This window comes from Mobula birostris, chromosome 2 (genome assembly GCF_030028105.1).
Source record: "Mobula birostris isolate sMobBir1 chromosome 2, sMobBir1.hap1, whole genome shotgun sequence".
NCBI lineage: Eukaryota > Metazoa > Chordata > Chondrichthyes > Myliobatiformes > Myliobatidae > Mobula > Mobula birostris.
The window spans coordinates 186973961-187046049 of record NC_092371.1 but is presented as its reverse complement, the minus strand read 5'-3'; the positions used below and the strand labels follow the sequence as shown (position 1 = coordinate 187046049).

General features: G+C 42.5%; 2 protein-coding genes across 2 annotated transcripts; one reads left to right on the top strand and one right to left on the bottom strand.

Moving 5' to 3' along the window:
• Positions 1-37263: 37263 nt before the first annotated feature.
• cmpk2 (cytidine monophosphate (UMP-CMP) kinase 2, mitochondrial) lies at positions 37264-51593 on the bottom strand. The gene is made up of 5 exons (XM_072278494.1): positions 50976-51593; positions 43205-43319; positions 41252-41453; positions 39760-39993; positions 37264-38504 (listed from the first exon to the last, which is right to left on the bottom strand). Exons 1-5 carry the CDS (start codon positions 51591-51593, stop codon positions 38375-38377), a joined length of 1299 nt encoding a protein of 432 aa, XP_072134595.1. The 3' UTR covers positions 37264-38374.
• Positions 51594-57620: 6027 nt separating this feature from the next.
• On the top strand, positions 57621-71841 carry rsad2 (radical S-adenosyl methionine domain containing 2). Its single transcript, XM_072278480.1, has 6 exons — positions 57621-57973; positions 59392-59553; positions 63354-63583; positions 67041-67190; positions 67882-67914; positions 69535-71841. Exons 1-6 carry the CDS (start codon positions 57667-57669, stop codon positions 69697-69699), a joined length of 1047 nt encoding a protein of 348 aa, XP_072134581.1. The 5' UTR covers positions 57621-57666; the 3' UTR covers positions 69700-71841.
• Positions 71842-72089: the final 248 nt, after the last annotated feature.

The window sequence follows — 72089 nt, the reverse complement described above, 5'->3', positions numbered from 1 at the left end:
CTCAAGCATTCCTGGATTTAAGTGAGTCCCTGTGAGTCTGGCATTCACTCACCTGGGAGCAGCCAAACACCAGCACAACTTGTCCTAGTTGTCCAGGGGATACCACGATCTTGTCCTTCATGTGATGTATCCCTGCCAGCCACATACTGAAATATTTTTGTAGCAATGCATGCAAGAACTCACTATAAATTCATGTAGTGTGAAAGGAAACAAATTCAACATTGCATATGTCTAATCCTAGGGTGTAAATGTCAACTACCAAGAAGCAGAGTAGGAAACGCTCAGCTGAAGAACAGACTCATGAAAGTCCACCGAAGAGGTTTGATACTAGCTTTAAATTTTGGGTAACATTGAAAGACTGAGAGTCATCTTAAATATATTCATTATCTGCACATACATATAGCAATTGTTTTACTTAAATCAGAATATGATGAATTACTGAACAATAAAAACTGTTTATTTTAGTAGAATTCAAATTGTACATTCTCTTGAGGTTATCATGGAATCAATGTCAAATCTGCGTTTATTATCAATGTTGGAAAGAGCTTACCTCAGAATCTTAGTTAATGTTATAATCTTAGTTAGTAATTTTAGTCATGATTTCAGTTTGTTGTTTGCCTTTCTGTAGACTGATACAAAATGCCAAATGACACTGAAACACCCTCTGAATTCTGTGCAATAGCACTTTTCAATCAACGTATATTGTCAAGTTGATTCATGTACTTATTGTTAACGTGGTAGGAATTTATTGTAACAGGTTTACCACAAAAGTTTTTTGAAGTTCATTTTGTCAGGGGAAGTACAACTGTGAATCCTACTGTTAATCAATTATTATTTAATTATAAATGTACACAGACCAATAGGTGCTTTGAAAGTTTTAATAATATTGTGTCTGCTTTGAGAATGACACAAGATTTGATTGTTTCTGGAAATGTTTTCACAGAAAGATGAATCTTCTGTTCACTTGTAGACCTGCACACTCTGTGAGTTCCGGCTCTACATACAGGATAATGAGGAAGCCAGTATCATGCCGGATGAACGCCGGTCATTTCTCAGCTTGGGGTGCAGAAGATGGTCACATTTTATACTACATGCAGGTATTATGGACAATAGCAGCTGAATTTGCACTTGACTGTGGTTTAAGTCACAGGACTAATAAATCAGGACCTGGACTGTCATTCAGGGACCTGAAATCAAATCTGACCACAGCAACTGTGGCATTTAAATTCAGTCAATAATTTGGAACAGCATCTAATCTAGCTAACAATCATTGTCATAGATTTTGAATTGTTGAATAAACACATCTACTTCACTAATATCATCCAGTGGTGGAAATGTGAAATCCTTAACTGGATATGACTGCAGACACATATTATTTGGTAGACCCCTAAATGACATCTGAGATAACATGGGTCTCACTGTTATGTCACCACCACCTTCTCAAAGGGCAATTGGGAATGGGAAATAAACTCTGGCATTGCCTGGGATATTCAGAATCTGGGAAAAGAATAAATTAAATTTTCAAAAACAAGAGGAAATCTGCAGATGCTGGAAATCAAAGTAATACTTACAAAATGCTGGAGGAACTCAGCAGGCCAGGCAGCAGTCTCAGCCTGAAATGTTAACTGCTTACTCATTTCCATAGATGCTGCCTGGCCTGCTAGGTTTCTCCAGCATTTGTGTGTATTAATTAAATTAAAATGGTCTTTTTGCTTTTACTGGTGGAACCTATTCATAATCAGATCAATAGATTATTGAAGCAATTAAAGAAAATAAAAATCTCAGTTACTCCTCAAGTGTTGAAAACTATTCTAGTGTCATCCCGAAGGCTTGGATGCATAAGATAAGCACAGCTTTAACTAAAGGTGGCCAAAGAATCCAATATTTAATCAGCAATCTGCATTCTGTGATCCAATCTTAGCTTGTACAGTGGTAAGAATACCATAACAACAAACTGTCAATCAAGGCTTCCACTTTTGACTGTGGGAGAATCAACCTGAAGGGATGTAACAATGAAAGAAGTCAATTGAGTGCTCATTCAAGGAGAAATTTTCTGCCCCTCAGATCTTGAGCCAACTGGTATTTGCTGTCAAAGCTGATTTAGGAATAAAATGAGATTCACTGGAGGATCCACCATTGGCGAGGGGGATATAACTGGAAAAGAGGGAACAAAATGTTTGGAAATATTTATTTCCTTTCATCTGTAGTTTTCTTTCCAAATTTGAAGTAATGCAATGCTTCAAATCCCTTACTGTCCACATCTAACAATGTTACAAAATTTATAATGGTAACAATTTCCCTAACCAGCTGAAATTCAAACACTAGAGATAGTAGGATATTAGGCTGTCATCCTTTACCTCAAAAGGCTTATAGTAGAGAAGCACTCAAAGCAAGAGGTAAAGACTAATCATGATATCCTAGCAAGGATTGAATAATGCCTTCTTAGGTTAAAGGTAAACCTTGGATGATTGATTCAAAGTTCTGTGTGTCTTGGAATTCAATTTCTCTTTAAAACAACGTATCTATAGGCCTATCTAGATTTCTGACTGTCAGCTTCCTGTAATTGTAATGCTACAGTTATTGGTGAAGTTCAGTCATTGGGCTTGTCAAACTTCACAAAACTCTGCACAAGGCAGCAAAGTGATGGCATGTTCTCCTCCACCCAGTATGTGTGCCACTGCAAATGACTGTGTACCATGCTTGACTGGCACGTCACCCACCGGCTTGCCAATTACTCTCTTCACCACTGACGTTCCATGGTTGTAGTGTGTATTAGTGAATGAGGAGGAACCGGTGGTCTAATACTCACTGGGGGATCAGAGTTGGACAGGATCAGCAACTTTAAATTCCTTGGTGTTATCATTTCAAAGGATTTATCCAGGGCCCAGTATATTAGTGCCATTATGAAGAAAGCACAGCAGTGCCTCTACTTCCTGAGGAGTTTGCGAAGTTTTGTCATGGTATCTAAAACTTTGAGAAACTTCTACAGATGTGTGTTGGTTGCATCACAACCTGGTATGAAAACACTAATGTCCTTGAACAGAAAAGCCTACAAAAATAGTGGATACTGTCCAGTTCATTGCGGGTAAAGCCCTTAACACCGTTGAGCACATCCACATGGAATACTGTGGCAGGAAAGTTGCATTTAGCATCAAGAAGCCCCACCACTCAGGCCATGCTCTTTTCTCGCAGCTGCCATCAGGATGAAGGTGCAGGAGCCTCAGGACTCACACTACCAGTTTGAGGGACAGTTATTACCCCTCAACCATCAGGCTTTTGAACCAGTGGGGATAACTTCACTCAACTTCACTTACCCCATCACTGAACTGTTCCCACAACCTATGGACTCATTTTCAAGAACTTACCATCTCATATTCTTGATGTTTTTGCTTATTTATTATTATTATTTGCATACTTTGTTGTTTTAGCACACTGTTTGTACTCCCTGTTGGTGCAGTCTTTCATTGATTATATTATGGCTGTTATTCCACTATGGATTGATCACGTATATATGCCCACAAGAAAATGAATCTCAGATTTGTATATGATGACATAGATATACTTTGATAATAAATTTACTTAGAACTTTGAAAGTTACTCCTGAGTTACAGGTCAAAATGTAAGATCTTATGGTTTTATGGTGCATGAAATGAAAACTTTTGAATACGTACGGCACAGTCCATTCTAGAACCCTTTTAATTTTTTTCAATATACATAATATCAGTTAAAATTTATTCTAGCAGAATGTTCAAATGGGTACTTACTAATTCTTAAATAAGAAAGCTGGGTGGTGTTACAACTACTCAATTATATTAAATTTTTCAAAAGACGGGATTTCCAGCAGTTAGCTTTCAGACCAAATATCAGATGTCGCAAATGTAAGTCAGATCTGAAGAGCTGAAGGTAAATCTCAACAGTTTCCAACAGCTGAGGAAGCCAAGATGTGACGGAAAGGCAGTCATTCTGTTCTGTTTCTCGTTAACAGAAGACTAGTGACAGTCCATCGGGGGGTTCTGCAATTGCTTCAACATCCTGGCAAAGAGGTAACATTTTCTCACTATCATTATGAAATGTCAGCGTGTTTATAAACTGCTTATAATTCTTCAAATATGTTGGAGATAAGGGCACAGCAACTTTCAGTGTTGATTTGTGCATCTACTCTGAGAGCAAAATTGAATTATCTGGGCTGAGAGCTAACAACACATCAAAATATATCACTGCATACTTTGTACAAGGACAGTTACTCTGAAATGAATCTTAACTTGTAGCCTTGGCTGCACTGTAGGGTCTATCTATACGCATGAGAACTGTCATTCAGTGAAGATCTGAACGATTCCAAGAATGGAAACCTCAACAGATGAGAAATGCTTGATGTCTCTGGGTCTGGACTTGATGGAGTTCAGAAGGATCAGGGAGATCTCAATGAAACTTAATGATATGGAATGCCCTTGATAGAGTGGGTATGATCAGATGTTTCAATTATTAGGAGCGTCTAGGATCTGAGGGCATAATAAGGCATCTGTTAGTCTTGCGAGACCATGGATCTGCACCTAGAAAGCCTTCACTCTCCAGGGCGCAGGCCTGGGCAAGGTTGTATGGAAGACCAGCAGTTGCCCATTCTGCAAATCTCCCCTCTCCACGACACCGATGTTGTCCAAGGGAAGGGCATTAGGACCCATACAGCTTGGCACCGGTGTTGTCGCAGAGTGCTGTGTGATTAAGTGCCTTGCTCAAAGACACAACACGCTGACTCGGCTGGGGCTCAAACTCATGACCTTCAGGTCGCTAGTCGAATGCCTTAACCACTTGGCCACGTGCCCACCCTCAGATTAAGGGGACTTCTTTTAAAATTAAGATGAAGAGGAATTTTTTTCAGCTGGTGAATGGTGAATTTATGGAATTTGTGGCCATAGAGGCTGTGGAGGTCAAGCCATTGTGTGTACTTAAGGCAGAGCTGGCTGAGTTCTTGACTGGTAAGGGTTATGGGGAGAAGAAAGGATAGTGGGGTTAAAAATGATGAATATGATTGAATAGCAGAGCAGACCTGATGGGCTGAATGGCTTAATTTTGCTCCTATATCTTATTGTCTTATGGTTGTCTTGGATTGTTTGGTCAAAGGCCCTTTCTAAATGTTAATATAACACTGTTCAACTTTTATTCCTGGTGGTTTTTATTTAATGATAATCCTGAATGGTTGGGAATCCACTTGGCTGCAGAGCTCATTGGGTGGTCTGTATCACAACAGGTATTATTAACATTAGCGTTGGTAGAAGTGGCCATCTCTCCTAATGGGTAGCAGACCCATTGTGGGTGTGGGTGTAGGGGTGGGGCATGGTGGCTATTGCTATCATCTCTATCATTACCTAGTTTTTTGAACCTTTTGTAAGCTTTTCTTTTCTTCTTGACTAGATTTACAACAGCCTTTGTACACCATGGTTTCTGCATGTTACCATCCTTTCTTTATCTTATTGGAATGTACCTATTCAGAACTCCAAGCAAATATCCCCTGAACATTTGTCACATTTCTTCCATACGTTTCCCTGAGAACATCTGCTACCAATTTATGCTTCCAAGTTCTTTCCTGATAGCCTCATATTTCCCCTTACTCCAATTAAACACTTACCTAACTTTCTGTTCCTGTCCCTCTCCAATGCTATGGTAATTAGTAGGAAGATATAGGATTGGGAAGTTTTTAAAATCTACAGAGAGCTACTAAAAGAATCATTAGAAGGGAAAAGATGAAATATGAGAGCAAGCTAGCAAATAATATCAAAGTGGACATTAAAAAGCTTTTTCAAGTATGTAAAATGTAAAAGAGAGAAGAGAGTGAATATGGGACTGCTAGAAAATGAGGCAGGAGAAATAATAATGGGGGACAAGGAGTTGGCAGATGAACTAAATGCGTATTTTGCATCCATCTTCTCCGTGGAAGACACTAGCAGTGTATCAGATGTTGTACTGTGAGAAGGAAGGGAAGTGGGTGCAGTTACTATTACAAGGGAGAAGGTGTGCAAAAAGCTGAAAGACCTAAAAGTACAAAAGTCACTTGGACCAGATGAGCTGCAACCTAGGGTTCTGAAAGAGGTAGCATTAGAGATTGTGGCGGCATTAGAAATTATCTTCTAAAAATCATTGGACTCTGGCATGGTGCCAGAGGACTGGAAAATCGTAAACGTCAGCATCTTTTCATATTTTTTCCCCTTTTATTCCTATACTTTGAATTACTTCATGGCAGAGGTGCATTGTCATTTATTTCTTTGTTTCCAGCCCAGAGGGCAGGAGGAAACCAGTGGTAGGTGATGGAGTATTTGGTGACACTGGACAAAATAGGTCAAAGTCAGCATGGTTTCCTTAAGGGAAAGTCCTGCCTGACAAACCCGTTGGAATTCTTTGGGGAGATTACAAGAAGGGTAGATAAAGAGGATGCAGTGGATGTATACAACAGGAATTCTGCAGATGCTGGAAATTCAAGCAACACACATCAAAGTTGCTGGTGAACGCAGCAGGCCAGGCAGCATCTCTAGGAAGAGGTGCAGTCGACATTTCAGGCCGAGACCCTTCGTCAGGACTAACTGAAGGAAGGGTTAGTAACGTCAGTTAGTCCTGACGAAGGGTCTCGGCCTCTTCCTTCAGTTAGTCCTAACGAAGGGTCTCGGCCTCTTCCTTCAGTTAGTCCTGACGAAGGGTCTCGGCCTGAAACGTCGACTGTACCTCTTCCTAGAGATGCTGCCTGGCCTGCTGTGTTCACCAGCAACTTTGATGTGTGTTGCAGTAGATGTATATTTGGACTTTCAGAAGGCATTTGACAAGATGCCACACATAAGGCTACTTACCAAGTTAGGAGCCCATGGTGTTACAGGAAAGTTATAAGATGGCCAGAGCATTGGCTGATTGGAAGAAGGCAGCAAGTGGGAATAAAAGGATCCTTGTCTGGTTGGCTGCCAGTGACTAGTGGTGTTCCGCAGGGGTTGGTGTTGGGACCACTTCTTTTTCTGCTGAAAATAAATGATTTAGATGATGAAATAGATGGCTTTGTTACTAAGTTTGCAGATGAAACGAAGATTGGTGGAGGGGCAGGTAGTGTTGAGCAAACAGGTAGGATGCAGAAGGACTTAGATAGATTAGGAGAATGGGCAAGAAAGTGGCAAATGAAATAAAATATTGGAAAGTGCAAGGTCGTGCATTTAGGTAGTAGAAATAAATGTGCAGACTGCTTTCTAAATGGGGAGAAACTCAAAAAATCTGAGATGCAAAGGGACTTGGGAGTCCTTGTGCAGAACACCCTAAGGTTAACTTGCAGGTTAAGTCAGTGATGAGGAAAGCAAATGCAATATTAGCATTTTATAAGGCACTGGTGAGGCCTCACCTTGAGTATTGTGTACAGTTTTGGGCTCCTCATCTTAGAAGAGATGTGCTGGCATTGGAGAGGGTCCAGAGGAGATTCACAATGATGATTCCAGGAATGAAAGGGTTATCATAGGAGAAATGTTTGATGGATCTGAGTCTGTACTCACTAAATTTAGAAGGATAAGGGGGATCTCATTGAAACCTTTCAAATGTTGAAAGGCCTGGACAGAGCAGTTGTTGGAAGGGAAGTTTCCCGTGGTGGGAGAGTCTACGCCAAGGGGGAACAGCCTCAGGATAGAGTGACCTCCATTCACAACAGAGATGCAGAGAAATTTCTTTAGCTAGAGGGTGGTGAATTTGTGGTACTTGTTGCCACATGCAGCTGCGGAGGCTAGGTCATTGGGTGTATTTAAGGTAGAGATTGATAGGTTCTTGATTGGATATAGCATCAAAGGTTATGGGGAGAAGGCCAGGAAATGGGGTTGAGGAGGAGAAGAGGAGGAGAAAAAAAGGATCAGCCATGATTGAATGGTGAATTGATGGGCCAAATGGCCTAATTCTGCTCCTATGTCTTATTGTCTTATGGTCCAATGGTCTTGAAACTTCTTGGAAACACAGATTCAAGAATCTCACAATTAATGCTGTTAACCTAACTTCCAAGAGTCCATATACCTTTCAAATAATTAATAGATCAGTTATTGATGTGCTAAGTGATTGCCTCCATCTGGTCTGCTAGCTTCCATGAACTAAACAACTTAGCTGCGTTGTCTATTTTTAAACATGTCAAATTGGGTTACCTATTGTCTTGTACTCACCTCTTCAGCAGTAAGACTGGAGCTATGGCCAGCAACCTGTGCTATAAACAAATCTTTCTTGCACAATTGTGTTTTTTCAGCTTCAAGTTAGTTACTGCTTTTCATTTACATTAAGAACTGAAGACTGCTTTCCACTTACAAGCTGAAACAAAACAAAGAATATTAGTTGGAATTATATCTTATTCAAAAACAACCCTTTGATACCCAGACATGTCAGCTATTTTGTTTAGAAAGCCAAGCTTGGCAAAACAGAAGAGGCTCTCTGGCCCAGGAAGCGAATACCCATCACAAAATCAGAGTCATACAGCACAGAAGAATGTTGGTTTGCCCGCATTACCCGTGCTTCCCATCAAGTCCACATTTATATTAATCACATTTTCCGAGTTCTTGCTTCATAGCCTTTTATGCCATACGTTTCCAGTGTTCATCTGGACACTTGTGAGAGTAACTGCCTCCACCATCCCTTCAGGTAGTAGAGTCCAAGTTCTAACCATCTTCTAGGTGAGAAACAAATTCTTCCTCAAACCCTCTAAAACTCTCTTATCCTTATACCCTTTGGTCATGGGCATCATTGGTAATGAAATATATTTTTTTATTTTCTACTCTAGCTAAACCCCTTATCAATTTTTGTACCTCTATCAGCTTCCTCCACTCAACACAAATATGAAAAGAAACCCAGCCTCTCAAGCCTGTCGTAGTTAAAACACTCATTCCAGGCAACATCCTGGTGAATCTCAAATGCATCTAGTCTCCACTGCAATCATATTTCTAAATTTGTGAGCTAATTTTGTAGTTGAGAATAACTCTGTGTTTTTGGATGCATACTTGTTTTCTTAAGTCATTCAGCAGCTTTTCAAAACTTAGCATGGCTTGTAACCTGGCACACAAAACACTATTGGCCCTATAGTCTGTTGGTGGCAGTGACTGAAGGAGAAAAGGAAAGGGCGGGGGAGTCTGGGGGTTGATGGTGGGTATATATTTGTGCCTTGACAGTGAACAAATTAAACTACTTATTAATGCTCATGATAGACCCTTTTGTTTAGCATTGAACAGAAATTGCTTTGAAAGCTACCATTATCTATCCTTTTTTAGCATCCAAGTCACCACAAAGCCACCAGAACTCCAGAAAAAACTGTGCTAAGCAAAAAAATAAAAAGATAATTTCCACAAATAAGATGATCCAGACCAAGAAAAAGCCTGAGCCCTGTTCAAGATGGACAATAGCCAATTCAAAGAAGAACCCAAAGGCAATGTTTTGCTTCCATTTTAGTAAGAGGCTCATTAACATGCCTGAAGTCAGCTTTCCCGGTGGACCTGATGACTGTGATGGGAAGAATGACCCTGATTCACTGGACATGTGGACTTGTGACACATGCTTGTTGCTGAACAAAGATCCAGCGATGAGGTGTCGGGGCTGTGAAACACTGAAATATGGAATTGGACTGAAGAGACAGTGGATTCCAGCAACTGACATGAGCATTGACCCAGGCTGTAAAGAGATTCAGACAAATGGTAAACATTCTTACAATAAATCTATTAGTCGATAGCTTTCTAAAGAGATGCGGTCTTGTGGCTTTCAAGTTTACAAGAGTACCTACAGGATGAATGGAAGAAAATGGGCTGCACAGTAGCAGAGCTGCTGTTCCAAGGCTCCAGCCACCTGGGCTCATTCCTGTCGCCTGGTTTTGTCTGTATGATATTTACTTGGTCTCTGTGTTAGTGTGTGGGGTTCATTTGGATGCTCCAGCTTCTGCTCACAATCCAAAGACATGCAGGTTGGCACTGTAGGTTAATTGACTCTATAAATTGCCTATAATATGTGGTTTGGTAGTAGAATCTGTAGGGATTTGATTAGAATGAGAGGGGAATTAAAATAAAAATAGAATTAGTGTAAATGAATGCTGGATGGTTGGTGCGTACTTGATCAGCCAACGAGCCCATTTCTGCACTGAATACTGTAAATTTATTCAGTCTGAGAATTCAAGATGGTGTGGGATGCATTCTCATAGCTACTGTATAATCAGGAGAGGAATTTGGAAACATTCCTACATGAATAGGTATTACACATTGGAGATCTATGCAAATAATATTTGGCATTAGGTGAAATGATCGTTTAAAATCTGAGACTTAAAGTTCTTTTGTATAATCACTGGATTAAATGGTATTGTTTAAAAGCAGCTTTTGGTGCTAGATCACTCATTGATTACAAAACTGAATGACAGGACAGTACTAAACAGCTAAGTGCCTTACACTTTTTCCTATCTTATTAGGTTCCTAAATTAATTATGGTTGTCAATAATGGCAGATGAAGCGAACATTGATAATGGTTGCCTTCCTGGATAGAGTAATAATTTTGGTAGAAGAGAAAGGGAATTGGTGATATGACAAAAACAATTGGAAAGGCAAGAGACATTGGTACAGTATCTGTATAAGTAGAAGCTTTTGAAGTAGAGGGAGGTGGAAGGAGCAAATCCTTGCCAGGACAGAATAAGATTGGAGTTACTGACAGAGCAAATCTCCAGGGGACGGATGGGGGTTGGGGAAGTGTTCAGTCATTAATTTGGGAAACCAACAAGAGAGGGAAAGCAGAGTTATGGAAGTAGAACTTTTGAACAAAGGATGATTCATAGAAGGATAAACAGGATAGAATAATGGACTACATCTTTGGTATCACAAAGCTTACTGAAAATTAGACTTCCACATTTGAAAATGGAGAATCAAACATAGATGAAATAGTGACAGTCTTACCTTGGTACTTGAAAATTAACTAAAGTATGACAACTTGTTTACAGAATTAAGAAGTGACACATGTACAGCAGCTGCACCTCAGGTCACTGATGGATCCAAAGATCCTACACCCTGTAATTCTCTCATGACTGATGACACTTGCCCTCGTCCACAAGTGGCGTATTCAGACAATACCTCTGACGTTAATACAGAAGAGAAAAAGACAATGGAAACTCTTACAGCCAGAACTATTCTCCCCACTGCTCAAATAAATCATGGTGCTTGCTTGCCACTTGCATGCACTGGAACTGAAAAGAACAATTTGTCTGAGGTTATATCATCTCCAAAGTCAACACAACAGGCTATCCCATCAGGCAGTGGGGAACAACAAAAATGTGAAAAAGGAGAAGACAAGTCTTTATATCAAGGTGTGTCAAGACAATATTTTGGAAACAGTTTATTTAAGTGGATGAAAATGATAATCAAATAGCTTCTAATTTATAGGAGTTTCCTATTAAATAGCAATTCAGTAATTCCTTCCATTGCAGAATATGATGATGATAGCAGTCAGACATGAACAAAGAATAAGGCAGCATTAAAATATTCACTAAAAGGTGATTCTGCTACAAAAGCCACTGGCTCACAACATCAGAAACCTGAGTTTAATTATGATCTCAGGTGTTACCTGCATGGTGTTTGCATGCTCTCCTGTAACCAGGTGGATTTCTTTTTGGTTCTCAGGTTTCCCACATATCCCACAGATGAATGGGTTTTTAGATTAATTGGTCACTGTAAATTTGCCCTAGTGTGTATCTGGGGGAGTTGCTGAGGATGTGAGGAGAACAGTGTAAGATGGCCAGAATGGATTCAGTAGGCCAAAGGCCCATATCCATGCTGAATATCTCTCTGATTCTATGATTCTCTTACCATTATTCAGAACTGAAGTTTAATAATTTTCATGCAATAAAGGTGCCATTGACCAATTTAAGTGAATTTTATCTGCTGCCACCTTGGTTACTAACAAATTGACTGAATACTGTAGCTTTTATTTTAAGTCAGAAGTTATAAACATTTGACAATAATTATCACAGCATTTGCTACTCTTGACTTTCAATGTTAACACTCTAAAGCCCTATAAAATGAAAGGATGTGAAATAAAGCCAATATACTTTTCTCCCTGTTTTCTCTGCGCACCCTCCACCTGCACCAATTTCACTGGTGAGCTTCAGAGGTACTTTCTGCAGGTGTATTTGGTATCCAATGACTTGAACAGCCTACGGATATAGTTTTAATTTTAAGCAGCCTGCGTTTCATCTGTTGCAAAATCCTTCAAAAATGGTTGGCAGCAAAGAGGTTCTAGAATGTCAAGTGCCCCAGAAAAATAAGTTTTTCTTTTGTTACTTTGCTTGTGGTTTACTTAAGGAACAGAAATGCACCTTCATATGTACTCACTGTTCTGGCGCATCACCTTTGGAATAATTATAGAGATTTCTTGACACTTTGCTCTGCAATATATTAATCCAGGTTCCACTGAGTTTGTGCTGTCCTGTGCCATAAAATCTGAGGCAAACAACCTTCTGCCTGGTCTTACAAGCTACACTCAATTTACCTGGGTATGAAGGGTAGTTCTTGGACTGAAGCCAGTCCTGACTGGACTGCTGAGAATTGATGAGAATTGGTCTGGCAGAAATAATTTATATTAATTAAATTATCCAATTGTGAATGAGGAAACATTTTGAAGCAGATTGGAATCCCAATTTGTAACTTCGCCATCCAATTGTTTTGAAACTTCTGTTGAGTATTATAAAGCAGTTTATGATAAAAGTTTTAGAAATAATTATTTCATCTATAAATATCAATTTATCATAATCATTTGTGTTTTCTCCTTCTATATACAGATGAATCCAAAAGAAGTGGACTCTTCAGCTTCCAGGCTTCATTGACCTGCATAACTTTTCCATATGTTTTTGGCCCTCCTCCGATCTACACAACATGCAGCTCTGCAGTGCCACTTAACGTTGCTGCATTAACCAGGACCAGCCTGCCGCCTGTGATAGTACCCAGCCCTCCATTTCAGATCCCGCCATTTCTCCCCAGAAGTTCTGATGAAATGAGCATCAGCAACCCTAGTTCTGTGATGTCTGACTCCTGTAACACCTTCCCTTCCAGCTTTAGACAGACAAGCTCAGAGCTCTTCCCAGCTAACACTGAAGGGGCGAATTCTGGAATCACTGTGAATCCACTGTTTCCATCTACTGGTATGAGTTGTGCTGTAGTACCATAGATAATCTTGTAGCAAGTAGGTTTTCCTAAACACTGTGAAGTAGAAGCAACGAGTGATTCGTACAATTTTCTGCCTTAAATTTGGCCTCAAATCACAATAACAGCAAAAGCTTAAAGGAATACGCAAATCAGGAGGCTGAAGCTTAACTTTATGAATTACATTTAGATTATGATTAATTGCCAGCTGCTGAAACAAATCATTCAACAATATCACTATGTAAGCTTATGTATAAAAACTGGCTGTTGATAAATCAACTCAGATTAGTTTTTTACTGTAATATCATCTTTAACCCATAGGGATAATAACTTCTGCTTATTAAATGCTCAATATATCATCTAATGAAATTCAGATGATCCAAAAACATCTCATGTTTTGAAAATGAATATGTAGCAAGTTAATTTTACGCAATGAGATATTTCTGATATACGGAAATAAGGCAATATTTGTTCTTAATCTTATTCCAGGCCCCGGTTTCCAATTTTCTGGCAATTTGGTTCCAGATTATAATTTTGGTTGTTCAGCCAATAACACCGTCTTTCGATTTCAAGCAAATAGCACTAATCAATCAATTTCCCATGGACGGTTAGATGTCACCACCGGGTAAGTGCATGAACCTAACATTTTAGTGTCATAGAATCATAGAAAAATGCATCACTGAATCAGGCCCTTAGACCTAGCTATTTCATGCTGAAATCATTTAAACTGCCTACTCCAATCAACCTGCACCAGAACCATAGCCCTCCGTACCCCTACCATCCATGTACCTATCCAAACTTTGCTTAAGCATTGAAATTGAGCTTGCATGTGCCATTTGTGCTGGCAGCTCATTCCACACTCTCACAACCATCTGTGTGAAGAAGTTCCCCCTCATATTCCCCTTAAACTTTTCACCTTTCACCCTTAACCCATAATCTCCGGTTGTAGTCCCACCCAACCTCAGTGAAAAATGCCTGCTTGCATTTACCCTATCTATACCTCTCATAATTTTGCATACCTCTATCAAATCTCCTCTAGATCTTCGACATTCTAAGGAATAAAGTCCTAACCTATTCAGTTTTTCCTCATAACTTGGGTCCTCCAGACCCAGCAAAATCCTTGTAAATTTTCTCTGTACTCTTTCAACCTTGTTTATATCTTTCCTGTAGGTAAGTAACGACTGTTTGTGATTTTGCCTTTGGATTTTGTTTGTGTTGTCTTGTTTATTTTGAGTCAGAGTTAATTCTAGACCTTCTTTACACTCGGGTTCACCACCATCCATAGCTCCCTCATTACAACTGCAATTGATTTGCTTCAGGTATTTTTCCAATTCTATTTTGAAAGGCAGAGACAGAACAATTCAGCTTTCATGAACCTAGCGGAGCATGAATGTCTGCAAACTGCACGGGCATACCAGGGAGCAACTGTAGGCAGACATGACAACATGCTTCAGGAACCCCTCACTGCTCTCCAGAAACTCTCCTACTCCGATAGGCAGGATCCGAGTTCAGCTGGACTGGTTGCCATTGCCGGGCTTGTTCAAACTGGAGGCTCCACCGACATTCATGAGGGATCACTGCACCTACTGGCTTCTGAGCAGCACAATGGTAACCCTGAAGTATGCCGAGGATTCCTGGCACTGCAGGGTAACGTAATTCGGAGAAATGTACATAATTCACATCCACTGACGTTGAATTGGGGTTTCACTTCAAGAGGCTGGTCTGATGTAATGACATTATTGTCTCAAAGGTTTTTAGTGTGCTTTTGTCGTGTAGCTTAGGGAAGTCAGTAAAACGTGTTACGGATTTTATTAAACATAAAATGCTTCACTTTGTTTTACTTGCGGAAACCTACATTGGTGACCCTGATGCTTTGGAACGATTCTGGAGTTATTAATTATGTTGACCAATGCAGTCACTTTGAAACTGCCAGAGCTTTGGGAGCAAAATGCCATTGCTTGGTTTGTACAAGCTGATGCCCAGTTCGCTCTGTGAGAAAACCCCGCTGACAACACCAAACATGCGGTAGTGTCGCTCAGCAATTCCATGGCTTGAGAGTGGTGAGTCTATTAGAACAACCACCCAAGTTCTTAAGAACTGCCGGCTTCTGGATATCAAGGACTTCACTCTGCTCCTCCAGTAAGTTCCCCACAATGACTCTGTCAGGCACATTTAACACCACATGCGAGTTTACTCGACTCCAGACCTCACCAAACTCACATTCTCTACTTCAGATGATAAACATGAGATCGGACCCCACATTCCCACAACTAGCCCGACAGTCCATGCCTGCGAGTGGAGACTGGACCCAGGAAAGCTGGCAACTGAGAAGGCTGAGTTTGCCAACATGGAAAAACTCAGGATTGTATGCCCGTCAAATAGTCTCTGAGCTTCACCGCTCCACATGGTCCCTTAGTCCGATGGTGGTTGCTGCTCATGTGGCGATTATTGAGGCCACCCCCCCCCCCACTTCCCCACCACCCCCTCCATCATTACTTGGTCCCACACATTGAAATTTTTTTGGCACATTTAGCTGGAAAGTTAATTTTTTTCAAAGTCGATCGATCCAGTTAAGGAATGCCTGTGTGCTCAGAGGACATTCCCAAATCAACTGTAATAACCTGTTTGGCCTTTTTGGGTTTATGCACATGCTGTCTAGATTAAAAAAATGCAGCATAGACTTTCCAATGGCTGATGCAGTCTGTATCAAAAGACTTAGATTTTTTTTTTGTTTACCTGGATGACATACTTGTTCGACAACGTGTCAAAATACATACACGTATCTCATCTCTGCACACTTTTCAAATGCTTAAGCCAAGACGGGTTGATTATTAACCCTGCTAATTACCAGTTTGACTTGTTAGCCATTGACTCGCTCGACCATTGCATCTCCGCAAAAGATACAAAACCCTCCTTCAAAAGTAGCCATTATTATGGATTTCCTACTGCCCCACACTACAAAAAACTAAAGGAGTTTTTAGGCATGGTGAATTTCTATCACTGCTTCATTCCGCGAGCTGCTGAACCTATGCTCCCCTCTGTATAGTGTGCTTAAAGGCAATCCCCCTAATCATGTGCTTGACTGGTCAGCAGACATGACCAGGACATTTGGTGGTACCAAACAAGCTCTTTCTAACGCGATCCTTCTGGCACAGTCACTCCTCAAAGCACCCAAAGCTGTTACTACTGATGCCTCAGACTATGCTGTGGGTGCTGTTGGTTGGAGGCATGTGGCAGCAACTCGCCTCTTCAGCAGGCAGCTCTGTCCTCTCTGAAAGGAAATGCAACGCGTTTTACCGTGAACTTTTCCATTTCTGCCATTTTTGATTTCTTCTGGAGGATCACCATTTCACAGTGTTCGTTGACCATAAACCCCTCGTGCACGCGATGGCCAAAGTGTCAGACCCTTGGTCTGCACGGCAGCAGCACCACCTGGCCTACGTATCAAAGTTTACAACAGATATACAACATTTCAAAGGGAAAGATAATACTGTGCCTGATTGCCTCTCATGGCCAGCCATTAAGGCTGTACGCATAAGGACCGATTATGCTAGCATGGCAGCCGACCAAATTACTGACCCAGAGGTCCACCAGTCACAGGCCTGTGGTGGGTTGACATTAAGATCAGGGAAGCTGGGGACATAGTAGGTGGAGCTTAGGAGGACAGTGGCACCTAATGACGATGCCTTTGCTTGCATCTTTGGAAACAGCTCTATTTCTATCTCTAATATCTCTATTTTTCCCTTTGAAGACCCTGACTTGGAGTTGCATGTTGACTTCAGTTTTTTGCGGGAATGGGACCCGCTCTTGGGGTCTCACGACTGGCCGCTGTTCAATATACCAAGGACGTGGCCTAGCACACTAGCACACCTTCAGGGTTCTGGGATTTCGTGGCTCTGGAGGTGGGCAGACTCGAGGTCGGTGCCTCTGCAGGAAATTGGTGTGTCGTGGGAGAAGGAAGAGCAAAAGCAGCGAGCTGGCTGCTGGCTGTGTGCCCAGAGACGCGAGTTCTTTGGGCACAGAGCTCGGAAAAAGCAATGCAGTGGACTTTTATCATCATTATTCAGTGAGTTGTTTGTTATGTCTCCCCCATCACGGTGAAATGGGGACACTTCTTTTTCCCTTATTAGGGAGAGAGAGAGAGCCTGTGGTGTGTCGAATTACCGGGTAAATGACTAGTCTTTGAGGTACTGCAAGTCTGTGTCCTTATTGATGCTTTGCCACATGCTTGAGTGCTCGGTGGCAGAGTGCTGATGCTTTTTTTGCTGGTGGGGGTGGTGGGTTCGTTGCTTTGCTGCTGCTTATGTGTGGGAGGGGGAGCTGGGGGGACTTTGGGGTTCTAACATTTAACTGTCATTCATTCTTTGGGATAGTCCTCTGTTTTCATGGATGTTTGCAAAGAAAGAGAATTTCAGGATGTATATTGTACACATTTCTCTGACATTAAATGTGCCTTTGAAACTTTTGATTCTCACCCATGTGATATCTCACCAGTCGTCCTCAACTCATCGTGCCCACAGACTGGAGATGGACTCTTTTCAACTCCATACCTGGCCTCTCGCTTTCGGAGTGGAAGGCCTCATGGGAACTGGTTGCACTAATTTGTTTGGACTTCAGCCTGTGTGGGGTGCCAGTGGTCAAAAATTAACTGTCATGGCCAGGTGCCATTGGCACCTTTAGAGTTTCCTGAATGAAGACCCTGACCATGTCAATGTGGACTTTGTTGGTCCTCTTCCCCCCTCCGCAGTCTCATGCACCTTTGTACCTTGGTAGATGCTATCACCAGGTGGCCAGAGGTCATCCCTCTAGCATCGACGATGGCTGCAGATGTGACTCAGACGTTCATCAGCACCTGGGTTGCTTGATTTGGCCACCACATCTGATATTTCCTCTGACCACAGTCCCAAATTCATTTACGACCTCTGGGCTGCGATGGCCCAGAACCTTGGCATTAGGATACATCACACCATGGCACAACACCCACAATCCAACAGCCTATATGAGTGGTCTCACTGCTCCTTAAAAGCTGTTTTGAGGGCTTCCCTGATGGACAAGTATTGGCATGATCATCTCCCGTGGGTCGTGCTGGAGCTCAGAACTGCTCCAAAAGAGGATCCGCAGTCGTCCATGGCAGAATTGGTATACGTACGGCCATTATAAGTGCCAGGTGATTTCACTCCTGATGCCACGACCACCTAGTCGGTCTCTCAACCGCGTTCCACCCTCCTTGGTAAATTCAATTCCTTTTCACCTGTTCCTACCTCCCAACTTGGTGTACAGCACTCTTGGGTTCCCGTTGACCTGCAGTCCATCTCGTTTGTTTTTGTCCTCCACGATGCACACCAATATCCCCTTAGGCACCCTCATGATGGCATGTTCCATGTTCTGAAAAGAGGAAAAAAGACTTACCATAGAACAGAGAGGTAAACAAGAATGTATTTTGGTGGATCACCTTAAGCTGGCCCACCAAGATTTGGAGTATTCCGCTGCCATGCCTCTGGCATCACAATGTGACCATGAGGGTGTCAATGCACCTCTGGATGAGCCAGAAGCACCTGCTGTTCCTCCACCCATGGAACACAAGGCCTGAGCCTGGCAATTCATCCAAGCTCCAGAAAGGCTGGTTTTAGCGAAATCTGGGGGGGGGGGGTGCCTGTGTTTGGTAACACAATTGGGAGAAATGTACATTCACAACCACCAGCATTGAGTTGGAGTTTCCCTGTAAGAGGCTGGTCTGATGTGATGACATTATTACGTAAAAGGTTTATAGTGCACATTTGTCGTGTAGGTTAGGAAGTTCAATAAAATCTGTTTTGGGTTTTGTTAAACATAAAATGCCTCACTTCATTTTATTCACGGAAACCTACAGTATGATGCGCCTTGGCCTTTGTATTACAGCCATCCAAGTCCACGTTGGAATGCGGTAAGGGAGCCTATATCATTCTACTCCTTACTGGAAGGGACCTGGCCTTGGCCATCACCCTTCGGGAGAAGGATTCATCCTTCTGTGCCATTGCAGACCTCTTTTCAGAGACTTTGAGGAGGCTGTTCTATCGGTCTGCCAGAGAACATGAGTCTATGATAAAGCTCCTCAACTTGTTCCAGGCGAGTTGATCTGTGGCCAATCATTCCATAGAATTTTGTACCTTAGCCACAGGAGTGGTTGGAATATGGAAGCACGGATCGCTCTATTCCATAAATGATTGAATATATGATTATGAAGACACGCAGTCCTCTTTTATTATCATTTAGTAATGCATGTATTAAGAAATGATACAATATTTTCTCCAGTGTGATATCACAAAAACACAGGACAGACCAAGACTGAAAAAACTGACAAAACCACATAATTATAACATATGGTTACAACAGTGCAACAATACCATAACTTGATGAAGAAGTCCATGAGCACAGTAAAAAGTTCGAAGTCTCTCAAATATCCCACATCTCACGCAGATGAGAGAAGGAAGAAAAATTCCTCCTGCCATGCCCGACCACAATCCGTCTCTGAGTCATCCGAAAACTTCAAGCCTCCGAATCAACTCTCCGACACTGAGTACTGAGCGCCATCTCTGTTCGAACGATTCGACCTCAATCTCGGTCGCCAACAGCAGGCAAGGCCAAGGATTTTGAGGCCTTCCCTCCGGAAGATTCCTAACTGCGCAGTAACAACAGCAGCGAACGAGCGTTTCAGAAATTTCTCCAGATGTTCCTCTGTGCTTTCACGTCTGTCTCCATCAAATCAGAATTGTCCACGGCCCCTAATTAACGGATACGATATCATTTTTCACCGGAGGGCTGCGCACACGCAGCGTGCTGCTCTCTCCTGCCGAATGATGACCTAATTGATGCCTTTGCAGCTCATGGCCTGGTGGTGGATCGAGAGCCCCTTGTGGACCTAGCAATTCAACTCATTAAGCATCTGATGGAAAGGAGAAGGGATTGACAAAGGAGATTATTCCCCCTGACCATCCTCCATTCAGCATCCCCTCCTATTCCCTGGGCTAGGACTCCTCCTTGACCACTGCTGATCCCAGCCTCCAAGGAGTCTATGCAAATAGACTGGATCAAGTCCTCTCGAGCCGAAAGAGAGAGAAGAGGGAGGGAGAGATACTCCATTTACTGTGGAGAGGCTGGACATAATTACACCTGCTGTCCCACATGGCTGGGAAACTCCCAGAACTGTTCAGTGTAGGGAGGGCTCTGACGGTTGCCATCCTCATTGCCTGTTTCGCCCCCTCTGGAGTGGCATCCACTTTCATGTGGATACAAAAAACATTCCTTGATGCCATTATTGATTCCAGTACAGCAGGAAATTTTTTGGAACTCAGACTGGTCAGATCATTGAAAATCCCCTTTTTGCCCCTGAACCAGCAGCTCGTTGCCACAGCCCTGGATAGGAGACCTTTGGTTCCAGAGCAGGTCAACCACCGTACATTCCGCATCAAGCTTCAGATTGGCCAGCATGTGGAATCAATGAAGCTCCATCTCATTTGGCCCCCAGAGACACCACACATTCTGGGTCATCCCTGGCTGTCGTCACACAATCAGAGTCAATTGGATTACTAGCATCAGTCTGGGCTGGTCAAACCAGTGTAAAAAGAAATATTTCCAAAGGGGCCCAAAGACACCTTCGGAATTATCTTCCATATTACCACTTCGGAGACAACTTCCAAGACTACTTACTGCCCAAAAGACCAGAAACTAGACACCCTCTTTCAACAGTTCAAAGCATCTAAGGGGGTGAAGAACTCTTCAACTATAATTCCCAGTTCTAGAGTGGAGGCGCCCATCCCCTGGAACATAAACTTGATCATGTGCCAAGTCCAAGGGCAACATAGGGCAGACCCGGGTAGTGGTCCTCCTGGATATATCTTGTTCCTGAATTCCTGAACCTGTTCATTCAGAGGTGCTCAACTGGCCACATGCTTTGAACGTGGCTGGGCATCTAGAGGTGGCTCGCACCCTAGAGTTCATCAAGGGATGTTACTGGTGCCCAGGCATGACAAAAGGCGTCCAGGAATATGTATTAGTGTGTGTTGTCTGCACACGAAATAAAGAACCTTAAGAATTCGCTGGTCTTCCAATACCTTGGGGTAATAGAGTAATCATAGTGGTCGTAGATGGATTCTCCAAGGCCTGCCACTTTGTATCCCTTCCCAAACTATCATCAGCTTCAGAGACCGCCAAGCTTATGCTACAGCACATCTTCAGGAATCATGGTTTACCCTAGGACAACGTTCCTGAACGTGGCCCCTAGTTTGCCTCAAGGTTTTGGAAGGATATTTGTAAGCTTATTGGGGCCTCCACCAGTCTGTTGTTCCACCTGCAGACCAATGGGCAAACAGAGAGGGTCAACCAGGACCTAGGGACAACACTCTGATGTCTAGCCTCGAGGAACCCTACCACCTGGAGTGACAACTTGACTTGGCCAGAGCTTATGCACAACACACTTCAGCATTTGTTTATCGGGGTGTCCCCTTTCAAATGCCAATTTGGGTACCCTCATGCACTATTCCTGGAACAAGAAACAGAGTGGACCAGAGGTTTTGCCAGAAATAGGTTAAGGTGAGAGACACATAATTGTCTAATTCACAGAAACAAGAAGACCAGGCCAACCACTGCAGAAGACAGGGACCAGCACATTTTCTCGTTCAGTAGGATTGGATCTTCCCATACAGGTTGAGTCCTGAAAAATGGCCCCTCATTACATCAGTCCGTTCAAAATACTGTAATGCATCAACCCAGTTACCTACCATCTCCAACTCCCGAGCACAATGAGGATTCACCCCTCATTCCATTTATCCCGTCTCAAGCCCTTGAGTGCCAGCTCCTTGGCTCCAATTCCCAAATCTTCTCCACTTCCCAGAACTGTTAAGTGACAAATTCTTCGTGGATTGGGATTTATTCAGGGAACATCCAGGACCCTACCTTGATAGAAGACTTTCAGCAGCACCAGTCTGGGCAGTCAGGAGCTGGCTGTAGGAGGGGGCAGGCACCCAAGTTTTGGCACACCAATTCTCCAGAGAAGTTAGCAGCCACTCTCCCTTTAAGACTTGCATTGCCAATTATTGCCCGTAACATCACATTCCTCCATGGAAAGTCTGTATTTAAAGGCCTCGTGCCCAGCAGCTAGTGTTCAATCATAGCAGTTCCTTTTCTAGTACTACTCTTTCTGATTTCAGCTTTGGATTTTATTTGTGTCATTGTGTTCATTTCAAGTCTGTGTAAATTCTAAACCTTCTCTACATTTGGGTTCACTACCAACCATAGCTCCCTCGTTACAACTGTAATTAACATGCTCCAGGTACTTATCCAATTCCCTTTTGAAAGGATCAATCACCCATCACGGAGTTTGTCCAAACTCCCAAAAATTCAAAACAACAAGAATTCTGCAGATGCTGGAAATTCAAGCAACACACATCAAAGTTGCTGGTGAACGCAGCAGGCCAGGCAGCATCTCTAGGAAGAGGTACAGTCGACATTTCAGGCTGAGACCCTTCGTCAGGACTAACTGAAGGAAGAGTTAGTAAGAGATTTGGGAGGGGGAGGGGGAGGGGGAGATCCAAAATGATAGGAGAAGACAGGAGGGGGAGGGATGGAGCCAAGAGCTGGACAGTTGATTGGCAAAAGGGATATGAGAGGATCATGGGACGGGAGGCCTAGGGAGAAAGACGGGAGGGTGGTGGGGGGAAACCCAGAGGATGGGCAAGTTGTATAGTCAGAGGGACAGAGGAAGAAAAAGGAGAGTGAGAGAAAGAATGTGTGTATAAAAATAAATAGTGGATGGGATACGAGGGGGAGGTGGGGCATTAGCGGAAGTTAGAGAAGTCAGTGTTCATGCCATCAGGTTGGAGGCTACCCAGATGGAATATAAGGTGTTGTTCCTCCAACCTGAGTGTGGCTTCATCTTTACGGTAGAGGAGGCCGTGGATGGATATGTCAGAATGGGAATGGGATGTGGAATTAAAATGTGTGGCCACTGGGAGATCCTGCTTTCTCTGGCAGACAGAGCACACGTGTTCAGCAAAGCGGTCTCCCAGTCTGCATCGGGTCTCGCCAATATATAAAAGGCCACATCGGGAGCACCGGATGCAATATATCACCCCAGCCGACTCACAGGTGAAGTGTCACTTCACCTGGAAGGACTGTCTGGGGCCCTGAATGGTGGTAAGGGAGGCAATGTAAGGGCATGTGTAGCGCTTGTTCTGCTTACAAGGATAAGTGCCAGGAGGGAGATCGGTGGGGAGGGATGGGGGGGGACGAATGGACAAGCGAGTCATGTAGGGAGCGATCCCTGCGGAAAGCGGGGGCGGGGGGATGGAAAGATGTGTTTAGTGGTGGGATCCCGTTGGAGGTGGCGGAAGTTATGGAGAATAATATGTTGGACCTGGAGACTGGTGGGGTGGTAGGTGAGGACCAGGGGAACCCTATTCCTAGTGGGGTGGCGGGAGGATGGAGTGAGAGCAGATGTACGTGAAATGGGGGAGATGCGTTTGAGAGCAGAGTTGATGGTGGAGGAAGGGAAGCCCCTTTCTTTAAAAAAGGAGGACATTGACAACTGCATTGGCGCTGCTTCCTGCACGCATGCTGAGCTTGTTGACTTTATTAACTTTGCCTCCAACTTTCACCCTGCCCTCAAGTATACCTGGTCCATTTCCGCTACCTCCCTCCCCTTTCTAGATCTTTCTGTCTCTATGTCTGGAGATAGCTTATCTACTGATGTCTGCTGTAAGCCTACTGACTCTCACAGCTATCTGGACTATTCCTTTTCTCACCCTGTCTCTTGCAAAAACGCCATCCCCTTCTCACAATTCCTCCGTCTCCTCCGCATCTGCTCTCAGGATGAGGCTTTTCATTCCAGGACGAAGGAGATGTCCTCCTTTTTTAAAGAAAGGGGCTTCCCTTCCTCCACCATCAACTCTGCTCTCAAACGCATCTCCCCCATTTCAAGCACATCTGCTCTCACTCCATCCTTCCGCCACCCCACTAGGAATAGGGTTCCCCTGGTCCTCACCTACCACCCCACCAGCCTCCGGGTCCAACATATTATTCTCCATAACTTCCGCCACCTCCAACGGGATCCCACCACTAAGCACATCTTTCCCTCCCCCCGCCCCCCCCCCGGTTTTCTGCAGGGATCGCTCCCTACGCGACTCCCTTGTCCATTCGTCCCCCCATCCCTCCCCACTGATCTCCCTCCTGGCACTTATCCTTGTAAGCGGAACAAGTGCTACTCATGCCCTTACACTTCCTCCCTTACCACCATTCAGGGCCTCAGACAGTCCTTCCAGGTGAGGCGACACTTCACCTGTGAGTCGACTGGGGTGATATACTGCGTCCGGTGCTCCCGATGTGGCCTTTTATATATTGGCGAGACCGACGCAGACTGGGAGACCGCTTTACTGAACATCTACGCTCTGTCCGCCAGAGAAAGCAGGATCTTCCAGTGGCCACACATTTTAATTCCACATCCCATTCCCATTCTGACATGTCTATCCACGGCCTCCTCTACTGTAAAGATGAAGCCACACTCAGGTTGGAGGAACAACACCTTATATTCCGTCTGGGTAGCCTCCAACCTGATGGCATGAACATTGACTTCTCTAACTTCTGTTAATGCCCACCTCCCTCTCGTACCCCATCCGTTATTTATTTTTATACACACATTCTTTCTCTCATTCTCCTTTTTCTCCCTCTGTCCCTCTGACTATACCCCTTGCCCATCCTCTGGGTTTCCCCCCACCCCCGTCTTTCTCCCTGGGCCTCCTGTCCCATGATCCTCTCATATCCCTTTTGCCAATCAACCGTCCAGCTCTTGGCTCCATCTCTCCCTCTCCTGTCTTCTCCTATCATTTTGGATCTCCCCCTTCCCCTCCCACTTTAAAATCTCTTACTAACTCTTCCTTCAGTTAGTCCTGACGAAGGGTCTCGGCCTGAAACATCGACTGCACCTCTTCCTAGAGATGCTGCCTGGCCTGCTGCGTTCACCAGCAACTTTGATGTGTGTTGTTCCCAAAAATTCATTAAGTTAACAGGTTTTATCTCATGGTGTCTCTGACTCTTTTTCCAATCATCATACGGCTCTGTCTTTAATAGTAATCTATCAGCCATTGCAAATAAGGGCTCCCTATTAACTCTACTTGTCACAATTTGAAATATCGCTGTCATATGATGATGAGCTGTTTCTGCTCCAGAGTGGAACCTCAGCTTTCACGACATGTAGCTATAATCTATCATAGCTGTAAATGTTCTTGTAAAACTCCTCCATATCCTGACCGAACATTCAAATATTTTGTCAGATGTGCTGTCCAGCACTGAGCACATGTTTTGGAGACAAACAAATATTCTATGTATATTTAATGCAAAGCTTTCTGTTAATAAAGTGAAAGACAGGAATTGCTGAAAATATCAAGCAGATCAGGCAGCAGTCAGTGGAGAGAGAGCTACGCAGTCGATATTTTAGATCAATGCTCATTCACCAGAATTAGCCTGAATAAACAGGTATTTGCTGCAACTTATTTTCTCTCTCAATGAAATTTGCATCCTTGCTTCTTGTATGGCTGGAGTTAACTCTATTCTGAGCAAGGACTCAGACTCGTTGCAATTTACCTGCCTCCACATGAGCTTGGACCATCCGGACAACAGCAAGGCATAGCTTAGGCTGCTTTTCATTGATTACAGCTCAGTACCACTATCTTCTCAGTACTAATCAACAAGCTTCAGAACCTGGGCTTCTGTACCTCAATCTGCAACTGGATCACTGACGTCCTCCTCAGGAGATCAAAGTCAATGCAGATCAGTAAATAAAATCTCCTCCTCACTAATAATCAACATTGATGTCTCTCAAGGATATGTGCATAGTCCACTGCTCTACTCTGTCTACACTCATGATTGCATGTCTAAACACAGTTCAAACAGCATCTGTAAATTCGTCGGTGACGGGACTGCTGTTGGCAACAAATGCAATGAGAAGGCATACAGGAGTGAGTTAGATTTACTCGTTGAATAGTGTTGCAACAATGAACTTACACTCAGTGTCAGTAGGACCAAAGAATTGATTGTGGACTTCAGAATGGGAAAGTCAGGAAAACACACACCAGTTCTTGTTGAGGGGTCATTATTGGGCAGGAGGTACAGACAGCTCAATCACTGCAATTTAGCAACACTATGACCACATTGATCAGATGGCACTAAAATCGACAATTTTTGTTTCAATTATGTTCTTTCTTGAGAAAATTGTGTATAATTTATTTTTCTTATGTTTTTTTGTGAACCCTGCTCATATGATATGTGCCTGTGATGTTGCTGCAAGTTTTTCGTTGCACCCATTCATTCATACATAAGTACCATAAGAATTCTGTTTTTTTTAACTCTAACTAAATAGATTGTAGAGTTAACCCCTCTTGAACATTCTCCTGCAATTTTCCTTTGCTTGATTGGAAGTGTTTGCCTTCTTTTCTCCCTTCCCTATCCTTTCTGACTACTTAGAGAGGAATGATAAGTCTATCCTCCTTTCCATTTAAGCCAGGTCTTTGTCACCCCCAGTACATCCATTCATTCAGAAGATAAATTTGAAAAGCACCTACAGGGTTAGTTTACATGTCAGTCCAAATATTTTCCTTTACCTTGATGATGAAATTGAATGACTGGTTTCATAATCCCAAGGTTAACAATGGTCATCAATTACTGTGTGGCTTCTCCCTGTTAGCGATGCTTTCTTTTGTCGATGCAGTAGAGCACTGGGAATCAAACTTCCGAAATGGATTCTCTCTTTTGTTTTCTAACAGGGCACCAACGATGTTGAACTCACTTCGAGAAAGAGGGATCTCCCATCGAAAGATCATAGTTGCTGTTCGTAAACGAAGACTGAACAGGAACGGTGGCCCATCTAGTTAGTGTTCAGTCTTTCTGTACATGGCACATTGCTTTCTACTGTTTGCCTTTTGGGTTAATACAAAGGAAAAGGGTGCCTCAGCTTTTTTTTAATTCCCTGTATCTTCCTGCTGTTTCAGAGAGATGCTGGTAGTGAAAATTCTGGCGAGCTGATTAGGCAGTGGAACGTTGTAATGTCTGTGGCAAAATGGTTCCATTTACAAATGTACAATGCCTAAAACATTGTAAAATTAACCAGTTATTTATATTTCATTAACAGGACACATTTAATACAAAATATATTTTCTTTTCCCCACTGCACTTTATGACTGACATCACTTATTGAGTTGGGGATAACATCTATACCATGAGCTGCATCACATTCACAACAGGAAACCTCTGGCTTTTTGTGCAATGTAGTAGAGAAGTGTTGATCAAGGTTGTCTGATTATTTCACTCATTTTACTTGTTTTGGCTTCTCGAATCTTTCTCAACTCTTTTCCAGCAATTTGTGCTGATAATGAATATCTATATTGAAGTATTATTTTCTAGATAAACCTACTAAAATGCAGCTTCCTAGTACTGTCACAGAATCTCCTGTCACCAGTATACATTTTGATCAAATTAGTTTGAAGTGTAAAATAAAACCCTGATAATGTTCGTTCCCATTATTCAGAAATGCCGACAGATCAGCAGTGGTTTGTGGGATGCTGTTTCCTGTGCTTTTGAAAGTCATGGGACCCTAGTTTCCACACTGCTTGAAATTCACAGGGTTCTGTTTCCCATGCTCCACTTAAACTTACAAGGTTCGCTAGAAAGCTTCTGTTGTATTACATCTCAGAAAAAGTACATTACAATGGGTTAGTAGTAACATCCTATGGTTCAGAAAATCTGCTAGCACCACCAAAACCCTGAGCATGACAGGTTAAGAGTTTTGTTGTTATGAGAAATCCTAGAGAAGGATTAAAATCTTAAATGTCCAACAATGGGGGGTTTCTATCTGAATTAGAATGGAACTTAGCATTTAACCAGTTACTTATGTGTTCAATTTCTCAATGTAGCATAAAACTAATTTTATCCTGAATTTTTAAATTGTTTTGTCTCATTAACTATTGAAAGCAAGTTTACTACAATCCTTCTTGTAGAGATTCCATTTCTTGTACATTCATTTTCCCAGTTGAGAAAAACAAAATCTAGTGTCTTCAATGGACCACGAAGAAATACAATGCTATGAAATGTAACTTTCTGCTCTGCTCTTTAAATCTGAAAGTATACATGAGTTGGATTTAGGAGTGTACAGATGTTACCTCTGGCTATTGGGCTTTTTCTACCAATAGTATAGAAGCTAAAGCACTTAATTAGTGCTTTATATTCAGCTTTCAACTTTAACTTATCAACCAGTCTGTTTAAAAGAGGCATTGAATGGACTACACTTTTCTCAGATATCTGGAACATATTGAGTTCTTAGTGGTCTAAGATTTATGTCATCATTACAACAAGAGTAAAAGAATGGAAGATGCTATTTGAATCCAGATTTGGAAGTCCAGCTTCGGACCTCAACCAAGCATGGATAACTTCATTTACCTTAACTCTGAACCAATTCCATAACCTATGGAAACAACAGGAATTCTGCAGATGCTGGAAATTCAAGCAACACACATAAAAGTTGCTGGTGAACGCAGCAGGACAGGCAGCATCTCTAGGAAGAGGTGCAGTCGACGTTTCAGGCCGAGACCCTTCGTCATTGGGTCTCGGTCTGAAACGTCGACTGCACCTCTTCCTAGAGATGCTGCCTGGCCTGCTGCGTTCACCAGCAACTTTTATGTGTGTTGCCATAACCTATGGACTTACATTCAAGAACTCTACAAATCATATTCTCAGTATTATTTACTTATTTATCTTAGTTCCTTCAATAGATGGAATTCATCTCCTGCACTGGAAGATTAACCCAAATCAATGATGTGATGGGATTTTTTTTGCAAGGTCAAATGTCAACTAACTTTTTCTTTTTTGAAGTGGTATCTCTTGTGAGGTTGCAGAGAATATGATTGAGAGTACAAATGTGGTGCAGGTGATTGACGTGTGTTAAATAGTGTGTCTGAAAGTTGTGGTTTGTGAGACTGGGGATATGTGGCATGATTGGTGCTGTATTTGAGAAATTAGATATGCTGAGGAATGTGGTATATGATGGAGAATAAGGTGTTTCTGAGGGTATGGAACTGAATAGTGAGATTGAAGGTGGTGAGTAGTTTTATTACAAAGTAATACCACCCAGAAGGAGACACAATAAAACTGCAAGCCTCTGGAATCAAGAACAACAAAGTCCAGATGAAGGATCTCAACCCAAAAGGTTGACCTTCCATTTCCTCCACAGATTCACTGTGCTCCTTCAGCACTTAGTGTGATGCTCTAGCATAGAAGGAAGCCATTTAACCCAGTGTTTCCTACGTATGCTCTTTGTAAAGCAATCCAATTAATCCCACTCACTTCTCTTTCCCCATAATCTGTGAATTTCACCTTAACGCAAGAAATCAGGGAAAGACTAGATAGGGAATCACTGCTCTGTTAGCCTAACATGAGATGTCAGGCTAAATGCTGAGATCTGTTTTAAGGACAAGATAACTGAGCTCTCATATTCAGTAGATGGGCTGCACCATCCAGCTTGCTGACCTGGATGTGAAATGTGGGTGTGTCATGAAGGTGAATTTTGATGACTGATTTCTGACCTTTCTGAAAGTCCCTCACTGTGGTGTTGAGCTGTCTTAAAGTGTGAAATCTTCCAGTCTTTGCAGTGAAGAACAGCCTCCACGATTGGTGATCCAGATAGTGCCAATAATTTCTGCTGCAGCTGAGTGGTTGAATGGGCCAAAGCCTCTGGCTGGCTGAGACCTCAGGAAGGAACAGAGTTTCTGTCTGAGCCTAGTATTTATGGGAGTGTGGCATCTGGGTGTAATCACCTGTGGGGAAATTCCCTCTTAAGTTCAAAGATAGATGATACTGTTGTAAACTGAGTGTGAGACGGTGCGACTGCAATAAAATCATGGTGTCCCCTGTCAGAATCATTAAGGAGAAGTATTGTTGCCTCCTCTGAGGCCAGGTTCCCTCTTCCCCACATGTCCATATCCCAAACAATACAGTGAATGCCCACTGCGGTACTTGACCAAACTATAATACCATTTGCCATTGTTCTTTTAATCCTGGGTGCGGCAATGTCATTAACCATCCAGTAGGTGGCGTGCTGATCAAGTTCCAGGACAAAATCCAGAACACAGGACCCAGAAATCCAGAGACATCTATATAAAAACCACTATCGGTCGCTGGAGAGAATTTATAATGATTTAAATAAATCAGGAATTTAAAAAAAATGTGTCAGCAACAGTGAATGAATGTACAAAATCTATTGTTGAAGTTTGTTTCACTGATCGCGAGGAGGAGGTACCTGAGCCTTAGGTTCCACACCACCAGATGCAGAAAGAGTTATTAACTTTCAACCATCAGGCTTCTGAACCAGCGTGGATAACTTCACTCACAGTAGTTCTAAACTAATTCCATAACCTAACAACTTACTTTCAAGAACTTTACAACGCATATTCTCAGTATTATTTATTTATCTTTATTCTCATTGTTTGTCTTCTTTTGCACATTGGTTGTTTGTCAGTCTTTGTATTTAGCTTTTCATTGATTCCAATGTATTTCTCAGTGTTACCGTGAATGCCTGCAAATGAATCTCAAGGTCATATATGGTGACATATACATACCTGTAAGTTGATAATAAATTTACTTTGAACTTTGAATTTTGGTTCAAGACAACTAGGGATGATGATGACGTCGACTTAAGCCTGAGAGGCCAGCATCAGGCATTTTCATGCCTTGCAAGGCGCAGATAAGAAGGTTGTGTGGGGCTGTGTAGGTAATAAGTATTGGCAATGTTTATAACTTGGCATGATTAAAAGAAAGTAAAGATCTACATTTGAGTTTTTTCTTAATTCTTTAACATTGCTTCAGTTTAACACAGTTTATGATAACCTCAGATCCAATTTTTCAGCAGGCTTGAGATACCATGAGCAGTCGCTTACATGACGTGAGTGAGCTGAACACAAGATTTTAAATCTGAGTAGGACCTTTTGGAGATTTTCAGTGGGCTTGAGATATTGTGGTTTATTTGCCACTTGGCAAAGGTATAATAATGAAGAGTGGCTTAAGTGGAACGGCTGCTGCACGAATGGCCATTGTGTGCGTGGAGACCAGAAAGTTTTGGCTCAACACCTCCGCCCACTAACACAACCCCACACCCTTAATCAACACGACTTTATCAGTTTCTGTCAGTCACCTTATGTACAGACAGACCTGTGCCTAGTGTCACTTTATAAACATACATAGTCATAGTCATACTTTATTGATCCCGGGGGAAATTGGTTTTCGCTACAGTTGCACCATAAATAATAAATAGTAATAGAAACATAAATAGTTAAATAGTGATATGTAAATTATGCCAGTAAATTATGAAATAAGTCCGGGACCAGCCTATTGGCTCAGGGTGTCTGACCCTCCAAAGGAGGAGTTGTAAAGTTTGATGGCCACAGGCAGGAATGACTTCCTATGACGCTCTGTGCTGCATCTCGGTGGAATGAGTCTCTGGCTGAATGTACTCCTGTGCCCACCCAGTACATTATGTAGTGGATGGGAGACACTGACCAAGAAGGCATGCAACTTAGACAGCATCCTCTTTTCAGACACCACCGTGAGAGAGTCCAGTTCCATCCCCACAACATCACTGGCCTTACGAATGAGTTTGTTGATTCTGTTGGTGTCTGCTACCCTCAGCCTGCTGCCCCAGCACACAACAGCAAACATGATAGCACTGGCCACCATAGACTCGTAGAACATCCTCAGCATCGTCCGGCAGATGTTAAAGGACCTCAGTCTCCTCAGGAAATAAAGATGGCTCTGACCCTTCTTGTAGACAGCCTCAGTGTTCTTAGACCAGTCCAGTTTATTGTCAATTTGTATCCCCAGGTATTTGTAATCCTTCACCATGTCCACACTGGCCCCCTGGATGGAAACAGGGGTCACCGGTACCTTAGCTCTCCTCAGGTCTACCACCGGCTCCTTAGTCTTTTTCACATTAAGCTGCAGGTAATTCTGCTCACACCATGTGACAAAGTTTCTTACCGTAGCCCTGTACTCAACCTCATCTCCCTTGCTGATGCATCCAACTATGGCAGAGTCATCCGAAAACTTCTGAAGATGACAAGGCTCTGTGCAGTAGTTGAAGTCCGAGGTGTAAGTGGTGAAGAGAAAGGGAGACAAGACAGTCCCCTGTGGAGCCCCAGTGCTGCTGATCACTCTGTTGGACACACAGTGTTGCAAGCACACATACTGTGGTCTGCCAGTCAGGTAATCAAGAATCCATGATACCAGGGAAGCATCCACCTGCATCGCTGTCAGCTTCTCCCCCAGCAGAGCAGGGCGGATGGTGTTGAACGCACTGGAGAAGTCAAAAAACATGACCCTCACAGTGCTCACCGGCTTGTCCAGGTGGGCGTAGACACGGTTCAGCAGGTAGACAATACAACATAGCAGGTTATACAGCATACACAATCAATCTGTGTATGTTGTATCAGCTATCTTACGCATTTATTATGTTTTTTTATTATTATTATGTTTCTTAGTGTTTTTTTTCTGCTGCATCAGATCAGGAGTAACAATTATTTCACCCGCCTTTACACTTGTGTACTGAAATTACATTAACCAATCTTGAATCTTGAATTTTGAAGAGGCTTTGGCAAGAAGAGGCAGAGGCTAAGAACCAGAATCAGAATCAGGTTTATTATCATCGGCATGTGACGTGAAATTTGTTAACTTAGCAGCAGCAGTTCACTGCAATACTGTACATAATACAGCTGAGAAAAAAATGGAATAAAAATGATAATAAATAAACAAGTAAATCAAGTACACTATACATATATTGAATAGACTAAAAAAAGTGCAAAAACAGAAATACTGTATGTTTAAAAAAAGTGAGGTAGTGTCCAAAGACTCAATGTCCATTTAGGAATCGGATTGCAGAGGGGAAGAAGCTGTTCCTGAATCGCTGAGTGTGAGCCTTCAGGCTTCTGTACCTCCTACTTGATGGTAACAGTGAGAAAAGGGCATGTCCTGGGTGCTGGAGGTCCTTAAGAATGGATGCTGCCTTTCTGAGACACCGCTCCCTGAAGATGTTCTGGGTACTTTGTAGGCTAGTGCACAAGATGGAGCTGACTAGATTTACAACCTTCTGCAGCTTCCTTCAGTCCTGTGCAATAGCTACCCCCATACCAGACAGTGATGCAGCCTGTCAGAATGCTCTTCACAGTACAACTATAGAAGTTTTTGAGTGTATTTATTGACATACCAAATCTCTTAAAACTCCTAATGAAGTATAACTGCTGTCTTGCCTTCTTTATAACTACATCGATACGTTGGGACCAGGTTAGATCCTCAGAGATCTTGACACCCAGGAACTTGAAACTGCTCACTCTCTCCACTTCTGATCCCTCTATGAGGATTGGTATGTGCTTCTTCATCCGACCCTTCCTGAAGTCCACAATCAGCTCTTTTGTCTTACTGGCGTTGAGTGCCAGGTTGTTGCTGCGGCACCACTTCACTAGTTGGCATATCTCACTCCTGTACACCCTCTCGCCACCACCCAAGATTCTACCAACAATGGTTGTATCATCAGCAAATTTATAGATGGTATTTGAGCTATGCCTGGCCACACAGTCATGTATTTGGAGAGTAGAGCAGAGGGCTAAGCACACACCCCCGAGGTAAGATTCTGGTATGTTTTTTCTTTACTTATCTATTTTGTCCCTACATTATTTATTATTTATTAAGAGATAGAGTGTGGAACAGGACCTTGCAGCCTATCGAGCCACACCACCTAGCAACCCATCTTTTTAACCCTAGCCTAATCACAGGACAATTTCCAATGACCAATTAAACTGCTAACTGGTACATTGTTGAACTGTGGGAGAAAACTACTTGTAGTAGTGAGAATGGATCCAGGGTCGGTGGTGTGTTCTTCATGTCAGATGTTGGAGTTTTGTGAAACGGCCAGATTTCTTGATAACTACCTGTGTGTGAAGGGCATCCATCTGTATTCTTTTACAGACCGTGCTGGTGAACTGGAGCTGCAGCTCGATGACCTATGGCTCGTATGGGAGAATGAGGAGGTGACAGAATGAGCTACAGGGAAGTAATCACCTCAAGTTTCAGAGTGCAAGTCCCTAGGTGACTGTCAGAAGAGGGAAAGGGAATAGGCAGGTAGTGCAGAGTATCCTATGGCTGTTCCCCTCTACAATAAGTATACTGCTTTGGACGATTCACCATGGAAAATCCCTAATGACTAGGTCTCCAGCACTAAGCCTGGCACTGGGGCTCAGAAGAGAAATGGGGAGGAGTGCAGTGGTGAAAGAGAAATCAATAGTTGGGAACAGACTAATCTCATAGAGTTGTTCTGCATACATACATTCATAACAAAATGAACCTTTGAATAGGCAGAAGATTCTGTGGATCTGAAAGGGATTCTAGGCTGGTATGTTTTCTTACCAGGTCCCGGCATCGGGGAGGTCTCAGATCAGGTGCACAGCATTCTTAAGGGAGAGTTTGAGCAGCCAGAAGTCATAGTACATGTTGGTACCAATGATGTAGGTAGGAAAGGGATGAGGACCTAAAGAGAGAATTTAGGGAGTTTGATAGGAAATGGAAATGCATGACCTCAGGGGTAGTAATCTCTGGATTGCCGCCTATACCTTGACACGTGCCATTGAGGGTAAGAATAGGATGATTTGGCTGATGAACGTGTGGCTGAGGAATTGGTGCAGGGGGCAGATGTTCAGATTTGTGGATCATTGGGATCTCTTCTGAAAAAGGTATCACCTGTACATAAAGGACAGGTTACATCTGAACTTGTGGGGGACCAATATCCTTGTGGGCAGATTTTCTAGAGCTGTTGTGGAGGTTAGGTTGATTGGCCTATAATTTCCATCCTTTTGCTTTCCTCCCTTCTTAAAGAGTGGAATGACATTTGCAATCTTCCAGTCCTCTGGGAGCACGCCAGAATCAAATGATTCTTGAAAGATCATGGCCAATGCATCCATTATCTCTTCTGGAACCTCATTTAGGACTCTGGGATGTAGTTCATTTGATCCAGGTGATTTATACACCTTAAGACCTTTCAAGTTGGCTAGCACTTTTTCCTTTGTAATAGCTGTGGGACTCACTCCTGCTCCCTGACTCTCATGGAGCTCCGGCACACTGATAGTGTCTTCCACAGAGAAGACTGACGCAAAGTACCCATGAAGTTCATCTGCCATTTCTTTGTCCCCCATTACTACCTCACCAGCATCATTTTCCAGTGGTTCAAAATCAACTCTCACCTCCATTTTACTCTTAATATAATTGAAAAAAACTTTTAGTATCCTGCTTTATATTATTGGCTAGTTGCCCTCGTATTTCATTTTTTCCATTCTTGTAGCTTTTCAGTTGCTTTTCATTGGATTTTAAAAGCTTCCCAATCATCTAACTTCTCAATCATTTTTGCTACCTTATATGCCCTTTCCTTGGCTATTATGCAATCCTTAATTTCCCTTGTCAGCCACGGTTGCCTACCACTGCTATTTGAGAACTACTTTCTGTGGGTATACCTATCCTGTGCATTTTCCCAGAAACCTCAGCCACCCCTGGTGTGCCGTCATCCCTGCCAGTGTCCTCCTCCAATCCACCCGGGAAAGCTGCTTCCTCATGCCTCTGTAATTCCCTTTATTCCATTGTGATACTGATACATGTGACTTATGCTTCTCCCTCTCAAATTGCAGTATGAATTCAATCATATTATGATCACTGCCTCCTAAGGGTTCCTTTACATTAAGCTTCCTAATAAGATCTGGGTTATTACACGACTCCCAATCGAAGATAGCCTTTCCCTGAGTAGGCTCAAGCACAAACTGCTCTAAAATGCCATCTCGTAGGCAATCAACAAATTCCCCCTCTTGCGCTCTGACACTAATCTAATTTTCCCTATCCCCTTGCACATTGAAGTCCCTCATTACAACTGTGTCATTACCCTGATTAAATACCTTTTACAGCTCCCTTTGCAATCTCAACCTTACCTCTTAGCTACTATTGGAGGCCTACGTGTAATTTCCATGTTTTTTTCACCCTTACAGTTTCCTAACTCCACCCACAAAGATTCAACATTCCCTTACCCTACATCACCACTTTGTAAAGATGTAATTCCATCTCTTACCAGTAGACTCACACCACCGGCTGTGCCTTCCTGCCTTTCCTTTTGACACAAAGTATTTCCTTTGCTGTTAAGCTCCCAACGATGGCTTTCTTTCAGCCATGACTCAGTGATGCCCACAATATCATACCGACCAATCTCTAATTGCACCACAAGTTTATCCACCTTATTCCAAATGCTATGTGCATTTAAATACAGCACCTTCATTCCTGCATTCTTCGCCCTTTTGAATTTTGCCTCTGTGGTAAATCTAACCCTTTGCTCCATCTGCATTTGTACTCAATCATTGGCTTGTCCTTTTTTACATTCATTGGTCTTCCTTACTATATTCATGTTACACCCAACATCTACTCGTAAACCTGCTGGCTCATCCTCAGCTCTACCATACTGGTTCCTATCCCTTTGCCATATTAGTTTAAACCACTCCCGATGACTCTAGTAAACCTGCCCACAAGAATATTGGTCCCTCTCCGATACAAGTGTCACCTGTCACATTCTACAGATCCCACTTGTAGAAACATCGTTCCTTCAGAGTACAGCGCACCCACACTTGCTGCTGAGCATCACAGGAACACCCATTGTCACATCTACTATATTGGAGGCACAAAAGCACTTCGCATTGCAAAACAGTTGAAACAAATTTGAGTGAGCAGGACTGTCAAAGTGAAATAATCATTTAAATGTATTGATGGGGGATAATGGGTTTTTAGGAATCATTTACATGCTATTTACTCAGTTCCGTTTTCACTTCTTTTGAAAACATTTTTTTCAGGAAATGGCTATCCTATTTGCCAACTTGGATGTCACTCCAATTCCTCTAACCTCCACAGGAGGAGTACTGTACCAGAGCATTACTGACACAATAGCAACACAACTTGAACAATTCCAGATCATTCCACACACTAATCAATATATAAAGGCTGGTAGATATACATTTATTCCAGACAAAATATGGCCAGATTACAGATGATCATATACAATAAAGGTAATCAATAGATTCAATATACAGTTTACTGTAGGGCAGGGTAGGACATAGTACAGAGGTTGCAGTTTCAATTGGGACGAAAGTTAATGGAACTTCCAAAATCTAAAGTATAACAACAATATGAGATTTTAACATAGCTCATTGTAACCCTTACATCCATGTACTACAATGAAACTGTGTGGACTACATCATTTGCAAGGCACTTTGTGGAAGCACATTCTCACTTTTCAAGATTTGACATCTCCTTCCTTTGCTATGGAGCAAATTTTAACCTACATCAAAGCAATTGGTTTAATTCAGCATCAGGCATGTAGTGCACTGTGCCAACTGTCTCAGCATAACTTTGAGCCAGTCTAGTGGAGACATAATCAGAGTCCAGTGGCTACAGTGCTCCAATTATTTTGAGTTTTTTAGAACTTTGCCAGGACCATCTGCTTTTCATGGTGTCTCCAGCAGGGATTCCCAATCTGGGATCCACAGGCACTTTGGTTAATGGTAGGGGTCCATGTATAAAAAAAGTTGGTAACACCTGGTCTAAGGTGTCGGACTGACTTCTCTCCATGCCTGTTTAGATGTTTGATCACTGTGAATGTCACTATTTACTTGGATTGGAGAAGAAACTTCATAAGCCATGAACATGATCCTTCTTTGCAATGGGGTAGTGATCTGCCATAATACAGTATCTACCTACTGCGGGATCTAATGTAGAATCAAAGGAAGACAAACATATTCCATAGAGGCAGGTAACCCATTCTACCGGGTTAATGCCAAGTGGTGAAGCTGCCAGCTGATCAAATAGGGAGCTGTAGTGCTTTTTGGCAAAGGAATAGGGCTGACACATACTATGGTGTGTAAAGTCCTCACCTGCAGGAGTATTTTCAGTCATTTAGAAACATACTGCACAATCTAATTTGTTCATCTTTTTATTGACTGCATCTCATCTTTGCATGCCTTACCTCCAGTATATATCGATAACAGAAAAAAGGTGCCGGTATTATTTTCATGCAAAGTCATAGCTCTGATCACATGAAATACACTTTAGACTCAATTTAAGTAGCTAGAAAATATTAAAGTAAGAAGTCAAGTCCTTTTAATACCACAGTGTCTTTCAATTAGAAGAAGTGCAGTTTTGAGAACCTCTTCCTTTGATGCACTGGCATCGACTATCACACAAGATGGGTTCTCCAATCTTCGGTAAGTTGCTTCCACCCTATCGTAAAAAAGATCAAAAGCATATTTTAGAGAAAGGTCAAAGCCATTCTTGCAACACACCATGCAATTTGTTTCTGATTCAAAACAAGTGATTTGAAGTTCTGGTGCCAGAACCTGCTAGATTTTATTGTTTGTAATCTGATCCTTAATTTCAGTTGCATTTTTCAGTCCACATCCAAGTCATTTAAGAGTGCATTACAGAGTGATCAGAAACGTCATTCATGGAGGTATGCCTGGCCACAGAATGTTCTGCAGGAGAACTGATGACAAACAGAACCGTGGAATTACTAGATTCACTTTAAGAATATCTCCCTATCTTGTTTACTAATTATCTGATGGACTAATGTATACACTTGAAACTTGTAATATTGATTTAGATCAATATTACTCCAATTTGAAGCTAGTTATAGAGCAGCAGATGTTTACAGTTGCAAATAAACAAACTGAGACAATATTCAAATGAACTTTTTGAGGAATCGTCCATTAGCGATGCTTCTGTCAGCCCCAGGCTTTTCTGTCCTTACAACGCTGAAAATTTTGCGATGAAAGAGACAAGTCCCAATCATTACAATCTACATTCAGAAAATGCAGTTTTGCCGAACAGTTTCTTCTCTGAAGTGAGGTGAATACCAAGCAGTAAATCCAGGAGTTCAGGAGTGAGAGTGCCAATGAGTACACATAAATGGAAAAGATCGTCGTGCTTTGTTTTTAATCCCAGCATGACTTCCTTTTTTTTGTCCCCCATTAACTTAAATATCAGTATTGGTAATAGGGGCTTGCACCTATAAAATAGTAAATCATAGAAGTTGTTTCACAGAGATATGGGAAATAGGTATGAAGTTCGAGATTTAATAGGACACCACGGTAGTGTAACCGCTAGTGTGACATTATTACAGCTTGGGGCATCAGAGTTCGAAGTTCAGTTCTAATGTTAGCTGTGGAATGTATGGGCTTTCTCTGGGTGCTTGGTTTCCTTCCACAGTACAAACATGTACCAGTTAGTAGGGTTAATTAGTCACTGTAAATTGTCCCATGATTAGGCGAGAGTTAAATTGGGAGTTGCTGGGTGACATGGCTTGAAGGGCCAGAAGGTCCCCTATCATCCTGCATCTCTAAATAAACAAATATATAAATAAACAACACTTGGTTAAAAAGCTGGGTAAAGGAAGTAAGAGATAGACAAGTGAAATGGGAAGATTATCCTGATGAATTCTGTTAAAATGCCTGCATTTAGTGCTGCTATTTGCTCTTACTTTTGTCGAAACAGATTGTTTCTCTCCAGCTCAGTTTCTTCCTTGGTTTTCATCTCTCCTCTATGTTCCAAACGACGGATCCTCTCCTCTGCACTGACTGTAAGCAAGAGCACCAAATCTGGTTGAAGCAGATCTTGTGGCCACTGGTATAATTCATGCCGGGGGGGAGGCAGGTTCTCCACTTTCCCACTTACTTCAGTTGCGATTCCATATGCAGCAGTGCTGTGCCAGAACCTAGGAAATAACACACCATAGCTTACATTCAATGGAAATATTGAGTAGCTGTGATAAGTATAAAGACGGTGGTAATGTGGAAGAAATGTTAGCAATAACTTGTACAGTTGATATTATAAACCAACACCTACAAAAACCGCAGTCAGCTTTTGATAATTAGGAATTATTTAATTAGCGCAGTCAACCAGTCTCAGTTTCCTTTTTAATTTTCTGATTGATCATTCAATGGAATAGTGCTGTAATTGTGAAAAGAGAGCGGACTTCATGGAAAGATATCTGAGTAAAATTTAGTAATTAAAGATACTAAACAAGAGAACTTAAATGATTTTCAGAAAATATTATGAAAAACATTTAATTAGTTTTTAAAATGTAGTTCTTATGACTCACTCCAGATAAATAGACCTTATGAAATTACATAGTTTACTGCAAAAAATAAGAATGATAGTGAATGAATAAACATTCTCTTCTGTAACTTCAAAATGCGAAACAGCAGTGTCTTGATCTAAATCCTAACTCCATTATCTCCCTGAGCTGCAACACTCAAAAATCTATCAATCCCACTGATGAAATGTACAATTAAACTGATAATCTGTGAGATCCAGATTTTATGTGAAGAAATTCCTTCCTGGCATGATAAGACATAGGAGCATAATTAGGCTATTCAGTCCATCCAGTCTGTGCCATCATTGCATCATAGTTAATTTATTATCCCTCTCAACCCTGTTCTCCTGCCTTCTCCCAATAATCCTTGATACCCTTACTAATCAAGAATCATCTCTAAATTTTCTGTTTCAAGTTTAAAATTATTTCCCTTTAGATTTCTTAATACATATTTTCTAGCTGTTGACAAGATTTCAGTGAGTTTTATATATATTCCTAAATTTCTCTTCATAATTTTGCATAATGTATCGAGAATTTTGATTTATTTTCTTGAAAATGGATGACCTAACTTTACCATGTTGAACATCTAACCTTTCTGACAAGAGTTATTTGACTAACAGATATATAATTTCCTTCTCCCAATCTGTGTTTAAAATGAGGGAAGAGATTAGCATTTTCCCTATCTAAATGTCAATTCTTAAATCAACCACTTTCTAACTACTTTGCCAGAAATCTTGCCATGAAATTAAATTTGCTGTTAGCTATGTTGCTCAGTATCTCTATCATTTCTATTCCTTGCATGGGTGTGCCCGCCAAAGTCCCAGGACAGTTAATTTAGTGACAACCATCCTCTAGAACCTTTGAAGATTACACTCACCGATCCACGATTACCGGAGATGTTTCCGATGTCTTTGCTGTGACAGAGGCGGTTATGTAATTGCCCAAAGTATAAAAGGCTCGCCGAATAAGAGGTGGTTTTAGATCAAATATTTTTCTCAAATGGCCAATACTGTCGTGTGGTGACTTTAAAAGTGTTGCTTGAATCGAATCTCTTAAAGCCTCAGTCAAAGTACTCTTTCCTAAAGATAATTGTAATAAATATAACAGAATAAAGCCTCTATTCATAATAAAATAAGAGCAATGATTTATTGCTATTTATTTTTTACTTAATTGTTTGTTATTTACTAACATCTGCAGGCTGCATCTGACCAGAGACTTCTACAGCATAGAACAATATTTTTTCTAACACCAAATAATTTGCTGGGGGAACTCAGCAGTTTGAACAGCAACTGTGGGAGGAAAAGAATTGTTGATGTTTCGGGTCAAAACCCTGCATCAGAACTGAGAGTGAGATGCAGGATGGCTGACATAGAGAGGTGAAGGGAGGGGGGGAGTGATCAGACAGAAGTCCAAGGTGAATGGTGGACTGAGGAGGAGTAGGAGCTGACGGGTGCCTTGTTCCAGGTAGGGGAAGAGAGCAGTGGTGGTGGTGAGAAACAGTGGCAGGTGAATGTAGATGGGGCAGAGAAAAGGACAGAATAAAGATGATGAGCAGGTGTAGCAAGGAGAGTGTGAACGTTGGAGACACCGGCAGAAAGGCTTGTTGCTCCATAATCCAACATCTGCAGTCTCTTGTATCTCCAATACTTTTTATAATGTTTAAATGGACTATTGAGTGTGCCACATAAAAATAGAAGATCTGAGGAGAATTTTGTCATTCAGTGGTGATTTACTTGACTTTGGACAATAGGAGCAAAAGTCATCTGGGGTTCCCACTCTAATTTCAAGTAGAAAACCTGCACATGTACATTAAGAACTGAAGCTCTGATGGTTTTTGTCATTCTACAGTCCGTTGGTATTTGGCTCCAGATAGAAAGGGAAACTTAATTAGGATGCCTTAACATAAGTAGCCCTTTGTATTGGTGGGGCGGGGGGGGGGGGGGGGGAGGATTGATTCCTCATCCTCACAGCTTTTCTGCTGCCTGCAACTGTATTTTGAATAGCCAAGTACTATTGATGAAAGGAGTAAAATCATAGTTTTATGATCTCTAGATTCTATCAAAAAAAACTTACAATTAATTACAAACAAGAGAAAATCTGCAGATGCCGGAAATCCGAGCAACACACACAAAATGTTGGAGGAACTCAGTAAGTCAGACAGCATCTATGGAAAAAAGTACAGTCCACGTTTCTGCCAAAACCCTTCAGCAGGGCTGGAGAAAAAAACCTGAGGAGTAGATTTGAAAGGTGGGGGGAAGGAAGAGAGAAACGCCAGGCGATAAGTGAAACTTCGAGAGCCAGGGATGAAGCAAAGAGCTAGGAAGTTGATTGGTGAAAGAGACAGAAGGCCATTGAAGAAAGCAGAAAGGGGGAAGGAGGAGCACCAGAGGGGGGTGATGTGGGGGGTGGGGAGCGGCAAGGAGGTATTGTGAGAGAGGGACAAGGGGATGGGAAATGAAGGGGTGGGTGAGGCATTACTAGAAGTTAATTAATTAATCAATCAATTAATTAATACAATTTATGCTTACAATGCATACATGAAATGTATTTTCTTGACCTAATTACTGCTCAATACTATTAAAACTGTTAAATCAGTTCAACAATTTCAGACTTTTAAATGTTTTGAGTGCTTTGAAAGTACATTAATCATATTAGCTACTTAAATTTTAGATCATCCTGTTGTTAACATTAGAGACTTGTTCTTAACTTTATATAGAACTTATTTGTCTGGAATGTCCAGCTTCAGTTACTGGATGCTTTGAGAAAGATGCTACAGTACTTGATAGACGTTCAAGATTCCAAAGAGATGGAATCTCTAAATGATTCTTACCTGTTGCATCAAGTCCTTCAATCACAATAACAGGATGGCGGCCCTTTTTGGAAGTCCCATTATATTGATTCACTATTTGCAGAACCTCCTTGGCTTCAGGAAACAATTCCACACACTGTATGATGAGCAGAAATATAAACACATAATTCAACTGAATAACCCTCGGGCAGCAGATAGTCGTTGGTAACTCTAGTATCTGATTGTCATTGCTTAACACTGTCACTTCAAGTTCAAGTTTAATTGTTATTCAACGAGAATACCCATGAATGCAGCCAAATGAAATAGTGTTAATCCAGGGCCAACGTGCAAAACACGGTACCAACAGTCACACATACAGCACATACCTCAGTAAAATATAGTCACACAAAAAATAATAGTCCAAGACCCTGAGTGCATGAATGTTGCAGCAGTCTGCAGTCAAGCACAACACGGCTTGTTTTCTGCAGAGTGGACACTTGAGCAAGCACTGACTCCAGCTTGGATGCTGCACATTACTGTCCCTGGTACTTTGGTGGAGCACACTGACCCCAGTGTCTCTCTCCTGGGGAGCTGTAAACAGGCGACACTGTGGCTTGAGGCCTAGTGCTCGCTATGACTGAAGCCACGCAGCTCTCCTGACATGCGCCAATAAATCAGCGAATCGGACACGCAGCGTTCCGTATTAACAGTGCTCAGAGTCGTGTGATCACAGGAAAAGCAACTAAGGCGATCCCTTGCTGTTAGGCTGCACATCACTTTCACGCACTGACGCCTCTCTGCAGCAAGCAGCCCACGATGCACACCAAGTCCAGCTCCTGCCGACACGCAACTCGTTGCTGGGGTAGACCTGCAGTACTTAAGTTCTTAATGTCCAGCAGGGTATTGCAATTGTAAAAAATATGCTTAAAAAAGACAATTTATTTAATAAAGTTTAGAGGAGTGAAGAGATCTTATATATACTAGATATATCCCCAGAGCCTGTGTATATCCTCAGACTCTGAAGAGTATAGAGAGGAAGTTTGCAATGGCCTTACTTACTTCATGGTTAGCAACTAGGAAAGTTCTCAAAGACTGGAAGGTGACTAATATTCTGTTTAAGAAGCAGTGCAAGGAGAAGTCAGGGAACTACAGGCAGCTCAGCCTGACATCAATGGTGGGGAAGTCACTTTAGGAAATTATGAAGGTCAAAATCTATTAGCATTTGGATAGACAAAAGATTGGGAGGAGTCAGCATAGCTTTGTGGGTAGAATGTTGTGTTTGATGAACCAGTTAAGAATTTTTTGAAGGGGTAACAAAAAAGGTAGATGAGGGTAAGGTAGTGGATAATGTCTATTTAGGCTTTAACAGGCTCTCAACAAGGTACCACATTGCTGGATTCAAAACTAGCTCAGAGATAGGAAGCAGAGACTGGTAGTTAAAAGTAGTTTCTCGACGAGAGGCCTGGTAACTAGTAGTTTGCCACATGTTTGGTGTTGGGACCTTTGTTATATGTTATTTTATATAAATGATTTGGAAGTCAGTCTGCTGATGTCATGAAATTAAGAGGTGTTTTTACAGTGAAGAAGGTTATCATAGCTTACCGGGGAGAATTTTGATCAGTTAGGGGAGAGGGCTGAGGAGTGGCAAACGAACTCCAATACAGCTCAATGTGAAGTGATGCATTTTGGAAAGTCAAACCAGGGTAGGGCTTAATATGAATGGTAGGGGACTGGGGAGTATAATGGAACAGAGGGACTTAGGTGTGCAAGTTCATAATTCTTTGAAAATTATGTCATATATGGACAGGTTTGTGGGGTTGAGTGGGATCCGGGATCAGCCATGATTGAATGGCAGAGCAGACTCGATAGGCCGAATGGCCTAATTCTGCTCCTATGTCTTACGGTCTTATGAACAGGTTAGTGAAATGAGTGTTTAGCATAAGATCTAGGAGCAAAATTTGGCCATTTGGCCCATCGAGCCTTCTCCACTATTTTACCATGTTTGATTCATTTCCCTCTCAGCTCCAATGTCCTGCCTTCTCCTCATATCTCTTCATGCTCTGGCTAATCAAGACTCTATTAATCTCTGCCTGAAGTACAGTATACCCAGTGACCTGATCTCCACAGTTGCCTGTGGCAACGAATTCCACTGATTCACCACTCCCTGCTTAAAGAAATTCCTCTTCATCTCTGTGCTAAATGGACAGCCCTCTATTCTAAAGCTGCGTCCACTGGTCTTAGACTCTCCCACATTCTCTCCACTTCCACTCCACATCCTCCCCACATCCACTCCACTTCCACTCCACATCCTTTCCACCTCCATATCCTCTCCACTTCCACTCCACATCCTCTCCACTTCCACTCCATATCCTCTCCACTTCCACTCCACATCCTCCCCACATCCACTCCACATCCTTTCCACCTCCACATCCACTCCATATCCTCTCCACTTCCACTCCACATCCTCTCCACTTCCACTCTTTTGAGGCCTTTCACTATCTGATAGGTTTCAATGAGATCATCCCTCATTCTTTTGAATTTCAGTGAATATAGGCCCAGAGCCATCAAATGCTCGTCATACGATAAGCCTTTCAGTCCTGTAATTACTTTAATATATTGTGACAAATAGAGCTATCCTTTTGTTTCAAATATATCACCTTTGTATTTTACATTCACATACTTGGTCCATCACTGCTTATGGGAATGCTTGTGGGGATACTCAAAGATGTAACTCTCACAACACAGTGGAGGAACTCAGCAGGTCAGGCAGCATCCGTGGAAATGATCAGTCAACGTTTTGGGCTGGAACCCTTTGTCAGGACTGTAGAGGGAAGGGCAGAGGCCCTATAAAGAAGGTGGGGGGAGGGTAGGAAGGAGAAGGCTGGTAGGTTCCAGGTGAAGAACCAGTAAGGGGAAAGATAAAGGGGTGGGGGAGGGGAGGCAGGGAGGGGATAGGCAGGAAAGGTGAAGAAGGAATAGGGGAAAACACAATGGGTAGTAGAAGGAGGCAGAACTATGAGGGAGGTGAAAGGCAGCAGGGGGAGGGGGCAGAGTGAAACTGGGATAGGGGATGGGAGGGGGAGGGAATTACCGGAAGTTGGAGAATTCTATGTTCATACCAAGGGGCTGGAGACTACTTAGATGGTATATGAGGTGTTGCTCCTCCAACCTGAGTTTAGCCTCATCATGGCAGTAGAGGAGGCCATGTATGGACATATCTGAATGGGAGTGGGAAGCAGAGTTGAAGTGGGTGGCTATTGGGAGATCCTGTCTGTTGTGGCGGACGGAGCAGAGGTGCTCGATGAAGCAATCCCCCAATCTGTGTCGGGTTTCACTGATGTAGAGGAGGCCGCACCGGGAGCACCGGATGCAATAGATGACCCCAACAGACTCACAAGTGAAGTGTTCCCTCACTTGGAAGGACTGTTTGGGGCCCTGAATGGTGGCAAGAGAGGAGGTGTAGGGACAGGTGTAGCACTTGCGCTTACAGGGATAAGTGCCGGGTGGGAGATCCGTGGGGAGGGACGTGTGGACCAGGGTGTCGCCGAGGGACGGATCCCTGCGGAAAGCAGAGAGGGGTGGAGAGGGAAGGATGTGCTTAGTGGTGGGGTTCTGTTGAAGGTGGCGGAAGTTGCGGAGGATAATGTGCTGGATCCGGAGGCTGGTGGGGTGGTAGGTGATGACAAGGGGTACTCTGTCCCTGTTGTGGTGGCGGGAGGATGGGGTGAGAGCTGAAGTACGGGAAATGGAGGAGATGCGGGTGAGGGCATCATTGATGACAGCAGAAGGGAAACCACGATCCTTAAAGAAAGAGGACATTTGAGATGTCCTGGAATGGAAAACCTCATCCTTGGAGCAGATGCGGCGGAGACGGAGTTACTGGGAATAGGGAATGGCGTTTTTGCATGTGGCGGGGTGGGAAGAGGTATAGTTGAGGTAGTTATGAGAGTCAGTGGGCTTGTAGAAGATGTCAGTGGACAGTCTGTCTCCAGAGATGGAGACCGAGAGATCGAGAAAGGGGAGAGAACTGTCAGAGGTAGACCAAGTGAAGTTGAGGGCTGGGTGGAAGTTTGAAGTAAAGTCGATGAAATTGACGAGCTCAGCATGGGTGCAGGAAGCAGCACCAATGTAGTCGTCAATGTACCGAAGGAAAAGTTGGGGAGCAGTACCAGAATAGGTTTGGAGCACAGACTGTTCCACATAACCATCGAAGAGGCAGGCATAGCTGGGGCCCATGCAAGTTCCCATAGCTACACGCTTAGTCTGAAGAAAGAGGGAAGAGCTAGAAGAGAAATTATTGAGTGTGAGAACCAGTTCCGCCAACCGGAGGAGGGTAGTAGTGGTGGGGAACTGGTGTCTATTATCCAGAAAGCAGCAGAGGGCTTTGAGGCCTTCTTGATGGGGAATGGAGGTGTAGAGGGATTGGACATCCATAGTGAAAATGAAGCGTTTGGGACCAGGGAATTGGAAGTTATTGAAGAGGTGGAGGGCATGGGATGTATCCCGGATGTAGGTGGGGAGGGACTGAACTATCGGTGACAAAATGGAGTCCAGGTGGGCAGATACAATTTCGGTGGGACAGGAGCAGGCAGAAACTATGGGTCTACTAGGACAGCCAGGCTTGTGTATCTTGGGGAGGAGGTAAAACCGAGCAGTGCGGGGTGTGGGAATAATGAGTTTAGCGACTGAGGATGGAAGGTCTCCAGAGTTGATAAGGGTGGCGATGGTGCGGAAGACAATGGTTTGATGTTTTTTGGTGGGGTTCTGTTCCAGGGGTAAGTAAGAGGTGGTGTCAGAGAGCTGCCGTTTGGCCTCAGTGAGGTAGAGGTCCGTCCGCCAGACTACTACAGCACTACCTTTGTCAGCGGGTTTGATGGTGAGGTTGGGATTAGTGTGGAGAGAGTGGAGCGCAGTGCGTTCAGAGGGAGTGAGGTTGGAACAGGAGAGAGGAGTGGTGAAGTTGAGACGGTTGATATCTCGGCGACAGTTGGAGATAAAAAGATCGAGTGCAGGTAGAAGGCCCGGGCAGGGTGTCCAGGAGGAGGAGGAGGGTTGAAGACAGGAGAAGGGGTCATTAGTAGGGGGAGGGGAAACCTTGCCAAAGAAACAGGCTCGGAGACGTAGGCGACAGAAGAAGAGTTCAGCATCATGGCGGGCATGGAACTCACTGAGGTGTGGACGGAGAGGGACAAAAGTGAGGCCCTTGCTAAGGACAGAACGTTCTGCCTCAGAGGGGGAAGGTCAGAGGGGATGGTGAAGACACGGCAAGGGTTGGAGCTGGGGTCGGAAGAGGGTGAAGGGTGGGAGGTCTCAGGAGGGAGAGGAGGGTTGGGATGTTCAGGGAGAGCGGGATTAGGGGAGGATGAATAATCAGAGGAATGGAGGGGCGATGAGGGGTAGAGGGAAGTTTGGAGTTGCGGGGAGGAAAGAGGGTAGTGGGGGAATAAGACAGGCGGTAGGACCCAGCAGCAGTAAGAGCGGTCCCAGTCTGGAGAGGGCTGGGACCTCAATCCGAGCTGGATCTGGAGCTGGGGGTGGCGGAGCCTGTAGCCTGCGGGGCCCCAGAACGGAGGTCGGAGTCGGAGGTGAGTGAGTCTATGGCCCACCGGGGGCTGGTGCCCATGTCCGGGAGGCCGTGGTTCCACTCAGGGTCAGAGTCAGAGGTGGATGGGTCTTCGGCCTACCAAAGGCCTGAGAAGTCGAGGTCTGAGGGGTCGGGGTCCGGGCTGGAGCCCATCGTCGTTGTGGGCTCCAGGCGGGCGAGCTTGTGGTCCTTCTTGGATGCGAGGAAGGAGAAGAAACGTCGGTTGGAGTCGTGAATCCGGCAGAGAATGAAGTGTGGGAGAGGTCCATGGAGGACCCCACCACTAAGCACATCTTTCCCTCTTCACCCCTTTCTGCTTTCCGCAGGGATCAGTCCCTCGGAGACTCCCTGGTCCACACGTCCCTCCCCACGGATCTCCCACCCGGCACTTATCCCTGTAAGCGCAAGTGCTACACCTGTCCCCACACCTCCTCTCTTGCCACCATTCAGGGCCCCAAACAGTCCTTCCAAGTGAGGGAACACTTCACTTGTGAGTCTGTTGGGGTCATCTATTGCATCCGGTGCTCCCGGTGCGGCCTCCTCTACATCAGTGAAACCCGACGCAGACTGGGGGACCGCTTCATCGAGCACCTCCGCTCCGTCCGCCACAACAGACAGGATCTACCGGTAGCCACCCACTTCAACTCTGCTTCCCACTCCCATTCAGATATGTCCATACATGGCCTCCTCTACTGCCATGATGAGGCTAAACTCAGGTTGTTGGAGCAACACCTCATATACTGTCTAGGTAGTCTCCAGCCCCTTGGTATGAACATAGAATTCTCCAACTTCCAGTAATTCCCTTCCCCTCCCTTTCTCTATCCTTATGTCATTCTGCCCCCTCCCCCAGCTGCCTATCACCTCCCTCATGGTTCCACCTCCTTCTACTACCCATTGTGTTTTCCCCTATTCCTTCTTCACCTTTCCTGCCTATCACCTCCCTGCTTCCCCTCCCCCACACCTTTATCTTTCCCCTTACTGGTTTTTCACCTGGAACCTACCAGCCTTCTCCTTCCAGCCCTCCGCCTACCTTCTTTATAGGGCCTCTGCCCCTTCCCTCTTCAGTCCTGACGAAGGGTTCTGCCCGAAACATTGACCGATCTTTTCCACGGATGCTGCCTGACCTGCTGAGTTCCTCTAGCGTGTTGTGAATGTTGCTTTGACCCCAGCATCTGCAGATTATTTTGTGTCAAAGATGTAACTCAAAATACGATCAAGAATCTTCATAAACGCAGTGAACAGATGAGATATTACAAATGCTAGAAATCTAATTTTGTTGTATTCTATTTCCATGAACTGAAAGCAGAAACTTGGATTTTGGTTTCCAGGCATCCCAACAAACTCTACAACCAATGAAGTTTCATCTCTGTTTTAATACAAGAAACTCAAAAATCAATTTACACAGAATATTCTGGAGTGTGATCACAAACTATTGATATATTTTAAGTATATCTGATTGGAAATCATTGCAGCCTGGATTTAATATTTCAACCAAAAGGTAGCTCCAACAAACCATGTTACACTCATTCTGTCACACTGCCTATCACCTCCACCCCCTTCTTCCCTTTCTCCCATGGTCCATTCTCCTCTCATATCAGATTCTTCTAACCCTTCTTCTCTAACCCTTTACCTTTCCCAGCCACGTGGCTTCACCTATCACCTTCTAGCTAATCCTACCCAACCCACCCCGCCCAGTTTTTTATTCTGGCATCCTTGCTCTTACTTTCCAGCCCTGAAGAAGGGTCTCAGCCCCACAGGTCCACTGTTTATTCATCTCCATAGATGCTGCCTGACCTGCTGAGTTCCACCAGCATTTTATGTGTGTTCCAGGATCTGAGTTCACATTCATAACCTGGAATCTCAACTCATTTTTAAGCACACAGACGATTCACATAAAAGTGCAGATGAAGGATTATTCCTCCCTCTCTTTTGAGCAGATTAAACTTTGGATGCTTATTTTCAGAAGACAGTTGATGTTAAGAGTAGATCTTGCACGTACAGCCACTTGACCAAGCATTCCATATATAATAAAGGACATGAGGAGAGGGAAAAGGACTTCAGAAAAAATGAGGCAGAAAGGGATTTGATCAGGGCTGGTGACCAGATTCTCTCCCAAACAGAGGCTTTTTGGCCTGCTGGGTATTTCCAGCATTTTCTGGTTTTAGTTCAAGTTTGCAGCTGCATCTGCATTTTTCAGATTTTCATACAGACTCGGGAAGTCGGACTTACCTCCTTGAGAACGCTATATGCATCTTCATACTTATAGAATACGACAGAGTTTTTGATGTTTAACACTGAGGGGTGAAGCTCCGGCGTTTGGGTCAGAGACAAGCAGTTTCTGAGGATCTCCTTCTGCTGTCCGTCACTGACGAGCCCCAGGCTCTGCCATATCCTTCCCTCCTCGCCCGTCCTGTAGGTGCACAGACAGCTCTGCCCACTCTCCCGCAGCAGGTCCCGCAGGACACGTTCGGTGCTCTGACAGCATCGGTCATCTTGCACCAGAAACCCTTTGATCGAAGATCCTTCCTGGTTGGGGAAAAACGCCGTCAGTTCCATGACACGGCACGTCTCGGGCAGCCTGGAGAGTTTGCTCTGCAGGTTCATGTAGGTTTCTGCACCCCGGATCCTGTTTTCAGAGGCGATGCAAAGCGAGTAGGTCTGAGCTCGGCTGAGCAGTTGGTGCAGCTTGCTGTTCTCATCCCAGGGGCTCTCGGAGCTGGGTCTGAGGGCAAAATACAGCGGGTCGGCGCTGCTCTCGCACTCGATTGCGAAGACCCTTTTCGCCCATTGCTTGTATAGAGCAGAGCCGAAGGAGCTGGCCATGTCCCGGCTGCAACGGAGGCTCATCACCGGAGAGGGTGAGGTATCACACGCCCGGCGCTCCGCAATCGAAACCCAGCCGTTTGAAAACAAGGGTGACGAATGGAAAGCGAAAGAGCGACAGAGCTCGGAAAATAAACGAAAGTCAGCGGCGTCCGCTTCCACACTCGACCTCTCCAACTCTTGCTCCCTGCAAGCAGAGTTACAAGGTCTGGAAGATAGAGGGGAGCTGCAACAAAAAAAAACAAACTGCCGAAAGAGCATTATACTGGCGATCTTCCCTGTATAAACATACTCCGTGGTCAATCTAACCCTTTTCTCCTACACCGCCTATAACCCTTCAAGTTCACAGAACAGTTTGTCTATTTTTTTTTTGCTCCAGGTTCCAGTATCGATAATATCTTGTCTCTATTAACATTAAAATCTGCAGATGCTGGATGACGTTACACAGAAGTAGACAGACAGTTGCAGACACCCCTGCTGTACTCTGCTATACTTAATTCCTGCAACATACACAAGATGCTGGAGGAACTCAGCATCTAGGGAAAAGAGTACAGTCCACGTTTTTCGGCTGGAAACGGGGACTGTCTATGTTTTCCCATAGACGCTGCCTGGCCGCTGAGTTCTTCCAGCAATTTGTGTGTGCTGCTCGGATTTCCAGCATCGGCAGATTTTCTCTTGTTTGTGATTGGATACACTTAATTCATAATAGGCACAGCAATTACAAAAGGAACGTGGCATTATCTTATTTACACAGAGACACAAGAAATTCCAGATACTGTAATCTGGACCAAAAACAAAACTGCTGGAAGGCCAGGCAGCATCAGTGGGGGCAAAAGGATAATTGACATCTCCAATTAGGCTCTGCATCAGAACTGAGAATGTATAGGCTTCCCACCACTCAGACCATCTACTCCCTGCATAAAAAGAACAGAAGCTAAACAGGAGGATCTGATACAGAAAGTCATACAATGTTGGTCTGAGAAAACTGACAAGATCTTTTGCGACTACTTTGAGTTGGTATGTTCAAAGACTCAGCTGCAAGTCTTGATGAGTATGTCACTACGACTTTTCCAGCAAGGATCTTGAGGACTGTGTACCAAAGAGGATCCAGGTGTTCTCCAACCAGAAACCATGGATGAACTGGGAGGTCCATTCCCCAAGCATTCAAATCAGGTGACCCTGACCTTTACAAGAAATTGCAACACCATCTCTATAAAGCAATGAGAGGTGCTAAGGGACAGTACTAGTACAAAATTGAGTCCCATTCCAGCCATTGTGCCTTACAATCTATAATGGGCTACAGAACAAAGTTGGACAGTATTGCCAACAACAGCACACTCTCACCGATGAATATTCTACGCACATTTTGAACCGAAGGGAATGGGTATGTCACACCCACCCTGACAGCCTCCAGTGGACTGGAAACCACAGTCACTGTTCCAGACGTGAGATCTGTCTTCCGGATAGCAAACCCATGGAAAGCATCTGACCTGAATGCTTTCCTGACCATGTCCTTACCTTCTGCACAGAACAGCTGGTGTGAGTATTTTTAACAATTCCCTGCGTTAATCTATGGCCCCCATCTATTAAGAAGACCACTGTATCAGAATCAAGTTCAATATCACAGGCATTTGTCGTGAAATTGGTTGGCCTTGTGGCAGCAGTACAATGCAATACATAACAATGAGATCAGGGCATGTCCTGGGTGATGGAGCTCTTTAATGATGGATGGTACCTTTCTGAGGCATCACTCCTTGAAGATGTCCTGCACACTATGGAGGCTAGTGCCCATGATGGAGCTAAATTTACAACTCTCTGCAGCTTATTTCAGTCCTGAGCAGTAGCCCCACCCATTCCAGATGGTGATACAGCCAGTTAGAATGCTCTCCACATAGGAACATAGGAAATAGGAGCAGGAGTAGGCCATTAGGCCTGTCGAGCCTGCCGCACTATTCAATAAGATCATGGCTGATCTGGCCATGGACTCATCTCCACCTACCTGGCTTGGGTTATATATTTTATATGTGACTGTATATTCCCTGCTTTCTTCTATGTACCATATGTGCCTTCTGCTGTGTATGACTATAGGTACTGTGTTTTGTACCATAGCCCCGGAGGAATGCTGTTTTGTTTGACTGTATTCATGGGTATTCATGTATGGTTAAATGATAACTAAACTTGAATTTGAATTTGGAGTTGCAAGGCAGCAACTCTCCTAGCTGTTTTTGCTGTGCCACCATAATGTTATGAGATACATTTGTTCCTCCAGATGTAGCTTCTTGAGCATTCTCACATGCAATCGCTTCACTACAGATCACTGTGATTATATATCTCTCTGCTTTTCTACCACTGTTTCATCTTGCAAAGCATAGTCCTTCAAATACAGTTACAGAGTCATAGAGAAGTATGGCACAGAAACAAGCCCCTTGGCCCATCTAGGCCATGCTGAGCCATTTAAACTGCCTTCTCCCGTTGACCTGCATGGAGACAATAGCCCTCCATACCCCTACTATTCAAGTACCTATCTAAACTCTCCTCAACTTGAAACTGAGCTCGCATGCACCACTTGTGCATGCCACACTCATTCCACACTCTCATCTTTGATAATCTTCTATGATTTTTTTGTGGCATAGAATTATTTTCTTTGAGAATGCCTTCTGTACAAGTACAATAAATGTGCTACACAAGTGTAAGTTATTGCATCAGTAAAGTTTCAAAACCTGGGTAGAGTATTTAATGCACCATTCCCATCCCTTCATCACTGACTGTAGCAGATGTTACAGTGAGAGAAACAGCTTTATTTGGATTTATTGTCAGATGCCAAGCATTATACCATCATTTTGTACATCTGCAACAACTGGAACCCTACCTTAGAACATTGACCCTTTCAGCAACTTTCTGGTTTCTCCTACTGCTCCACGGAGAAAAGGAGAGAAGTCAAAATTCAAGCAAACCGGATCAAATGGAGGTTTGCTATTGTTGAAAAGCCACTTGAGGTCCAGATCTGTAGATATAACAGGCTTTGTACTCACTACAAGCAAACACACAAGGGAGATCAGATTAAAAATAGTCCTCGAAAGATGCAGTATTTAAGAAAAAAAACAACATGCATCACTTGCACCACCATCAAGGACGTATACCTGCATACTAGGAAGGTGCCAGCAAAAGGCCTGCTCATGGACTGTTGTGCCACTTCCATCAGTATTCATGCCAGCCACCAGACTTGAAAACAGTTACTGCTCCCAAGCTGTCAGGTTAATCAACACCTCCAGCCATTAACCCACCTCACCACCACAACGTCATCATTTCCTGTGAAAGGTGCCTTATATACAGAATCTCCTGTACCTAGTGTCACTTTATGTACATACAATCAATCCATGTATATAAGCTAATCTTATGTGTATATGGCCGGTCTCAACAGTTGTTTCATTTTATTGTGTTTTTTTGTTGTGTTATTTGTGTGTTTTTTTTGTTGCATCAGGTCTGGAGTAACCATCATTTCATTGTCCTCTACACTTGTGTACTACAAATGACAATAAGCAATTTTGTATCTTGAATGTTAAAAGATTCCCTTTCATGTCCTCATAGACATTATAAATTCCCCAATTGCCCAGGAGTCTCACTGAAAAAGGAGAATGTATCTCCCAGGTGTATTTTGGGCACAAGCTTTCTTGCTAGTCTCATCAAAAGTAGGGATGCTCATATTTAATGGGTTGTTCATCAGGAGCAGTGTATTGTAATTAAATAATTCTTTTCAGACACATTCTTTTTCCTGATCTCCCCATGTGTGTTTGCTTGTACTAAGCTAAGTCCTGTTACATCTGCAGCTCTGAATTCCAAGTGTTTCTTCCAACCATAGCAAGCAACCCCCCCCCCCCACCTCCATGAGATCTATAAGATGTAGGAGAAAAATTAGGCCATTCAGCTCATTGCAGTCTGCACTGCCGTTCAACGATGGCTGATTGTTTTCTCAACACCATTATCCCACCTTCTCCCCATAACTCTTAACCAGCTTATCAATCAAGAGCCTATCAATTTCTTCCTTAAATACATCCAATTACTTTGCTTCTACTGCCTACCGTGACAACAAATTTCACAGATTCTCCATGCTCTGGCTGAAGAAATTCCTTCTGATCTCAGTTTTAAAGGGATATCCCTTTATTCTGAGGTTGGCCCTCAGATCCCGGATTCTACTACTAATGGAAACATCCTCTCTGCAGCAACTCTGTGGAGGATTTCAGTATTGGGTAGGTTTGAATTACCCCCCACCCCCATCTCTTTGAACTCCAGAGAATATCAAACATCTTTCATTCCTGAAGTAATTCTCTGGACCCTGTCCAGGGCCAGGACACCTTTCCTCAGGTACTAGGCACAAAACTGATCACAATATTCCAAAAGCCTTCTAAAGTCTCAGCAATATGTCCTTGCTGTTACATTCTAGTCCTCTTGAAATAAATGCTAAGTTTGCATTTGCCGCCTTTACTACCAGGATCTAGATTGCTTGAGCCTTAACGTCCATCTTTTCTCCAGGAGGAATTGTGAAAGACTCCGAAGTTGCTGAAAGGGTAGAAGTTGAGAGATATTGATCCAGCTGTTTTAGGAAAATTGAATGATGTTGAAAGCTGTGGCATCTGAAAGTAACACAAAATAAAGCTGTTTATCTCACTGTAAAATCTGTATCAAGCTGAAATGGGAATATTTAATCTTATGCATTGAGAGTACTGCTGCTACAATATTTGCTGACAATACAACCATTGTTGGTAGAATCTCAGGTGGTGAGAGGCTATGCAGGAGTGAGATATGTCAACTAGTGGAGTGGTGCCGCAGCAACAACCTGGCACTTAATGTCAGTAAGACGAAAGAGCTGATTGTGGAAAGATGAAGGAGCACATACCAATCCTCATAGAGGGATTAGAAGTGGAGAGAGTGAGTGGTTTCAAGTTTCTGGGTGTCAAAATCTCTGAGGATCTAACCTGGTCCCAACATATTGATGTAGTTATAAAGAAGGCAAGGCAGCTTTCAGTCTTTGAAGAGATTAGGCATGTCAACAAATACACTGAAAAACTTCTGTAATTGTACCGAGCATTCTGACAGGCTGCATCACTGTCTGGTATGGGGGGGGGCATCTTCAGGGAGTGGTGTCTCAGAAAGGCAGTGTTCATTATTAAGGACCTCCAGCACCCAGGGCATTCCCTTTTCTCATTGTTACCATCAGGTAGGAGGTACAGAAGCCTGAAGGCACACACTCAGCGATTCAGGAACAGCTTCTTCCCCTCTGCCATCTGATTCCTAAATGGACATCGAACACTCGGACACTACCCCACTTTTTTTTAATATACAGTATTTCTGTTTTTTTGCACGTTTTTAAAAAAATCTATTTAATATATGTATACAGTATTAATTTACTTGTTTATTATTACTTATTTTCTCTTCTAGATTATGTATTCCATTGAACTGCTGCTGCTAAGTTAGCAGATTTCACTTCACATGCCGGTGACAATAAACCTGATTCTGATTTGTTGATTGAGGAAAAGGAAAATTGCATCACATCAGGCCAGCAAGGAATAAGGATTAAAGTCATTTAACAAAATGAAAGTGACATCAAGTTAAATGCTTTTGTGCCTCTTGCAGGGTATTTAAACAAATGTGTAACTGCTGGTCTGTCGCTAACAGAGAGAATTGTGGCTGAAGAGAGCACTCACAGGAATCAGGTTGCAATTGTAACTATCACCGTAGCTAGCACATGAAGCCGAAACTCGAATACATGAAGTTATCTCTCAGTTCCCCGCCACAGCCACCAATTAGTCCAACTCTACATCTTCCACTATCCCCACCCTATCTGCCCTATTGGGTAAGTGAGCTGATCTGTACATAGGTTCAGTATCGGCTAGAAACCGAGAACAAGATATCATTTTTATTTTCGATTTCGGATTCCGAGGAAATGAAACCTTGGTCGCTCAACGCGATTGGCGGACGTCACTAGCCTTACGAATCATATCGCTATTAATATGCTTCGTCCAGAGTTGAAGTAAACTGCTGGCGGCGAGGGAAAACATAGCGATCAGCAACACTCGGAGAACGAAGTAAAACAGCAAATATGTACGTGGCGGTTATTTGCATTAAATTACTGTTGCAAGCTTGCCTCCATAAGGTGGGCGAAGTGTCACGATGGGCGATGAAGCTCATAGCATTATGCAAATTTGGGATCGGTGAGATGGGACGGGAAAAAATGAAAAGGAGCAGCGAGAAGAGCGGAGAGCGTGCAAACATCCCTCTCAGTGTCAATTACCACTTCACCCGTCAGTGCAACTACAAATGCGGCTTCTGTTTTCACACCGCCAAAACATCGTTTGTGCTGCCTCTGGAGGAAGCCAAAAGGGGACTGAACTTGCTGAAAACAGCTGGTAAGCAACAGCAGAAATAGAGACAGCGACATGCGCTACAACTTGATTCAGTTTGATCTGCAAACTATTGTATACAGTATATCGAAGTCCGGTGGTTGAGCAATGCACCTCTGATTAAAAATAGCCTAAGGAACTTTGTTTTTCCTATTTGTATTGTGTCATTACTACTTGATGTCAAGTAGAAATGTTTATTGGATATGAACGAATGATGTGTAAAACTAGGTGTGTTAAAGTTACAATAACGGGCGGAAATTCAGCACAGCAATGCACAGTTGAGTTCAAATAGTGTTAAAATCATGGCGAGCGTGGAAGTAAAGGTAGGATGGTGTCAGGTGAGGTTTTGATTGACTGCTTGACCAGAGAAAATGAGCTGTTAGTTCGCGAGCAAGTATATAAGATTAGATAGAGCAGGACGCAGTACAGTTCAAAATTGTGCTCACAATGATCAGTGTGCCAAGAAATAGGTCCGGTCCTGAAATAATGGGGGTTTGCTCGTACGATCTCACTCCCCGCTACAAACTCAGGGTTAATAAGCTAGCATCGCATTTACTGCAAAAAAGGGGGAAAACTTTGTTGTACTGAAATTAGAACATAGAAAATCTACAGCAGTCTACAGGCCCTTCGGCCCATAATGTTGTGCTGACCATGTAACCTACTCTAGAAACTGCCTAGAATTTCCCTACCGCATAGCCCCCTATTTTTCTAAGCTCCATGTACCTACCTAAGAGTCCCTTAAAAGACCCTATTGTATCCGCCTCCACCACCTTCACTGGCAGTGCATTCCATGCACCCACCACTCTCTGTGTGAAAAATGTCCTCTGACATCCCCCTTGTACCTACTACCAAGCACCTTAAAACTATGCCCCCTCGTGTTAGCATTTCAGCCCCGGGGGAAAAGCCTCTGGCTATCCACATGGTCAATGCCTTGTACACCTCTGTCAGGTCACCTCTCGTCCTCTGTTGCTCCAAGGAGAAAAGGCCAAGTTCACTCAACCTATTCTCATAAGGTATGCTCTCCAATCCAGGCAACATCCTTGTAAATCTCCTCTGCACTCTCTCTTTACCATCCACATCCTTCCTGTAATGAGATGAGCAGAACTGAACACTGTAATCCAAGTGGAGTCTAACTAAAGTCATATTGTTTTTAATCTGGATCCCATCCAACATCTTACAAAAATGATATTTTCTGAGCTAATTCTTTTGAAGTGCCCGACTGTCGGTCGCACAGGTAAGTGCTTACTGATGGCAACCTTAGTATTGTTTCAGATGACTGCATTCACTTTGATGTTTATGTATTCTAACCATATCGGTTTATTTATCTATTCTGTGCAACAAAGGCTGGCAGGGCAACACTGATATTTTTGCCATCTACTTGGTTCATATAATTTGATTTTTAATCATGTTTTTCTCTTGTCCAGGTATGGAAAAAGTAAATTTTTCAGGAGGAGAACCTTTTCTACACGATGGTGGGGAGTTCCTAGGAAAGCTGGTGCGGTATTGTAAACAGAAACTCAACCTGCCCAGTGTCAGCATTGTTAGTAACGGGAGCCGAATCACAGAGAGATGGTTTAAAAACTATGGTAATTTCTTTATTGCCCCTACAAACTAGGACAGTTGGGACATAGTTGACATTCTAAAACAAAACACTTAAATAAAGTACAAGGACATATACTGTTCTAATAAGACATATGATAAATATACTTTAGGATGTTGAATAAAGGCATCTAGAATACCAATGTTTTGTAACCAAGGTAAACAGAGATTTATTTGTTGAGATACAGCATGGAATAGATGGCTTTGTTGCCAAGTCTGCAGATGACATAAAGATTGGTGGAGGGGCGGGTAGTGTTGAGGAAACAGGTAGGCTTCAGAAGAACTTAGATTAGGAGAATGGGCAGTAAAGTGGCAAATGACATACAATGTTGGAAATTGCACGGTCATGTACTTTGGTAGTAGAAATGAATGTGCGGACAGGGAGAAAATCCAGGAATCTAAGATGCAGAGGGTCTTGAGGGTCCTTGTGCAGATCACCCTGAAGGTTAACTTGGAGGTAGAGTCAGTGGTGAGGAAGGCAAATGCCACGTTAGCATTCATTTCAAGAGGTCTAGAATACAAGAGCAAGGATGTGATGCTGAGGCTTTATAAGGCACTTGTGAGGCCTTACCTTGAGTATTGAGAACAGTTTTGGGCCCCTCACATTAGAAAAGATGTGCTGGTATTGGAGAGGGTCCAGAGGAGGTTCTCAAGGATGATTCCAAGAATGAAAGGGTTATCACACGAGGAATGTTTGATGGCTCTGGGTCTGTATTCGCTGGAATTCAGAAGGATGAGGGGGGATCTCATTGAAACCTTTCAAATGTTAAAAGGCTTAGACAGAGTAGATGTGGAAAGGATGTTTCCCATGGTGGGAGAGTCTAGGACAAGAGGGCACAGCCTCAGGATAGAAGGGTGCCCTTTCAAAACAGAGATGCGGAGAAATTTCTTTAGCCAAAGGGTGGCGAACTTGAGGAATTTGTTGCCACATGCGGCTGTGGAGGCTAGGTCATGGGGTGTATTGAAGGCAGAGTTTGATTAGATATGACATCAAAGGCTACAGGGAGAAGGCCGGGAACTGGGGTTGAGGAGAAGATAGAAAAATAGATCAGCCATGATTGAATGGCGGAGCAGACTTGATGGGCCAGATGGCCTAATCCTGCTCCTATGTCTTACGGTCTTATGGAACATGCCCTTCCGGCCCTTCAAGCCACGTTGCCCAGCAATCCCCCATTTAATCCTAGCCTAATCATGGGACAATTTACAATGACCAATTAACTATCAACCAGTTCATCTCTGGACAGTGGGAGGAAATCCATGCGGTCATGGGGAGAATGTACAAACTCCTTATATGCAGCGGTGGGAATTGATCCCCATTCACCTTTACTGTAAAGTGCTGTGTTAACCACTACACTACATGGCTGCCCATTGACATGTTTAGATTTTACCTCTCTATAACATCAATATGAAGTACCTGAATTGTGCCTGTCACTCTGTTGGGAATTGCAATTGCTAAATGTCTATTGCATGTTAAATTTGTGCATATTATATTGTGACAATTAGTCTTTATTAGATGAACTCCTGGGCATAAATGGCACCAAAGAGTCACAAATGCCATTCTATTCTAAACTTACAGTCTTCAGAAAAGTGATTCAATGCAAATATTTGTCAAATAGATACCAACCTTGTATAAGGCAAAGAATAAGATGAGGCCACCCTAAGGGTGGAGGAGCAACACTTTATATATTGTCTGGGTAGCCTCCAACCTGATTGCATGAATATCTCTTTCACCTTCCAGTTAAAAAAAAAAATCACTTCCCCTCCACTCTTCTATTCCCCCTCTGGTCTGTTACGTCTTCTCACCTGCCAATCACCTCCCCATGAGTTCCCTCCTCTTTGTCTTTCTCCTATAGTCCACTCTTCTCTCTAATCAGATTCTTTTCTTTCTAGCCTATTACCTTTCCCACCCACCTAGCTTCACCTATCACTTTCTAGCAATCCTTCTTCCCCTTCCCCCACCTTTTTATTCTGGCTTTTTCCCGCTTTCTTTCCAGTCCTGAAGAAGGACCTTGGGCCGAAATGTTGATTGTTTATTCATTTCCATGGATGCTGCCTGACTTGCTGAGTTCCTCTGGCATTTTGTGTGTGTTTCTTTACTGAATTCTTTTAACTCAACCCTTTGAACTACTGTTTGATTTCATACTTCCTTCGATTACACTTGCCAAGCAGAAATGAAGTAAGTTGTACAAGATGTGCCAATCAGCTCTTCCAACCGGCAAACCTTAAAGCACAATATATATCATCAGAACAACACACACAAAATGCTGGAGGAACTCAACTGGCCAAGCATAATCTATGGAAATGAATAAACAGTTGTTCTTTCCAACTGGAAAGGAAAGAGAACGATCCCGGCATCCTCTTAAAGGGGTCTGTACGTCCACCCCGTAGAATGCATGGGTTTTCTCTGGGTGTTCCAGTTTCCTCCCAGAGACCAAAGATGTACTCTTTAGGTTAATTGGTCAATGTAAATTTTCTCGTGATTAGGTTAGGGTTTAATTGGTTGTTGCCGAGTGATGCTGCTTGAAGGGCCTGTATCTTTATATAAATATGATGCCTGAATAAGAAGGTGCAGGGAGGAGTAGTACAAGCTAGAGGTGATAGGTGAAGTCAGGTGGGTGGGGTAGGAGGGATGAAATAAGAAACCGGGAGATAATAAATGGAAAAGGTGAAGGGCTGGAGAAGAAGGAATCTGATAGAAGGGCTGAGTGGACCATGGGACAAAGGGAAGAAGGAGGAGCAACAGGGGGAGATGATAGGTGAGAAGAAGAGGGAAGGGGGGCAGTGTTGAGAAATGAAGAGGTAAGGGGAAGAGGGGAAAATTACTAGAAGTTGGAAAAATTAATGTTCATGCCATCAGGTTGGAGGCTACCTAGATGGAATATAAAGTCTTGCTCCTCCAACTTGAGAGTGGTCACTTTGTGGCAGAAGAGGAGGGCATGGACGGTCATGACAGAATGGGAATGGCGATTGGAATTGAAATTGTTGGCCACTGAGGAATCTTACTTTTTGAGGATGGAGCAAAATGGTCCCTCAATCTACATTGGGCCTCACCCATGTAGAGGAGTATGTGACGGGAGCACCCAATACAGTAGATCCCCATGAAATTTGCAGGTGAAATGTTGCCTCATCTGGAAGGACTATTTAAGACCCTGAATGGAGGTGAGGGAGGAGGTGAATGGGAAGGTGTAGTACTTCTGCTGCCTGAAGGAATAAGTGTCAGGGGATGGATTAGTGGGGAGGAATGAATGGACAAAGGAATTATGGAGGGAGTGATTCCTGGTAAAAGCAGAGAGTGAGGGAGAGGTAAAGATGTATTTGGTGGTAGGGTCTTGTTGAAGTTGGTGCAAGTTGTGGAGAATGGTGATATGGATGTGAAGGCTCATGGGATGGTAGGTGAGGACAAAAGGAACCCTATCCCTTTTAAAGTGGTATGAAGATGGGGTGAGCATGGAAGTCCAGGGAATGGAGACGATGGGCAGTAACAATAGTGGAGGAAGGAAAACACCGTTGTATGGAGACGGAGGACATATTTGAAGACCTGGGAAGGAAAGTCTCATCCTGGGAACAGATGTTGCAGAGATGAAGAGACTAAGTGGAGGGACAGGCATTTTTACAGGAGTTAGAGCGGGAGACAGGATAGCCCATGACCACCTTGACTATACCTCTTCCCACTCTGTCTTCTGTAAAAATGCCATTTCCTTTTCAAGCAAAAACAATTACTGCTATTTTCTAGTTTTAAAAAGTAATGCTGAAGAATAACATTATATCAAATGTTTGTTGTTTACAGGTGAGGATTTGGACATTTTGGCTATTTCATGTGACAGTTTTGATGAAGAAACCAATCAACTTATTGGTCGTGGGCAGGGGAAGAAAAATCACATTGAGAACCTCTACAAGATCAGAAAGTGGTGCAAAGATTACAAAGTGGCTTTCAAAATCAATTCTGTCATTAACAGATTCAATATTGAAGAAGATATGACAGAACAAATCAGGAGTCTGGATCCAATCAGGTGGAAGGTAATTCAAATAATTTCTATTTGAATTGCAAACCTTAACACTTAAGAAAATGGACAGAATTTGACCATGGTGGGAGGTGGTTGTAGGAAGTGGCATTGTAATTTGGGGTCACTTTAAAATTACCAAGTTAAAGTGCAGGCAATGCTACTTGTTGAAATGGACCAAATATTTTGATAAATTTGGAGCCTCTTGCTATCACTTTCTTAAGAGTATTTAGTGATGGGGAATTAATGTGAGCCTTGCCGGCAATGCTCAAATCCAAAAAATAAGAACAGATTAAAAATAAAATATGCGTAACAAGTCTTTCACTCTCCCTTCCAGTTTGGAATATCAATCTAGCACGGCACTCCCCCACCCCCCACCTCTGCTTTATACTTTGGTGTGAAGTGGGGCTTGGTGCTTAGTTGACACACTGTTTCACTGGGGCAGTGTTCATGCTAGCAGGATGACACAAATACTGTTTATACAATTATGTATTAATACATCACAATGTGCAGCATTATCACTTACCTGAGGACCTCAATAGTACAAATGAAATAGTATATCTCGTGGCTCTGGGAAGACTGTGGAATTTAAGAAGACCTAACAAAGAGAGGAAGTTAATGACTTTTTTTTTATTGCAACTGGTTGTAGAAGAAAAGAATAAAAGCAGCTTAAGATGGTTCATGTCTTAGAGTCCAGAATTGAATCTTCATGCTCTATGAATGTGTTTATTAAATGTGTAGTTTATTTAGACGATCTTTGGAGAATGAAGTAGAACTATTGTGGAATATTGTGTGAAGATCTGGTCACCATACTATAGGAAGACTGCAATTAAGCTGGGGGGTGGGGGTGTGGGTGCAGAAGAGATTCACAAGCTTGTTTCCAGAACTGACCGGCTTGAATTATGAGATATTGGATCAGCTGGGCAATTTTCCCCTGGACTGAAGGATGCTGAGGGGTAACCTTATACAGCTTTATAAAGTTGTGATTGATTACAGTCTTTTTCCAAAGATAGAGGAATCTAAAGCTGGAAGAATAGATTTAAGCTTTTCCACACAAAGGGTGTTGGGGCTATATGGAATGAGCTGCCAAAGAAGATGGTAGAGGCAAGAACAATTACAGCATGTAAAGGACATTTGGACAGGTACATTGACAGGAAATTGACTTGAGTTACTGTAAAGGCAAGCAAATAGGTCTGGTGCAGAAAGACACCTTTATTGGAATGCAATAGTAGGGTCTACAGTCCTGTTTTCATGCTGTATGTCTATGACTCAATTTACAATTATTACAACAAGCAAGAATAATACTTAGGAGCAGGAAAGTTTGCCTTCTGCATTTAATAAGATTATCTGTCCTGTCTTTGTCTGCTTTGTTTCACTCCTTGCTTATCAAGTCTCTACTTTCAAAGACTCTGTTTCCACTGTACTTTGAGGGAGAAAAATCCAAACACCTCAAGGTCTCTGAGAAAAAAAGAAGCACCTCACGTGTTAAGTGAATGATTTCCTTAGTTTCAGATGGCGGCATCTGTCTGAATTCTTCAGTAAGATGAAATATCCTCTCCACGTACATAAATGTGAAGAGAATCGAAGATGTTTCAATTAAATCACCTTTCATTCTTTGAATTTCAGATAAAACTCATCCTCTTAAACCTCTATTCAGAGGACTGATTTCTAGCAGTAGTAATGTCCTTGTTTTGTGTTTCAGTCTAATTCCAGACTAATACTATGCTTTGGAATTATTGAATTGGCTTTATTACTTACATCCTTCATATACACGAGGAGTAAAAATCTTTGTTACATCTCCATCTAAATGTGCAAAATGCAATTTATAGTAAATAATATGTATAACAGGATAGTCAATATAACGTAGAAATACAGTTGTGTCAGCATGAGTTAAGCGTCTGATGGCCTGGTGGAAGAAGCTGTCCCAGAGCCTTTTGGTCCTGGCTTTTATGCTGCTGTACTGTTTTCCGGATGGTAGCAGCTGGAACAGTTTGTGATTGGGGTGACTCAGGTCTCCAGTGATCCTTCAGGCTCTTTTTACACACCTGTCTTTGTAAATGTCCTGAATAGTGTGAAGTTCACATCTACAGATGCACTGGACTGTTCGCACCACTCTCTGCAGAGTCCTGTGATTGAAGGAAGTACAGTTCCCATACCAGGCAATGATGCAGCCAGTCAGCATGCTCTCAGTTGTGCCCTTATAGAAAGTTCTTAGGATCTGGGGGCCCACACCAAACTTTTTCAACTGTCTGAGGTGAAAGAGGTGCTGTGATGCCTTCTTCACCACGTGGTTGGTATGTACAGAGCACATGAGATCCTTGGTGGGCAGGGGAAGCAGAATTACAATTAAAATATTGAACTGTATTTAGATGTTGGAATGAATTGCTGGTTTACAGAATTTGAAGTGAAATGGCATAAGCAGGGTTATGTCAGAAAATTCTTTAGTCACCAGTGATGGTCAAGGAATGTGCAGATGATGAATGAATAACTTGTTCTGTTGGGCCCAGTGGCTATAATCTGAGGGTAATACTGTAGCTCATTTCATTAGGCGTTTGAGGAGAATTGGTATGGCATCAAAGACACTCACAAGTTTCTACAGAGGTACTATGGAGAGCATTCTAACTAGCCATCACAGTCTGGTATGGAGGGGCCACTGCACAGGATCAGAAGAAGCTGAAAACCTAGCCAGCTTAATCATGGGCACTAGCCTCCTCAGCATCCAGAATACCTTTAAAAGGTCCTGTCCTGACGAAGGGTCTCGGCCTGAAACGTCGACTGTACCTCTTCCTAGAGATGCTGGCTGGCCTGCTGCATTCACCAGCAACTTTGATGTTTGTTACCTTTGAAAGGTAATGCCTCAAAAAGGCAGAATCCATCATTAAGCACCCTCTCGTCCAGGATATGCCCTCTTCTGATTGCTACCATTGCACACTCAACATTTTAGGAACATCTGCTTCCTCTCTGCCATCAGATTTCTGAATGGACAATGAGCCCATGAACACTACCTCAGTATTTTCTCCTCTCTTTTTGTGCTACTTACTTATTTTGTTTTGTACTTGTACTTATTACTGTAATTTATAGTTTATATTACAATGTATTGCAATGTCCTGCTGCTGCAAAACAACAAATTTCGCAACAGTTTCTGATTCTGATTTTGGTTTCATCTAGAAACATGTTACAGATATTTATCAGGGAATATACTTCATCACTGAAGTTAAAAGAATGAAAATATGTGGAAGGCATTTTTCTCCCTCAAATCCATTCAACTCAGGTTGAATGTAAGACATTCCGTGCAACTTAATGTTAACTTGCAATTAGTGGGTAGTGTTATTTAGAGAGGCAATTTGAATGCAGGTAATGACAAAGCATAACATTGTAGGTAACCAGGAACATGCCCTGGATGATTTATTTGCCCAGTTAGGTTTGTAGCAATGTATACAACATAATAGATTAACTTATTTTATTTAATACAGGTATTTCAGTGCTTATTGATTGATGGAGAGAATGCTGGAGAAGATGCTTTAAGACATGCAGAGACATTTGTAATCGACAATGAAGACTTCCAGAGGTTCCTGGATCGACATAAGGATGTCAAATGCCTTGTCCCCGAATCCAATGAGAAGGTAAGATGTACAGTGGAAAACACAGAACTGAAACTATCCTATGAGTACCGCAATTATTATATAATTACATACTTCTGTGATAGTTTGGATTCTGTTTCTTTCCCTTATGTCACTCAGCTTTTCTGATCTCATTAGCTTGCTGTATATTCTGTTAAAATGAATATTTTCAGGACCTTTGCTATCACAGTTTAAAATTTTTTTCTGCACTACTGCAAGATACTGATGGATCTACTGCAAATATCACGGTTGTAGACACATCTAATCTAATCTAATTTGGGTCTCCACTATGTTGACAATAAAATATAATTTGATGTCTGATGATGCCTTTTGTGATTTCAAAGGAAAGTTAATCCCCTCCAATTATTCCTACTCAAAATGACAAAGATTCACTGAAAATTCAGATATATTCTTAGTGTTCCATAATACGCAACTACCAAGGGGACTACTGTTATAGTGTAGACTTAAGTAAGACCGAAAAATTATGTTATGCCCTTTTTCTAGCTTTAATTACCTACTGGCTATTCAACTGCTGTCGTCTCAATATTAAGAACATTCCTATATAAATAGCATAATCTTAGATTTATCTGTATCTCCTCAATACTTGTTGCTTTGCTTTGATTTAGTTTTAATATTTATTCATAGAAGTGATTAAAAAATAACTGTTAAATAACATAGATTTTGTTCTCTCCAGATGCGAGATTCCTACCTCATCCTTGATGAATATGTAAGTAGTGCTTTATTACAATTACAATGCCCTCCCATCTAGTTCCCTCTATTATATATTGTGTAAAATCATCCTAGTCATTTCTCAGTACTATTACAATGGAATTTTTAGGCAATAAGATCAGTTTTACATTATGGGAAATTCTTAGTGATATTATGTGCAGTATTTCATTCTATAATGTATTAATTATAAGTGGAAAACTTCCTAGAAGTTGTTCTTTTTGCCATTTGAATTTATATTTAACAATTTAAGGAGTGACAGGAAACACTGGTACTTTTCATAGTCATAGTCATACTTTATTGATCCCGGGGGAAATTGGTTTTCGTTACAGTTGCACCATAAATAATAAATAGTAATAGAGCCATAAATAGTTAAATAGTAATATGTAAATTATGCCAGTAAATTATGAAATAAGTCCAGCACCAGCCTATTGGCTCAGGGTGTCTGACCCTCCAAAGGAGGAGTTGTAAAGTTTGATGGCCACAGGCAGGAATGACTTCCTATGACGCTCTGTGCTGCATCTCGGTGGAATGAGTCTCTGGCTGAATGTACTCCTGTGCCCACCCAGTACATTATGTAGTGGATGGGAGACACTGACCAAGAAGGCATGCAACTTAGACAGCATCCTCTTTTCAGACACCACCGTGAGAGAGTCCAGTTCCATCCCCACAACATCACTGGCCTTACGAATGAGTTTGTTGATTCTGTTGGTGTCTGCTACCCTCAGCCTGCTGCCCCAGCACACAACAGCAAACATGATCGCACTGGCCACCACAGACTCGTAGAACATCCTCAGCATTGTCCAGCATGTTTTGTGTATGTTTTAAAATATGTTTCCAATTGATATAGATGGGGGTTTGTTTGGCTGCATCTTTGTTTTTACATTCTTATGCTCTAACTTACCAACATCACAATGAAGCTTAATTATGTTTATGAATGAGAACATGGGAGTCCTGAAGTGCTCTGTTGTCAGATTTTGCACGGATTCCAGCGGTACAGATGAGCTTTTATGCTCAGGAATCTGCTCTAAGGCTCTCTGCCAGGAGAAACCTACGGGAGTATCTGTCAGCCCATTCTTATCATTGGTAGTTTAAGGGTAGGGAAGAAGAGGCACAAGTACAAAACTTTTCTGTAGATATGAAAATATATTACTTTAAAGAAGTTTAAGATAACATTTTTATTTTCTAAGATAACTTTTAAAATTCATTTGTACTCTCTTTTAAATATTTCTGATTATGAGTAATATTCAGAAAAATTAAAATCCCTTATATGGCTTTGACAGCTGGCAAAACGCATGTCTTAACTAGCAGTCAGAAGCTTTTCAGAGGAGTTTTGTGAGCAAACTTTGGCCTGGTCTATCTTAAAACTGAAATTCAGAGGGATTAGAGGGAAATGCAGGCAAGGTATGAATGTAGATAGGTATTTTGGTTGGTATGCACAAATTGGATTAAAGGGTCTGTTCCCATGCTATGAAACTATGAATTTATTAATTTTATGAATTACATGATTCACTTAAGGGAAGATCCAATCATCTATCTGACAAATAATGCATGCTAATAGGAATTTTATTTTCATGCTTTTACTCAGTTATTTTCTGAATGTTCTGTTAATATTTTTCAGATGCGCTTCCTAGATTGCACACAAGGTAGAAAAGATCCATCCAAATCCATCCTTGATGTCGGTGTCGAGAATGCTATTAAATTTAGTGGGTTTGATGAAAAGATGTTTTTTAAACGTGGAGGGAAGTACAAATGGAGTAAAGCAGATATGCGGCTGGAATGGTAACTGTTGGCTGCTCTTTCAGCCTTGCTCACATGAACAGAACAGTATTCACAGCTCAGCTGTATTTTATGCCTTTAATAGTTAAACTTTTGTGTACATAAAATCTCCAAGCAGATTTTCAGTAATGTAAGTGAAGAGCTGAATGTATGAAAATGGAGCAAAACCAAAAACTGCAAGATGAACTCTAAATTTTTAGATTGAATTTCGTATACAGTACAGCAGACAAATTTACTGGAAAATAATACAGATTTTTATTCAGAACAGAAAGTTATAAATTTCTTTAGGCTGGTTAGCTTCTGAGAGGCTCCAGTACTGATTTTATGGGTTGCCTTGCTCCTTTCCCCTCTCAGACCAGGCAAGGTATGGTCCCAACAGCAGGTCAAATTCAGACCTGGAAGCAAGTCCACCTGCTTCTTACCTTCAGGATTGGCTTACTCATCATAACCATCACACCCAACGTATTTCTTTCTCTGTAATGGTGGTTGAAACCTGATTCTGTGTGTGGATGATTGATCCCTCCTTTTGTCTGTACGGTCCACCACATCCTTCACATTTCTTTGCAGTAGGCCATTAAAACGAGTAAGGTTTAATGTGTGTGAGAGAGAGAGTGAGGGAGTGAGAGTTTAGTACTCAATACTGATAGCTCAGGCCAAAATGTTGCAGTAGAGGTTTATATGTGTACTACACAACTTCTGTAAAATTGCAATTTGAACAAGGTATTAAGCATAAGATTGTTATGAAACTTTGATATGTTTTGCAATATTTCTTGCAATGCTTTTATGTTGCAAGTTTTTAAATTGTTTATATTACAAAGTAATTTAAAATCCATGCTCTGACCTTTACTTCTCACCATCATTGAACCACAAGAATATATTCAAAGAACATTTATTTTTTGAATGTTTTGTATTACTATTGTACTTAAAATATGTATAGATCAACATGGACATGTCATGATATGCACCAGCTACTAAATTGAAGGATGAATTTCTGTGTTAATCACATTAGTTTTCACACTGATATTGTTTCATTGCTATTGTTATTGTAATCTGTTCATTGACAATATGGTGCTTCTTATAATCCACATTTCATTTCGCTGTGATATAAATTAAAAAAAAACCTTTTGGTCCCCTCACTTACATATTTATCTTTCTGCTATAATTTTGCTCCCTTTCCCAATTACTTTTGTACTTTAGTCCTGTACTTCTCTCTAATTTTTGTAAAAAAAACCTTTCCTTTCTCTTGCTCTAACCAACCCTTTCCATTACTTAGCATTTGATAAACATATTCCTTTATGTATTTCTGTATCGTGTCCCGCATATCTTATTCTCTGTTACCCATTTCATCACTTTAACAAGAACATCCCAATCTAAATGATCCTTCACACAAACAAACTTTGAGGATATGTGCAATTAAACCACAATGATAGAGGTTATTCTCATAGATCAGAAACATTTCAATTTCAAAAGAATGTTAAGTTGATGTATTTTAGTGTTTCATCGTAAAATGCATCCACATATCTCAAACAATCTCTGTAAATCACTGACGTTCCATATCCTATGCTATATAGATTGTATAATTGTCTAATTCTTAACAGGAACCGTTCTTAACAGAAACAAAAAAATATTTCGTGCTTTAGATGGAATTTACACAAACTTGTAAACTAGCTTTCACACAATAAGGTTGATAAAGTACTTCATATGAACAATGTCATACAGGACATAATAGAATGTGATTTTAAGGAACATCTTAAATGGAAGAACCATAATGACAGATCTTCAGAGTTTGCACCCTGAAGGTATAACTGTCAATTGAGGAATGACAGAAGCCAGCTGTGTGCAGAAAGCCAGAGGTGGAAGAGCACTAGGATCCCCCGAGGGTTGTAGGTCCAGAGAAGATGACAGAGATAAGGAAAAGAGCACAGTCAAAAGTCTGAAAATTGCTGTACTGGATGCCAAAGTGCATCATGAATATAGTGGTGATAACTGAACAGAATTTGGTGCGAGTTAGAATATTAATATTGCTTGTAACTATTGTAAAGTATACCTTTTGCTTTGTTCAGGACTCGATGTATTCAATTTATATTTCTGTAAATAAAATATATATTTTGTATCAAAGTGAATTAATGTTAATAAAGTGATAAAATCCGTGGTGCCTACATGGTATTCAATACCTTTTAGGGGAAATTTATTGAGAAGCAATACTACTCCTTTAGTTAATATTAAACAGATCTTCACCATTATTTTTACATAATCTCTGGATTACTCCCAGTGCCACGTGCTAGTTGGAATATGATTATGGCTGAGAATCTAGTGCAGGGGGCAGGGTTTCAGATTTCTCGATTATTGGAATCTCTTCTAGGGGAAAGTATGACCTATAAAAAAAGGGACATGTTA

Bases quoted from the DNA above. Each gene is read 5' to 3' on its own strand.
- rsad2 (XM_072278480.1), top strand. From the start codon at position 57,667: ATGTACGTGGCGGTTATTTGCATTAAATTACTGTTGCAAGCTTGCCTC. The intron at 57,974-59,391 runs GTAAGCAACAGC...TCTCTTGTCCAG, and splicing joins GAACTTGCTGAAAACAGCTG to GTATGGAAAAAGTAAATTTT. The intron at 67,915-69,534 runs GTAAGTAGTGCT...AATATTTTTCAG, and splicing joins ACCTCATCCTTGATGAATAT to ATGCGCTTCCTAGATTGCAC.
- cmpk2 (XM_072278494.1), bottom strand. From the start codon at position 51,593: ATGAGCCTCCGTTGCAGCCGGGACATGGCCAGCTCCTTCGGCTCTGCT. The intron at 43,320-50,975 runs GTAAGTCCGACT...CTCATCATACAG, and splicing joins CATATAGCGTTCTCAAGGAG to TGTGTGGAATTGTTTCCTGA. The intron at 38,505-39,759 runs GTAAGAGCAAAT...TTTTTACGATAG, and splicing joins AACAATCTGTTTCGACAAAA to GGTGGAAGCAACTTACCGAA.